Source organism: Prosopis cineraria, unplaced genomic scaffold (genome assembly GCF_029017545.1).
Source record: "Prosopis cineraria cultivar Desert tree isolate PC_DT_omini unplaced genomic scaffold, ASM2901754v1 PC1, whole genome shotgun sequence".
Lineage (NCBI taxonomy): Eukaryota > Viridiplantae > Streptophyta > Magnoliopsida > Fabales > Fabaceae > Prosopis > Prosopis cineraria.
The window spans coordinates 1,759,957-1,831,640 of record NW_026555332.1 but is presented as its reverse complement, the minus strand read 5'-3'; the positions used below and the strand labels follow the sequence as shown (position 1 = coordinate 1,831,640).

At 32.9% G+C, this 71,684-nt stretch overlaps 7 protein-coding genes across 14 annotated transcripts; 5 read left to right on the top strand and 2 right to left on the bottom strand.

Moving 5' to 3' along the window:
• Window positions 1–5,887: 5,887 nt before the first annotated feature.
• Window positions 5,888–7,175, bottom strand: LOC129319512 (uncharacterized). Its single transcript, XM_054964620.1, has one exon. The coding sequence runs from the start codon at window positions 7,173–7,175 to the stop codon at window positions 5,934–5,936; it is 1,242 nt and encodes a 413-aa protein (XP_054820595.1). The 3' UTR covers window positions 5,888–5,933.
• Window positions 7,176–16,098: 8,923 nt separating this feature from the next.
• On the bottom strand, window positions 16,099–32,336 carry LOC129295879 (uncharacterized). 7 transcript variants are annotated; one of them, XM_054934503.1, is made up of 17 exons: window positions 32,070–32,336; window positions 31,460–31,542; window positions 30,739–31,337; window positions 29,635–29,878; window positions 28,455–28,729; window positions 27,991–28,143; window positions 27,096–27,875; window positions 26,879–26,973; window positions 21,529–21,591; window positions 21,351–21,439; window positions 21,216–21,278; window positions 20,146–20,739; window positions 19,795–19,869; window positions 19,618–19,688; window positions 19,449–19,506; window positions 17,258–17,504; window positions 16,099–17,077 (listed from the first exon to the last, which is right to left on the bottom strand). In XM_054934503.1, exons 3-17 carry the CDS (start codon window positions 31,158–31,160, stop codon window positions 16,362–16,364), a joined length of 3,945 nt encoding a protein of 1,314 aa, XP_054790478.1. In that variant the 5' UTR covers window positions 31,161–31,337; window positions 31,460–31,542; window positions 32,070–32,336; the 3' UTR covers window positions 16,099–16,361. The 7 variants fall into 7 exon arrangements, with proteins under 7 accessions (XP_054790478.1, XP_054790454.1, XP_054790462.1 ...); XM_054934479.1 differs by having other exon boundaries at window positions 31,460–32,336; XM_054934487.1 differs by having other exon boundaries at window positions 30,739–31,542.
• Window positions 32,337–40,479: 8,143 nt separating this feature from the next.
• LOC129306586 (urease accessory protein D) lies at window positions 40,480–45,847 on the top strand. The gene is made up of 8 exons (XM_054947266.1): window positions 40,480–40,763; window positions 40,882–40,947; window positions 41,047–41,121; window positions 41,265–41,309; window positions 41,726–41,959; window positions 44,223–44,305; window positions 44,377–44,545; window positions 45,448–45,847. Exons 1-8 carry the CDS (start codon window positions 40,638–40,640, stop codon window positions 45,559–45,561), a joined length of 912 nt encoding a protein of 303 aa, XP_054803241.1. The 5' UTR covers window positions 40,480–40,637; the 3' UTR covers window positions 45,562–45,847.
• A 3,527-nt stretch (window positions 45,848–49,374) lies between these two features.
• LOC129320103 (ACT domain-containing protein ACR12) lies at window positions 49,375–55,240 on the top strand. Of its 2 annotated transcripts, none has more exons than XM_054965300.1 (10): window positions 49,375–49,761; window positions 51,176–51,230; window positions 51,761–51,880; window positions 52,465–52,559; window positions 52,776–52,860; window positions 52,982–53,041; window positions 53,288–53,343; window positions 53,902–54,007; window positions 54,089–54,157; window positions 54,926–55,240. In XM_054965300.1, the coding sequence occupies exons 1-10, from the start codon at window positions 49,622–49,624 to the stop codon at window positions 54,986–54,988; spliced, it is 849 nt and encodes a 282-aa protein (XP_054821275.1). In that variant the 5' UTR covers window positions 49,375–49,621; the 3' UTR covers window positions 54,989–55,240. The 2 variants fall into 2 exon arrangements, with proteins under 2 accessions (XP_054821275.1, XP_054821267.1); XM_054965292.1 differs by having other exon boundaries at window positions 49,379–49,761; window positions 51,758–51,880.
• Window positions 55,241–56,405: 1,165 nt separating this feature from the next.
• On the top strand, window positions 56,406–61,025 carry LOC129310959 (uncharacterized). Its single transcript, XM_054952863.1, has 2 exons — window positions 56,406–57,247; window positions 60,630–61,025. The coding sequence occupies exons 1-2, from the start codon at window positions 56,704–56,706 to the stop codon at window positions 60,875–60,877; spliced, it is 792 nt and encodes a 263-aa protein (XP_054808838.1). The 5' UTR covers window positions 56,406–56,703; the 3' UTR covers window positions 60,878–61,025.
• A 4,618-nt stretch (window positions 61,026–65,643) lies between these two features.
• On the top strand, window positions 65,644–67,050 carry LOC129310966 (ferredoxin, root R-B2-like). Its single transcript, XM_054952874.1, is given in 2 exon segments — window positions 65,644–66,670; window positions 66,673–67,050. Coding segments are annotated over 2 exon segments (462 nt in total). The 5' UTR covers window positions 65,644–66,381; the 3' UTR covers window positions 66,846–67,050.
• Window positions 67,051–69,075: 2,025 nt separating this feature from the next.
• On the top strand, window positions 69,076–71,269 carry LOC129291890 (replication protein A 14 kDa subunit B-like). Its single transcript, XM_054929446.1, has 3 exons — window positions 69,076–69,208; window positions 70,080–70,338; window positions 70,995–71,269. Exons 2-3 carry the CDS (start codon window positions 70,083–70,085, stop codon window positions 71,057–71,059), a joined length of 321 nt encoding a protein of 106 aa, XP_054785421.1. The 5' UTR covers window positions 69,076–69,208; window positions 70,080–70,082; the 3' UTR covers window positions 71,060–71,269.
• The last annotated feature ends 415 nt before the right edge of the window (window positions 71,270–71,684 follow it).

The following is a 71,684-nucleotide window of genomic DNA, read 5'->3' as shown; positions in this document are numbered from 1 at the left end:
TGATTTTTTTTTTTCATTTCAGGGTATTTATCCAAGTTCAAAAAATAAACAAGAAAAATAAAAATAAAACATTTTTTATTAATTTTATACTTTAGGTAGTTAATTGTATTTAAAATTATAAATTTTATAATATTTAATGTTATTTCAATTAAAAATTTTCACTAATCACATTCTTAATTAACAATATTTTTTAAAAAATTATATTAATTTATTTACAAATAAATCCTATAAAAAAAAATCACACTGATTAAGGAACTTGAGTGTAATTTGATATTGGGGTGTAAAAATAACAATGCCTCTGTTAAAAATATACTATATCAATCAAATAATTTATAACTATTAATTTATAAATATTTTATTAAGTAATTTACAACTATCACTTTAATTTTTAAAATATAATTTCACATATCTAATAATTAAATTGATCATGTGTTTTAAGTTTAATATTAATTGCATACAACTACCTTATCATTAGTATCTTATAACTATGACTTTAACATTTTATAACTATAACTTTACATATTTAATAATTAAATTGATCATGCTTTAAATTATTTACAACTATCCCATCATTAATTTATAATTTGTTACTTCAAGATTTTATAATTATAACTTTATATATTTAATAGTTAAATCAATCATGCATTACTAATAAAGTTTAATACTAATTACTTACAGCATTTTATTAGTAATTTACAACTATGACTTTAAATTTTTATAAGTATAACTTCATATATCTAATACATAAAGGTATTATTATCTTTGCACTTTAATTTTAAATTATATCCAAGTTTCAAGGAACTTGATTGTGGTTTCTAAATTTTTACGGGACTTAATTGTAAATAATTTTTTTTTATAGGACTTATGCATAAATTTTCCTAAAATAAAGTCATGTTTTAGTAGAAAATAAAATAAACTCATACTGTATTATATTTAGCTTATATGATTGGAATATGATATACATATTTTTTTAATATGTTGACATTTATTGTGCTTTTATAATCATTATTTAATATTTAATATTCAATCAAAATTATTTATACAAAAAGCATATCAATACAATATGCAAGAGCAACGCTCTATCAATTATCATGAATCAATTGGTTTAGTTTGCATGATTTTATTTCAAGCAATGTGTAGGGAAGGTTTGGACAAAAGTTGTTTAGCAAGTATGATTGAATGAGATTTCTTGTAGAATGAATTTGTTTACCGTTAAGATATTGTTATTGTTTTTCTTCTAGTTTTAATTGGCAAGCATGAGGAATTAATAGGTTTTGTCGACACTAGAGAATAACTCCCGAAATTCTGACAACAATGAGTTAACCTTTGTCTGCCAGTCCAATATCTTCTGCAAAGGAATATTAAGTTGAATGGTAAATTATATAATACTATATCACTAAAAAAAACTACACTTGGGTTGAATTTATATTTATCCTCATGCCAATTTTAAGCAGTATAATATCTTTTTTATAAGGTGTTTTTCTCCCACAATTCTAGAAAAAAAAAAAGAAGATATTTCCCAAATAAGTTACTAAATTATAATGAAAAAAATATTTGGAATTTATTAAGAACTATTCCACTAATTCTATTTTTAAGTTGCTTTTAACATATTTTATTATGATCAAGAAAAACCTTAAAAACTCATTAACTCTATATGAAAATTTAACAAGTTCTCAATTTTATCCCTATTAAATATATATATTTTTTAATAATATATTTTTCTAGCATTCAATGGAGGGCAAAAGTGAAATTTTGATATGAAAATTTAATTATGTAACTTATAAATAGAAAAAAATAACTTTCTCTCATGCCTGACAAATAAGATTAGGGAGAGTATTTTTTTTTTAAATATGAGATGCTAAATAAATTAACTCCCCTTTTCTTTTAGAATAAAATTCATCCCTTTGATTTTATATGGTTTGGGATTTTGTGTTTTAAATATGAAGGGGTCCCCAAAACCATTTCATATTCTGAATTTGAAATTATATACATTGAATCTCTCTTGAACAGCTGAATTCATTAATGACTGATGTCACAAAATACATTAGAATTTGTCAAGGGATTTCTAGTCAATGTTAGTCGTATATGTGTATTTATTAGGAGCATTTAATAAATTGGATTTTCCATTTTATGACAATTATGAACTAACTCTTTTTAAAAAAAATCATGAGATGCTAAATAAATTAATATCCCTTAAGTTTATGTGATCTGGGCATCGTATATTCAATTATGAACAAATCCCTAAAAACATACTCCTTTGATCTTATTAATAAGGTAAAAGGAAAATGTTTATTTTAGTTTTATTTATAAGATATTTCAATAATTGTATGTTTATCTTTACCATTTTGCCTTATTAAATATAGGGAAGTTTATTAAATACTAGAGTATTTTATTTTAAAGTAGGTATATTTAATAATGGTAAAGTTAAAACTTATGAATTTTTAAACAGAGTTAATGAGATTTAATATTTTTTTTAATTAAATAAAAATATTAAAAATGACTTATAAATAAGATGAATATCACATTTTGAATTCAAAATTGCAAAATACATACATTGAACAACTCTTGGATAGAAGAACTCATTATTGAATACAGTCACAAAATATATTAGAATTTTTTAAGGGAATCCTAATCAATGCTATTTATTTACATGTATTTATTAGAAAATTTTAAATAAATTTTATTTTCCATTTTATGAAAATCATGAACTAATTCTCTTGAAAAATAATTTGATGCTAAATAAATTAACATTCCTTTTAAGTTTAAGGGATTCCTAGTCAATGTTAGTCACTTATGTGCTTTTATTAGGAGCATTTAATAAATTTGATTTTCTATTTTATGACAATTATAAACTAATTATTTTAAAAAAAATCACGAGATGCTAATAAATTAATATCCCTTTAAGTTTATGTGATATGAGAATTGTGTATTCAATTTAATAATAAATTGCATTTCTATTTTTATTATTTTTTCATTAAATTAGATTAAATAATTAGAATGCATTAAAGAATTATATTTCTTTTTCAAATTATATTCTATTTTTAAAGTTACAAACTAAGTAACAAAAATTAATTAGTTTTAGACACACACGCATTAATTCTATTCTATAATATCTAAGATATGAAAGAAGTAGGCAGTGGGAATCAAACCCACATCGTTAGCTTAGAAGTTTAGGAGTTATAATCATCATTGAGTGATCATTGTAACTTGTATTCCACAAAGATATAGCAAATACCAATGTAACTTGTAGACTACATGCATAGCAAGCAACTAAATATGCATCGACACCAATTCAAATTTCTTTAAAGGGTGCATGTTAAATCTTAGGTTTTTTTCCCCTTTATTGAAAGGAAAAAAAAAAAAAGCTATGACAAAGCAATACAAGGAATGATTTCTCAGATTTTTTTTTTTTAAAAGAAAAAAGCTATGCCAAATATTTTGTCTTACTAACATCAACCTTGAAAATCTTTCTTACTCATACATAGTGATGTCTAGGATCCCACAAACCTGAAGAACATCAATGGGTCGTGATGGTTGATAATTATTTAATTCTTCAATTGGACGGTACATCACAGCCATGGCATCATTCACCAAAGCTCATCAATGCCTCATAACAAAACAGAGAAGCCAAAGAAGACACTTCTTACAGCAAACTTGAGCCTAAAAGCCCTTTAAGCCTATGTTCATCATCAAGCACTCTTTAACCATGAAAGGTTACAAGCGCTACTTTCTCTCTTCACCAGAAAACTAACATGACATTAAACGCAACCTTTTTGAAAACACAGTGCTTCTATTCCCAGACAGTCATTCAAAGGCTATTGTGGAATGTTCCTGGCCCCGAATCCAAAGCCTCCATTTACTCCGAACGAAAAATGCAATGCAGGCCTACTGTACCTACAAGCCTTCAAGCATTGAGTATACATTGGTGACAACTGACAACTTCAAATCCAGCTACGTCATCCTATCACAGATTTTCACGAGTATAAATTATTGAGATCTTCATATGAGGGGCATTAACACATTTTTCATAGAAAATGAGTCATTAAATAGGAGGAAAAATTTTAATAACTGAAATAAAGTAATCACCCTATAACAAACATACAACGAAAAGAACCAAGAAAAAAAGAGAGAACGTATTGACCTCAGACTAGCTTTTCAGTCCCAAGTAAATCCTCTAGACAGCCCTTCAATAGGCCAGCTGAGGAAAACCAGAGTGCAAACCAAGAAAATCAACTCAATCCCACTGAAAGAGCAAGGGAATGAAATTAACAATTAAACTATGTTAAACATTGCTTCATGTTTAAATGCAACTGTTAAAGTTACACTTGAAAATTCTAAAGTGCTTGTGACTATTAGACTGTCTTCAATTTTTCTCTAGGAGTATATTTTTCTATCGATACTTTTTTTCAGACATCACAAATAAAGGAAAGTACAAGGGATGGAGAAGATTCTTCCTCAAGCCTCAAAGTTCTGCATCATGTGATTAATTTACATGAACAGGTTAAAAAAAATAGGGAAATGGCAGTATCTAAGCACTTCATTGCTTGTAAAACCTATAAACACAATTGCAATAAAAATATCCAATCCATTTGAACAAAGCCAATGCTCATCAAAGATTCTAAAACATCTAATTCAAATCTCTATCAGAACTTAAAAGTGCAAAAGATGATTATCTCGAACATTGACAACAAATAACACAAACATCTAGAGCCATATTTTAGAGACAGAGTCTCAAGATCATTCATATTACTTCAGTTTAGCACAGCAATATTAAGAGCATAAGCATCAACATGGGAAATTATACATTTTATTGGCAGTTTATTATAGAAAGAATCTACACACATTTCAGAGCTAATTAATGAACTACTTCATAACAAAAATTCAATGAAATGACCACTTCTCATAACATAACCATATCCAATGATTATGAAGATTCCCTCAAACTAACATAAACAAGTGTATATAACAGGAAGAAACTATCTAAAGACTTGCAAGTGTAGTATTGATCAACCTCAATGACAATTTTCAACATGCAGCAAGATTGAGGATATCATTTTGCCTACAAACTTTTTGTTCATGGCAAATCCTTTGATTAAGATGATAAGTTTGTGATAATGAAAGGCAAGAAACCATCTGAATTAGTCACTAACTAATGCCATATGTAACGCATTATATTTCGTATGTTTATGGATTTCAAGCAAAGGAAGGAGCACAAAGTTTCTTCTAGCATTGTGCTGTTTTTGCACAATTGTGGTGGCTTTGATTGGAATGGAATGTCAGTTTTAGTATAAAGTTTCTTCCTTCAAATCTTCTTTAGATAATAGTTAGTCTTGAGTCTTTCTTTTAGGTCATGATTTCAGCCAATGGTTTATTTGCAGGGTTTCTTTTGAGGATCTCCAAAGACATTGTAAGGCAGTTTTGTGTTGTTCATGGCTTCCTTGTCTCTCGTTTTTTCTCCTTCCAGTCAAGGAGCATGGCTTAACTTTTGTTCCTGATTTGGTGACAAACCTGCCTGTACATGCGCCCCCCCCCCCCCCCGGGGGATATGATATGAGTACGAGGACACGCATCTTTCACTATTAATATGGATAGAGTGTCATATTCTTATCGGCAATGGTATAAAAAATGATCAGCTTCATCTTAGAGTTTTCAAACAATCAACTTATATAAACAGGAGCGTGACATTAAGTTTCACTAAGCTGATTTGAATGCTGATGACTGGTGATAAGTTTTTTTTTTTTTTTTTGACTGATGATGAGTTAAAGAGATGATTTTTACAAGAATTTCACAACGCCTCATAGGATACAACAGGATTTTTTTTTTTTTTTTTGCGCGAAGAAGTGAAATATATTCCTCTATGAGCTGTACGAAAACAGAGAGCCAAACACGAAAAAAACTAAAATAACAAAGCCCAAGATCCAAGGAGTTACAAGCTATGGAACATAGGGGTAATTGGCGTTGTTAGAATGTTGTGGCATCTCATATGCACCAATTCCCATATAATCTTCCACATGTCCTATGTCCATGCCATACTGCGGAAGTTGGTCGGTCAGCCTTTCATTCTGTACATTAAAGGCAAACCCTTCAGATGTTGGTAGAGTCGGAATATATGGGTTGGCACTGCTAGATGGCTGCAGCGTCTCATATGCACCAATATCCATATAGTCTTCCATGTTTCCTATGCCACTGCAGTACTGCACACGTTGATCATTCTTTTCATTGATGAAAAATCCTTCCGATGTTGGTAGAGTTGGAATATATGGGTTAACACTGCTGGATGGCTGCAGCGTCTCGTATGTACTAACACCCATATAATTTTCCATGTCTCCTATGCCACTGCAATACTGCACATGTTGATCATTCTCTTTATTGATGAAAAATCCTTCAGATGTTGGTAGAGTTGGAATATATGGGTTGGCACTGCTAGATGGCTGCAGAGTCTCACATGTACCAATGCCCATATAATCTCCCACATTCCCAATGCCCCTGCAATACTGCACATGTTGATCATTCTCTTTATTGATGAAAAGCCCTTCAGATGTTGTTGCAGCTGGAAAATAGGCTTCTGCCTCTCTGGTAGTGTCTATGCTGAACTGCTGAAATTGGTCTGTCAACATCCCCTCTCGGAAAACTTGCAATTTGTCTGACATTGCAGAAGGTGGAATGGACAAGTCCACGTTGCCAGACTCTCCTTCCTTCCAGTTAAGTTTCTTCAAGCTCTGCTCAACTGCCATCTTCGTATCAAGCCAATCTGTAAGACTGGGCATCGCTTTCCCTGCCAAAGAGAGGATCATGAGTTGGTAAATCTCTTCTCCACGATTTTCCTCTCGCCTTTTCATCAGAAGTTCTTTCCCTTTGTTAATTCTACTCTGTATTGGTTCCTCCCTGCTCAAGGTCCCCTCCAAGGCGGGCCTAGCTTGACAGTGACACCTCTCAATCACCTGCTCGACACCTTCATGGTCCGGCCAAACCTCTGGTTGAGGATCAGAGGGGCCACTGTAAACGACTGCCCCAGCATCTACACCACAAAGGATGCTGAGCTCACGTATTTTTTTTACGACACTTCCTTTTCTTTTCTTATACGATAGTTTTCTTTTGGACTCATCATCGATGTACTCATACATGGTTATGCTTAAGGAGACCTGTTTTTGTTGTGCATACTGGTTCTTGAACATCTCTCCTTTATATAGAGAGCTATCTCACAATCTGAATCTGACTTACACTGAACCTATTTCTGACTTATTAATGGGTGGTGTCAGAAAACATTAGAATTTATGAGGGTATCCTGGTCAACATTATTTCAGAAATTTGAAAACTTTAGTCAGTATTTAGGAAGAAATCTGTGGGCTGGATTAAAGGTGTTAAAGTGATTAAATATTTGACATTATTGAAAGGATATGTGAAATCTGAAACTTCGATACTCCCTCATTTTAAATTTTTAAGGGATTTGTTTGGGTCCGAAATGTAAAGCCTCAATCTCCTTTGTCCCCCTTATTTATTTAGTTCTTTCTCAAACTATCCTTCGTGTAGATTCTTGAATTGTAACGTTGAATGGCCACCATATAATTAAAAGTGCGCATTTTAGGGAAACTAGTGTATATTTTATACAAATAAGTAACCTAATTTTCTTAATCTATGTAAATTAGTTAACTCCCTCCTACATTTAGGACCAAAAAAGTATATAAAGTCAGTTAGATGAGGAAAAAAAAATTTAAGGACTTAAGGGTTGAGATGGTACGGCACAACTGTTTTTATGGGGTGCCTTATCCTCATTTGGGGTCAAAAGCAAGATATTAAAAACTAGACCATGGGTTGAAAAACTACTAATTCTAAACTCAATGGTTTGACAGTGATTAAATCAATTATGATCAAATAAATATATTTCTAACTATATATTAACTATTTCAAATAAGAAAATGAAAATAATGACAAAAGATATAAAAAAATTGATTTCAAATAAACTATAAAAAACTTCAAAATTTTGAAGTGACTATAGATAAGAAAAAATATATCTTTTAAAAAGTTAATAAATATTTTATAATTAAAAAATAAAAATGTGATCATTATTTGATATGAGATATTTATGATGCTTGAGCTTATTATATAATTTTGTAACATACACATTTCTTTCTCATTTGCCTATTAGTTCATAGCTTAAGATGTAATGATAGTTAATGACAATAATGGTTGAAAATTTTTTCTTTTAAATTACCATTCTAACTGGTTGAACCACAATTTTTGAAGTTTTAATTGGTCTTGACAAGTTATCTTATAGGATGGTTTACCATATTATGCAAACTAATCTAGTGACCAGTTCACCAACTTTCTAATCTGACTAACTAGTTTGGTTTGGCTTTATTACTTGAGTCAAAACCATATCCACTTTCTTTTTGGTGGAAAAAGTGTAAACATTTGGTCCGTAAGTAAACTTTGTTTGGATCTCACTCCCCTCTAAGGTCCAGTCAAAATTTATGCCATGATTACATGAAAGGATTTTTCATTAATTGCATTCATCGAATTTATCATGTATGAGCATTGAATAAATCTGATTCTGTATTCATGAATATTATGAAATATGAAATGATCCCAAAACAATATTAATGAGATGCTAAATAAATTAATGTTGCTTTGAGTTTATAAAACCAATGAAAATAACCCTCTACTTTCAGAAACTACACAAAAATCCTATATTTTAAATTTTTCATTAGAAATTTGAGGTTTTTTTAATAATATAAAATTGGATAGGATATTTGGATATGCTTGAAAAATTAGCAGACATTTTCCTTATATAATTTCCAACTCATCATAACATTACCAACTCAACAAAAAAAAAATTAAATAGAATGCGTGTGCGCAGAGAATATAAGGACACACTAAAGTATAGCGATAAAAAATTATACTTTCCCTAAATTTAAAGTTGGTCAAATATTTACATACAAATTTTCTTATAACTTAACATTCATTTATTATTTGAGGTAAGAAACTAGATAGTTCATCACAATTAAAATATTACAAATCACTCTATAAAAATTAAATGCAATGTTAATAATAATGCTATGACATAAACCATGCATGGTTTAGTTTTGGTAGAGGTTAAGCGGATAAAAGAAGTATCTCTAGAATGATGAAAAATACAAAAGAGTGTTAATCTATCCTCCTAACATATAAGATTAAATTATATAAAACTCCTAAACTTCAACCTGTGTTTAAATTAACCACCTTAACTTTTAAAACTTAATAAAGAATCCCCTTAAACTTTGAAAATTTGTGCACATAACCTATTGCCAGTAATTATTCCAATATTTCACTGGAGGAGCATAATATGTTCTTGACTAAATATCCCCTTAAACTTTTTCTTGTACATATAACTCCTATCAAACTTTGAGTTATGTGAAGATAACCTGCTAAACTTTTATCATATTCAATTCAAATAAACCCTATATTATATTATTTTAGTAAAATAATGGACAAATTAACGACATGAGAGTTATTTTGATAAATGCAAGAGTTTAGGGGGTTTGCAAAATTGTAAAAGGTTAGGAAAGTTACTTGCACATAACCCAAACTTCAAGGAGGTAATGTACAATTTGGTACACAATTTTTTTAAACCAAAAAAAAAAAAAAAAAAAACACACACACACACACACACACAAATAAGCAGGATAAAATCAACCCAATCCATCTACAAAGCTGAAAGACACATCCTTACAGAAACCTTGATACAAACACAAAAGGAGAAGCCTCAAGCATATTAAAAGTGATTTGCTTTGTAAGCTTGACAAACTGAATTAATAATACTTCGTTTTCGTTATGGAAGTCACTTTTTCATTTGAATTAAGGCCTGAAGAGTTAAGGGGTTCTTCTAAGTAAAATAAACACAAAAATCATGACTCTTTTTGGGGTAGAAAAGAACTCTAGGTGTGACTTTATACCAAGCAGATTCACAGATTCAATAACATGTTTAGAGGTGAACATGTGCCCTTGAAAATACGGGGACTCCCCACCATCCAAACAAACTAGAGTTCCATAAATTGCACATTCAAACAACATCGTTACCCTTCTTATAACCAAATCCTTTAAAGTGAATAAGAAGAAATTGATCGAGACAACTAGAACACCACATCCAATTATATCCAAAATACCAAAGGGCTTATATATCCTTAAGGCAACTTACTGTTGAACAGTGAAGAAATAATTGGAGGCATAGTTACTGGCTCGGATCTGCATATCACAGACATGTAGGACAACGGAGGAGCCATAAGGAGCCATTGCACCTTCAACATTTCGTTGCTGTCTATCCTATTGAAAATTGTTGTTTAAACAATCAATTTTACCTTTGAAAGATCTTTTGATTTCCAAGTTGGTTTATCAAGAATAAACATATCCTTGTAGAATGATTGAGGAACTGAAAATAAGATTTACACCAAAAATTATCAGACAAATAAAGATTCCAACCTCTCCTATCATAACTTGCAGAGAAAGCAACAGAGTTAAACGAAGACAAGACACACTGAAGCTCACTACTTTTTTGTATTATTCCATTCTCTAAAACATGAAAATTCAAAAAATGAGTGGAATTTTGAGTTAAGAGGCCATTGTACAGCCTGAAACCTAGTCAAAATAGCTCAAGACAAAAGAATTGAGCATTCTACATGGATTCCAGCCACACCACTCTTCGTTGAATTAATCTTCTGCCTGAAATAGGCCTCAAAAAATTGATCAATGTAATTAGCATTTATGAAGCTAAGTCTAACAGCCAATAAGAACATGATACTATCATCTGCAAAGAGCAAGGGGAAAAAATGACCTCCTCTAAACCAGCAGTAGCACGCTTAATTACACTCCTATCTGAAATCCTAAAAAACATCTAACTAGAAACACCCACCACTTAAGTGAAACGAATTTTTTATAACTGGCTCAGATTTCGCATAACAACTAAAATAGAAACAATAAATAAATACAACCATGTAATAAAACATTCTTTTGGCTAACTCATCCCACGATAGAAACAGTTTCCCATAAAAAATCATCCCAGTGCTCTTCATTCGTCTTTCTGCTTTGAGCTTTTTCATGGGTTGAATGCTAAAATGTCCGAGGCTTTGAGATTTTTTTCCAGGGATTGAATGCTTAACAACATCTTAAGCATCAACTGAAGAAGTTCATTGTGAATTATTTATACTTCATAAAGGACGTGCGTGACAAGCAGATGAACTGAACTCCATAGCAAAATCTTGTGCATTAAAGGAATGAAATGATGACCATTTGTTACATGGAAAGAACAAGTTGGCTATCCTGATTCTTGTGTCATGTATAAAAATCTGAACTTAATTGGTCCGTCTAACCTTCCCAACTAAAGAGTGGGTCTTCTTTCCCAAAAAACTAAGCAATGACCAATTATAGAAAAGAGTAAAGACTACTCAATCTTGTAAGGTTAACTAGCACTTTAGCACGAACAATTGTTGATAGAGGTATCAATAACATAGGAAGGTCAATAGGGAAGCAATACGAGAGATGATAAACAAATGAAAGTACCAGAAGATACTCTATAGGGAGCAGGAAAGATTAGATAAGGCATCATATTGCCAACCTGGCATGATCATTTTCCAATAGAATTAGGGTTCAGGTATGAGAATCTAAGGTTTATTGCAATTTTACAAGATCAAGTGTTGTCTCCATTCAAGCAGGACATAATTCAAGCCTCCTTTTACCCAAAAAGGATAGCCTAGGTGTAATTTTCTACGTCGCTATAGTGTGTCGTACCCCTCTCCATGCTCAGAAGAGACATTTGAATTCATCTGGCACTAAATGAACATCTACAATACCTTGGAGGTCGCCCATGAAAGCAATGCAAGCCATACTTGTGTCTCAGCAACTCTATGCATTAATGAGTCTCCCCGATCAATTATCAACATAAATACAACCTTATGACTCTTATTCTTTGTCAGAAAACCAAACCATGAAAAACCATTGAGCTGCTTTAATGAAGCCAGGAGTTGTCAGAAATTGTCAATCTTCGTTCACTACTCTGGCAGCTCGGTAATTAGTGGCAGCAAGCTCATAACATCCTGTGATCTGAAGCTTGAGTGTTTACTACAGATCAGAAGTTATCATGCTTACCTGTGATACATGGGAATTAGGAATAATAGGGGGATAAAAGGGTGGTTTGGAAATTTAGTTGCATTATCTATAAATAGGGTTTTAAGGATGTAATAGGGTATCGTGAATGATATTACTATTTCTTTGTCTCTATTTCTCTTTTACCTCTATCAAAATGTATGAATCTAATGAAAATGCCTCACCTTACCATTTCAAGAACTCCAAAAATGTTTATTCGTTGGCACTTATTCCCATCAAATACCCACAAATCCATTTAGTTTCATTTATTATTCAATCCCAAAACTAGTTACTAGCATACTAAAAGAAGTATGGATGCACCAACTCTAGTACCATTTTTTTTTTTTTGTTTGTATGCCCTATAAAGGTAGCTTCACATTCAATTTCCAAGATTTCAGCAATTCAACAAGATACAATGTTTGATAGATTAAACTCGCTTGGTCACTTCTTCATCTTGTGCATGTATATATACATAGACACACAGACATGTATAATCCAAAAAATGGTTTCTAAATAATCAATGGTTTTGAATAGGAGCACAAAATACAAAAAGGGAAAATATCAATCATTGTTATTAAATACCCCCAGTGATATTTCAGAATCTTGGTCATTCAAGGACTAAAAGATTCTGAAATATCACTGTAGGATCAAGAGACTGATTTGAAAATAATTTTAGATGAGAAAAGACAATAATTCCCTTGCCTTTCTTTTTTTAATTGACAAGTGGCCATTTGTGAATTAACAAGTATCCATTCACATTTAACAAGAAATCATTCACTAATTGACAAGTTCAAGAATCTGAAAAAACTTGGTTATAGGAAAAGATAACTGTAGATTATGTTTCAACGAGTAACCATTGGTTAATTAATAAGTATCCATTCACATTTAATAATAAGTCATTCGCTAATTGATAAATTCAATATAAATCTAAAAAAGCTTAGTTGTGGGAAGGGACAAATGTAAATCATGTTTCAACAAGTAGTCATTCATTAATTAACAAGTATCTATTCGCATTTAATAAGAAGTCATTCACTAATTTGATTAGAGATTTTTTAAGGGGAGGTTAGGGGAGTTGATTTTCTTCCCTTGTTTGGTTGGTATTTATTAAAGGAAGAGGAGGGAAGCCCCTTGTTTGGTTATTCCCCTCCAATTTGGGGTTTTTTTTCAGGGAAGAGGAGAGAGAAAATTATAATTAAATTATTTATTCATTATTTTAAAAATTCTAAAACATATTTGATATTAAAAAATCATGTATTATTTTTTTTCCCTCTCTCTTATAATTAAATAAATTTTATCACTATACAAAAAATAATATATAATTTTTATTGTAAAAAATTTTAATATTTTTTCATTAGATACACTATTAAAATATAATATTAATGCATTTATTCTTCAAAAAAATGTTATTAATATAAGTCCATATCCTTAAAACAATAAAGTTACTAAAATATAATTTAACTATTTTTAATAATAAATCAAAGTAAAAAATAAAAATGAACTTAAAATTTAGAAGAATAAAATTGTCAACTTATTATTTATTACACTTCCCTCCCTTTCAAAACCAAACAAAGGTTTATTAAAATCCCTCCCCCTTCCCCTCTTTTCCATTAAAATCTCTCCACACCCTAATTCATAAATTCAAAAATTTGAAAGAATTTAGTCATGGGAAGGTACAAGTATAAATCATATTTTAACAAGTATTCATTCTTATTTAACAAAAAATTATTTGACAAATGACAAGTTTTAAAAAAGAAAAAGAAAAGAGGGGGCATGCATTATATTTCTTTCCCTCCAAAATTATTTTCAAATCAGTCCACTTAATCCAGCAATGATATTTCAATATCTTTTGGTCCTTGTTTGATGTTAAATTGCTTCCATGGTTATACAGAAATAACGAGGTGAAAAAGACAATCACAAACTACCACTGATTACCCTAAATTGCACAAGGAACACTCAGACTCAAGTGTAATAGAAGAGAATAAGAATAGAAACTTGCATGCAATAGCCAACTTATTTTTCTTTATCCCCCCCCCCCCCCCCGAATAATAAGAGTAACTATTCAAAAAAGTGTTAATGGGCTAAAATGAACGATCAAAACAGATAATCACGGAATACGATAAAAATCATAGAGGCTTAGAACACACACCTTTCACGTAAAAGTAGAATGTGAATGTGACCGAATTATTAGCGTCTCTTGCGTCATGGAATTCGTGGGAATCACCTATATAAGCCCCAAAAAAAAAAAAATGCAAGTATCAGTATCGGACATGTCACGGACACAAATTCCAGGTGCGTGAAGATCAATTTTTTTGTAAGAAAAACAAAAATGGAAGTAGAGAAATAGTCGCTCAGCCTCCGATTTCCAGGCAGTCTGTGAAAATCGAATCCATAGTTTATAGTTTCGGAGTTGGAAGCTTTTCCATCACTGGAGGTCCTAAGTAGTGAAGCTCGGGTTTGTCCGTTCACAATGCCCGTACTGTATTATAATTGGATTGGACGTTCCCTGCAGTGGCACATAAGCTCGTGTTCGATCCCCCGTGAGCACGAGCGCACACAAAAACTTGTACTCCTTTTAACTTAAATGACAAGACTCTTTTTTTTTTTTTTAACTAAACTCCGTCCAAAATATAAATATTTAATAATTTTTTAAATTATTTTAAAAAAAAATTATCCCTGTATTAATTAATGTGAGCATGAAAAATGTAATTTGATTAAAACACTTCTTCTCAATCTTCTTAATAAAAGGAGCTAGGGATAAAAAGAGCAAGACATGTCACTTTTTCATGAAAATAAGAAAATAATTACTATGTTTATTGGTATGTGAAATATGATTGGAGATGTCTTATAATTTGGACTAGAATAATATATACTTCTTCTGCTCAAAATTATAAGGTATTTTTAACCACATATCACTCTTCAATAAATTAATTAATTATCTTCAAATTAATATCATCTTTCATATATTTATCATTATTTAATAATGTGTTTAACTTGACAATAAATATAAAATTATTTTTTATTAAGTGAATTTAAAAAATACATTAATTACATCTTAAAACATTAAAAATATTTTATATTTTTTAACATTCAACCCCTCAAAAAATAATTTATGTTTTTTTATGAAGTGATTAGATTATATGCAATAAATGATATGTGGAGAAGCCAAAAATTGCAGAACATAACTACCTCAAAAATCCAACCTGCATGAGCACCAGCAATGCGGTATGAAAAATTCAAACAAGAACTGCATAAGACAGAAAGTTAAGACAAAGATTGATCAATTTGGCCAATGTCAGGTCCGTCCAATAATTCTAATCCATAAACTTTGCAATACAGGGCAGAAATGTAAAGACAATTTACCAGTAAAAGAAATGATAAGGTGTAAGATCATGGAAAAAAATAGACAAAGCAGCTCATGTTTCCCTGCCAAGCCGCATGACCCATGTTTGGACACTGATATCAAATATAGACCCGAAAATTGCAATCAACAACTCGGTATTTTCCCTGTTACTATAGTGAGTAAGAAATTGAAATTTTGAACCATGGTAGCTAGATTCACAGGGGGACAAAAATGACTGGTCAGTATGAAATGCAATCTCCACAAACTCAGTAAAGAAACCATAACAGTCTCTGAAAATCATAGTAAATTCTACTCTGCTTCAATTCAGAATATATCCTTAATACAAAATCTCATTGAAGAAATTATTGAAAAGATACAAAATGAACAAAACAAAGGGAGGGGCCACAAGAACTCTCAAATCCATGAAAAAAGTGAAGAAATTTCATTCCTCAGCTCCAACATAAACCCTAGAAATAATTCATTAGCTTGCATAAGTTAACATCTTTAGCAGCCATATCACAATTACAGTGGTTTGCAATTAAATGAAAACCTTTCAAGATGCCGAGAACTAGATGAACATCTTGAGATGCAAGTGTAGACAGATCGTGACATAAGGGATGAGAAAATTTACAAGTCAACAGCAATGACAAAATGATCAAAATTTTTTTGATTAAACTGTTAACAGTTACAACCTGAGGGAATCCCTGAATGGTATAAACAATTGAGGACTACACTTCTTTTTTTTTCCCCCTCTTTGGTTTTGTAGATAAGTATACAAAAAGAATGGGCATAATTACAAGTGCAAATAATCAGAGGTATAAATTCTATTAGCAGCTTCCTCCGACACAGCACCGTTTATAAAAGTCAAACTGTCCATGGGAATGTATGTATCCTGGATTCGCCTTCATTAGAACATATTCAACTCAGACAGGTCATCCATTGGTATGTCTAGGCCCACTGCATCGTGATCTTGTAGATTTTCCTCCTCGATGTTCAACCAAGAGCCCAGGTCCTGATGCTCATTAAGTTCATTATCTACACCCAGTTCTATTGAGTCAAATTCATGCAAGCTTGTAAAGTCAATGTTTGCCCCAGGCTCCATGGACAAATTATTGGATGTGTGACCATGAGATACAGACTCAATTTTACATTTTCTGGCGTTCCCGTTGTCATTCACTTCACCAGAACCACTAGCGAACTGGTTCTCAGAATCAGTATTTTCTGGCAACTTGCCAAGAGATCCATTTACAGATGCAGACAGTTGGGCCGTCTTCTGTTTGGGCTTTGCTTTCGTTTTACGCTCACCCCTAGAACAACCTGCAGAGAGTCGACCAGTTTTAGCGACAGGATTTCTTCCTGAAGGGTCTTTGTCCCTCTCTCTCTCACTCCTCTTTCCCTTTGCTCCGCCCATGAAAGAACTACCAAGAATTGGTGCAGATCTCAAAGAAGCAGTAGCACCAACATCATCAAGCAGCAGCTCCTTTTTCTTCCCTCGGTTTAGTATTGGTCCTGTTCTGGCAAAATCATGGTCGGAGAGCTGGTTTAGATTCTCAAACACACCCACTGGACTAGTGCCAATTTGATCATTATCAAGACCATATTGCTCCCTAAAAGGAATGAAACCTGCAAATGCCAAGCACCAAGTTATTGTGATATTTAGATTAGTATTGATCCCCTATTAAAATATAGCAGAGTTCATGAACAGAATCGCATAAGTGAAGTTAAAGTACTTCTGGAATGTCACTACCAAAGTAAATCAACTTTCCAAATGAAAAGACTTAAATCATGTTTAAATTAGACAACCTGAGAGCACAGCCTCTCCCTCACAATTTTGACTTTGTGGTAGATTTATAGCGGCAACTGAGCCAGCATAGTTGTCATGAGCAGGCACAGCAAAAAGAATATCTTTAAGAGCAGGATCCATAAAGCAACTTCTCCCAGCATCCTCAAATTTCCTGCATCTAGCAAGAGTCCTCTTCATAAAAGCCAACGCAACTTGCTTTGATACCTTAGGGAGTCCATTTCTTGCTGCACTACTTCCACGAGTAGCCTATCAAAATTAGAGAGGGTTATTTCATACTGCAATTGTTTTCTTGAAAGTGCCAAAAAGGGAACTGGAGACCAAATAGTCAAATACAATATCACTGCTGCATGATCAGGAACAAAAATTTGAAAGTGTAAAGCAAACAACACACGTTCTGTAACTCACTTCTTTCCTGAGCCCTGACAACCCAAAGGAACAAATAAATCAACAAAGACACACTCAACAGACAAAACTGGTTTAAATTCAATTCAACAACTCAAAAAATATATCCATTACTTTCCCTTTAATACCCAAAATGAAATCTATCAAGCACCTGTTATTTGACCCCAAACAAATACTTTTATTCACTAACAACACAACAACAACTTCATTAGCACTGCGTTGTCTCATTTAACTAAATCAAAGAGCTAAAATCTAGTAAGAATGTGCCTATGAAGAAAGCTTGTTATTCAGCCCCAGAACAAGCAAGTAAATGCTCAAATATTCCAAATATCTCACACACAGTAAAAGGAAGAAGAAAGAAAGAAAAGGAAAATAAAAATACTATTTATAATTCTATCTAAGAAAACACTCCCTCCAGTCCTTATTGTAAGATACTTTCAAACATTTCATGCATTTTAAGAAAAGTTAGTTTTTTTCCTTGATATAAAAAAAATGCGATGTATTTTCATTTTTGCCCTTGGTTTTAAATAACAATGCAACTACATTAAATACTTCACGCTAATCAAGAAGGGTAAAATTGAAAAAAATAGCCTAATTATTACAAAGTATCCTATATTTTGGACCCAAAACTACTTCTAGAAGGTGTCCTACAAATAGGACCGGGAGTATACTCCTAACCAAGGTTATGATACCTAGACCAAACTAGCTGGTTCGACCGGTTGCACCAGGAATTGGTTGGGAAACCATTCTTTCCGATGGCAAACCAGCTTAACCAGTACTGAACTGGTTAGTGCACCGGTCACCAGTTTTTACTTTTGAAAAAATTAATGTTTTTAAGTTATAATTTATGCCTTTTGTACCAATGAGCATCAGGAAACAAAGAATAATGGACAAATAAGTAAAACATATGCAATATATTCTAAAATTATAAATTATAAAATAAATATCTACAATTTCAATAAATACTAATTACTATGAAGTACTAATGAATATTCCTATTGTTTAATTAAATATTACTATTAGTTGAATTTAATAATCATTTTTATGATTATGGATAATTTTTTTAATTATTTTAAGAATATATTATTCAAAATATATTAATTTATTAATGATAATAATCAGTCCGATCATGGTCCAAAAATTGAACCATGAATTGGCAGCTCATTCGGTTCAATGACCAGTCCAATTTTCATAACTTTGCTCCTAACTCAACTAAAATAAGGAATTAAAAAGAAAATAAAATTAAGCACAATTCCACATCAAAATACATTGAGAGAAGGAGAGTTAAATCCCAAAAGAGAAAATTAATGACAGTTAGGTCCCTGATTTTTTTTTTTAAATCAGTTGTAAATACCAATTCAAACAGCTGCAAATTTAAAATCTCCAATTGCAAATGTAATATTAAAATTCTAAATATGACAATTAGTTTGCTTTCAAACTCTTATTTATAACTGTTTGAATTAATATTTACAATTTATTTAAAAAAAATTATCGAGAACTTGACTGTCATTTTATCTTTTTGGGACTTTATTAGCATTCTCCCAAATATATTTACACCATTGTGCATTTCTAGCAGTACTAAACAAGCATTCAAGTCCTCGCTTATTCCAAAAATATCTGCACAATATCTTTCAAGCAAAAATTTTGCACAAACAAAAAAATATCAAGTGGCGTCATGCATGCTGAGACTGCCTATAATACAATATGATGCGGCAGACAATGATTAAATACAAATACGTAAAAGAACCAAACACCCAACTAATGAAAAAAACAAGGGAAGCAAATTACCAGCTTCTTTTTATAGGCCAATTCAACAAGTTTCTCCATAGCAACTGGCTCAAGGGCACTGCAATACAACAAGTTAATTATTCATGAGCATCTTTTCACTCCAATTTATATATCTCAAAAGTTTGAAGACCTAGTAAACTGTATACATCTAAACTATAACTTATCCTACCGTTGTTCCATTTCCCTGACTTTCTCCATTTCTTGAATAAGCTTCATTAAGTCCTCTCTCTTCTTACAAACCTGCAAAAGTGGTCATATATAGACAATACACTTCAGGAAATATGATTAAATGAATGCCTTCCTTATACTTTAGAGAACATCAAACATTAAATAATAAAACCAAAACCTGTTGGTCAAGACATTTCTGCAAATGAATAATATCTTGGTCAATAGGTTCACTGTCTCCATCAGTAAGATCAGGCTGTTAAAAGACAACCATAAAAAGATGAGTCAGTGATGAAATAAAAAAATACAAAATCCTCAAAACCAAACTTGATCATTAAACTCATATAAATACAAAGCCCGCACAAAAATGTCTGCTTCTAGAACATCTTATTTACTTTGCATTTTTAATGTTTACATAAGAAAAATGACATGAAAGGGAGGGAGGGGCAGCAGGGTGCTACAACAAACAAAAAACACCAGTACGCTAGAAAGGATGCCTTTCATATCATGTAAAATCATATTGAAGGCTTACCACTGCCTCAGGATAAAGGCCAATGCTCTGCAACTCCAGCAAGATTTTATCATCCAAACTCATTTTCTCAAATTGGCAGTTGAAAGACAATGAATGTGAAGAATCCAAATTTGCAGCTAGTAACCCACCACAACCATTTTTAGATAACTTTGGGAACAATGCAGTGTCTGAATGTAACAGTCCCTGATGTACTTGTAAAACATCATCAAGTTCTTGCTCATGGATGTTCAAGCCATTAGTAAATGTAATATTCCCATTACAATATGACACATCAGAAGCACATTGAGTCCTAACTTGAGGACTAGATACACTATGAGATTCAAATTCAGCCCCTATCAGAGATTTGTGTTCAATATCCAGAGAATCATCAGTCTCATCAACTTGATCTTCTAGGACAATAGCTGCCAAAACTCGCTGGTACAATGGTGCATCTTTGTTTTCTCCTGAATCTGCTTGTTTGTGCAAAAAGGCACTATCCAGATGCTGACCATCCATGTCAATCATTGAAGATATTTCTTTTGAATTCATTTGAATTGAAATGCTTTTCTCCTTCTGACACTGCAACAGAGAGTTGTTCTTAAGCAAGAGTCCATCCTGAGAAGAAAAAACGACACTTTAAATAATTCCCAGAATTATCTTCTAGGTTCATGTATCCTTTAACTATGTAAATTTCATCTATGCTCCAGAGCTTTTCAAGAGATTAAGTAAGTCTAATTACAGCACTTGACATTAGGCATCAAAAGTGTGCCAGTGAGCTGTAAGCTCATGACAATGAAAAATCATAGAAAAAGACAAAGAAAATAGGAAACATCAAGATAAAAAATATGCCGACAGAAAGTGTGCAAATCAATTAACCACAAATCTCAGATGTGGGAATTATATTCACTAACATTGCAGGTCAAGTTAAATGCAGATAAATGGTAAAGAAATAAGAACTGCAGATTAGCATGCTAATTAAAGACTACAAATCCATAAGGTATAGTTGAGAGTAAACTATTGATCACCAGTTACAAGGGTTAATTTCAGCAACCACAGTGAAAAGCTGAAAAGCATAGCTTCTAAAATATTACCGAGACATCATTTGTGAGACTAAATGTCTGAGACAAACCATGATCCTCCTCCATTGATTTAACCTGAAGCAAAGAAAACAAAGTTTAAGCTCTGCTTAAATTTCGTAAGAGTAAAAACATGATTGACACACCCACCAGCTGCTTCAAGTAATCTACACTTGCCAAGTTGACAGGAGCAAAAATTGGTTCCAATTTCTTCCAGAACGAACTAGAACAGCCAGCATCTAACAAAGAAACATTTAAGCCATTATACAGATACATATATGAACAGCAAGCGCAAAAACACAATCCAACTTCAAGTTGAGTTACCCACAGCTAGAATTGCTCGCAAAATTGGCAGCTTCTAACAGTTCTTCCCGGTCATCATCTGACTCCCCTGAAAACATTGAATAATACAGCAAGTGCTAAAACTATTTATATGAAGCAAGGAATTTTTTACACCTAAAAAAAATTGAAAAAACAGAACTACTATTTACACTCATTTGGGGAATGTTTTTTTCAATAGTCAATAACCATAGTTGTACAATCAATTCCCAGATGTAACGCAATGAACCTTAGGTGTGAGACCACTAATTTGCATTTGCCACTTACAGCACCCAAAAAGTCAGTATTAGCCTATACAGCATATTACAACCTAGCAAACCCCTTTACCCTCACACACCTCACCTCTCATAAACTAAAGGATAGATTACCAGTCTTCCACCTAAATCCATAATCCATATACAAATTCCCTAATCTTACAATATTAACAATCATTCTATTGTTCTGTATTAATGTTGCATCATCACACTATCAGCAAGCGTGCAACAATACATTCTCTTCTAAGAAACGACAACACTAGATTCTAGAATAAGCTATCAGGATATTCTCTGGAAAGATGCCACATCAGAAGCCATTTTCAAGACATACTTACGACATCCATCCCAAATTTTAGCAAAACCATTCAGGTTATGATTATATATATTTGGTGGGAGCCAGTCCTGAAGCTAAGCACAGTACTGACTACTGAATCCCCAGAGATTTATTGGGCTGCATGCTGCTTTTTTTTCAATTTTGAATTCCCAGGATATGTGTATATTTCTAGTTATGCCATCAATTTCAAATGTCTAAATTTAAGAATCAGGTGTTTGAGCAGATAAAAGGAACTAGTTAAATAAGTGACTTGAATGAAGCTAGGAAGCACGGATGTGCCACTTAACCTAGCGTTTCCATATCCAATACGCATCGTACACGGATACATGTCCCGATACACGTTGTCGCTCTCCTTTCATTGCTCTTGCTTCTGCTTTGCTTTCACCGTCTCCAGTGACTTGCTTGTTTGCTTTCACCATTTTTGGCGACCTTCTGTCAACAACTGCCTGTCAAGTTCTCTCCCTCCCTCTCTCTCTCTATTCCAACCCTACTCTACTTCTCCCTCACGCCTGCTTGCCCCTCCCTCTATTATTTCTGCTATGGTTAGTGGTTAGGTTATTGCTTTTTTTGGGCCAAAAGTTAGGTTATTGATTAGGCGATGAATTGATGCAGAAGGCCATATGGATTTAGGTATTTTTCATAGGCTATTGGTTTTTTTTCAATTGTATTGGCTACTGGATTTTTAATTACTTCAGGTTAGTTTAATTTTATTTATTTATTTATTTCTTTTTAATTAGATATACATAATGAGCGCGTACACGAAAAAGTGAAAGTAGCACCTATTGAGGAAAAAATGATAGAAAATCGTTTGAGATAGTTTGGGCATGTACAAAGAAGACCACGGGAGGCACTAGTGAGAAGAGTGGAACATATAACTTTGAGTCCTGTTAAGAGAAGTAGAGGAAGGCCTAAGAGAATACTCTTAAAAGTTGTTAAACACGATCTTTTAATTAATAATATCACTAAAAGCTTGGTAAATGATAGAGCACAATGACGTCTTGCACTCCATGTAACCGACCCCACCTAGTGGGATAAAGGCTTGTTGTTGTTGTAGATATACATAAATAATATTAAATTTTTTAATACATATATCCCCATACCCATATCCTAAAATTTTTAACATTTATCGCGTCACCATCTCATGTCGTATCGTATCCAATACATGTACCCATATCTGTGCAACCTAGGAATGAAGTGATCAATGTCGGCTTCTCATTATACGGGTTTTTATCACTTCGGAGACAATGTTAAGCAAGCTGTGGCATGCAATCAAAGAGCTCACATACTCAGTCATAAGCCCTAAAAATAATGAAGTTGTTACTATGATGTGTAGTAGTGGAAAGAATATGAAAGAGAGGAGGAGAAAGAGAGAGGAGAGGAGAGGAGAGGAGAGGAGAATCTAAATAGCACATCTGAATTACTTCATAAGAATATTGATAGAGGTGAAAAGGGAATAGAGAGAGAAAATAGAAATATCATTCACAAGATCCCATTACAACCTTGAGACACTATTTATAGATAATAAAACTTCCTTCCCTAACTACCCTTGTACCCCCTAATTTTCCTAATTACCCTTACTATTCCGAATTCCCATGTGTCAATATACTCCCCCCTAACAAAAGATTGCTATCCTCAAGGATCAGTACAAAAGCTGAAAGTAAAATATACATCAAAAATAAGATTTTTTTTTTTTTTGAACGAAACATAAAAGGCTGGACTACTAAAGTTAGTAAGCTGAAGAAGTTGAAAGCAGCAATAGAATCAATGTGCTCTTAGCCAGAGTCAAGGATGAGCCAACCTAATTGAACCACCCACAACATCCCATTTCCAAAAGGCTTTTAGACCCAAGAATGCTTGAGAAGCCCAACACTTAAACAAAAGAAAAACGTAGAAGCTCCCACACTTTTGTCAAGCGCACAATTATCCAAAACATATGAGAAGGGGCTTGCTGGCTACTACATGGAGAATACTTGGAGGACGCCCAGGACAAATCTGGGAATCATGGAAAACTTTGACTCTTGGAGTATAATTATTATCGCGCGCGCACCCAACAAAATATTCAAGAAGCTCAAATGAAAACCCAAAACCCATGATCTCTTGTATAGCTTCACCTAAACTAACACCAACAACCATAGCCGACTCACATGCAAAGGCGACAACGCCCCCATCCTTAATGAGCCATTCACTGCCTTGATCGATTGGCATTCCCCTTTCAACCATGAGGTCGAACCCCCTTTGGTTGATGAACAATGCAAACAACTTCAGCAAGTACAATGAAGTTTGCATAGTCAAGGTGAAGGATCCTTGCAACAACAAAGGAGCCACACATCACAATAGATAGCAACCTTTCCACCTCTACTTCTACAAAATCAGAAATCTAGGAGGAGGAGAGTTCCCATAGAAGATGCTAGAGTGGCGAAACCCTAAACTCACAAGTGACCTTTCCTCTTTGCCATTCTCGATAAACCCTCCTTATTCTATCAAGTCACTGAAACTCTATTGTTGTGCAAATGGTGTGAACAACTTGGAAGGGTTGAAACACTAAAGAAGCTGCCATTGGAGTAAGCCTTCGTCAACATACCAACCCCATTGTGTTACTAAGTCAAGAGTGATGTTGTGTGCGGCGATAACATGCCTTAGCAAGTTTTCATCAATCATACAATCACCATTGCCACCACTCTGCAATGTCAAAAAATTTGAAATCTCACTCTCATCTTGAAAATCTTGATACCAAAGTTCATTTTGAACCTTGTATTCTCCCGCAATCCTCCTCCCTTGGTCCTTGATTACATCGATTCCATCATAGCCATTTGTTGGCATTGTGCTAAACACCAAATAAGGAGAGAAAGATGTAAAAGAATTCAAAGAACCATTCAGTGTCTTTGCTACTCTGTCTTTTTCCACCTCTTCACTATCTTGCTTCTTCTAATCTTTCATGATATCCATAAAAACATCGTCCTCTTTCAGGGCATTGACATCCCCTATTTCTGCGCATTGGTCTTTTGCGTCTACATCAACAGCAAGGATGAGTGTCATATCGATATCAAACTCTTCGACAACTCTCTCATCCTTGACTTTGTCATTCACGTTTGATTCTCATTGTTGAATCTTGGAGTCCTCAGTTCCCACAGGTTCAACTTCAGGAACGTCTTGCCACTTCTTCGGTCCATATCTATCGTAAAAATTAGCAAAATGAATTGCATCGATTCCATCATAGCCATTTGTTGGCATTGTGCTAAACACCAAATAAGGAGAGAAAGATGTAAAAGAATTCAAAGAACCATTCAGTGTCTTTGCTACTCTGTCTTTTTCCACCTCTTTACTATCTTGCTTCTCTTGGTCTTTCATGATATCCATAAAAACATCATCCTCTTTCAAGGCATTGACATCCCTTATTTCTGCGCATTGGTCTTTTGTGTCTACATCAACAGCAAGGATGAGTGTCATATCGATATCAAACTCTTCGACAACTCTCTCATCCTTGACTTTGTCATTCACGTTTGATTCTCATTGTTGAATCTTGGAGTCCTCAATTCCCACAGGTTCAACTTTAGGAACGTCTTGCCACTTCTTCGGTCCATATCTATCGTGAAAATTAGCTAAACGAATTGCATTAACAAGGTTGTTCGGATTGAAGAGCTCAACGAATTGTAGAATTTCTAACCAGAATCCATTAATAAAGAAATTGATGGTTGTTGATTTTGGTGACTTTGTGTGCAACCGGAGTCTTTTAAACTTCCGCTAGTACTCCTCCACTGTAGTTTCCTGCTTCAACTATGAAAACTTTGTGACTACTGTGAGGATCAATTTTCTGGCAACCAAAAGATGAACAAGAACAACTACACACCAACAACTTGCATAGACCTCTCAAGATGGGAAGCTACTTGTTTGAGTTCCCCTATAGCCTCAAAGTGTTAGGCTAGACAAGTGTTAGTAGATTCAAGCATGGCTTGCTGAATCTCAAGGCAATGCTCCAATTCACCAATACAATCAAAGGATTGAATCTCTAGCCACTCCACAACCAAAGAAGAGGCTCTAATACCTTTGATAAAGATAAAAGGGAAATAGAGAGAGAAAATAGAAATATCATTCACAAGATCCCATTACAACCTAGAGACCCTATTTATAGATAATATAACTACCTTCCCAAACTACCCTTTTACCCCCTAATTATCCTTACTATTCCCAATTCCCATGTATCACATAGCCTCTGATTGATACATTGATTTGTATGCATGGTACTAACTCACACCTAACACTGTTTACCTACTAAAGGTTATTAACTTCCAACTAACTATATTTATTTGATTACAAATTACACATCATGCTAATTGGAGATTTCTATCGGTTGAAGCATTCTACTATTAAAAGATAAAGTTTGATACACTTAGTGTGACTCAATGAATACTCTCAACATAATATTTTTAATACATGACTTAAATCTAATCAGAATTACTATGGACATTCTGTAAGAATTCCTTAATTTAAAGTGGTAATAAATGGATTGCATTAACCATTCTATTTATGGCAAAAGGTCAACAATATTAAAATTCACGTTCCTCTTCCTTTATATAGCATTTCATGCAGAAAACAGCAAAACAATTAAATATGAATTTAGATTCACTTGATTGCATACCAATAGGTCAATAAAGGTAGATTTTAAGCATGATTATTTATCAGGATACTATTAAAACAAGTTCACTACAGTAGTAAATTAGTTGAAATTGAAATATATAGAATAATAGAAATACCTGAAAAATCAGGCGAATCACCAGTTGATGGATGCCCAAGGCGAGTAATACATTTCCTATCAGAAGATTTCTTCAGAGGAGGACGCCCAGACTTACTGAAACAATAAATCAATTGTAAGTTTCCCGATACATAAATTGAAAGATCACCATAACGTTTATCATTTAGGAACCATTTGTTTTCCATCAGAAAATAAAAAGAAAACTAATAATACAATACCTTCCATTCTTTTCAGAAATAGGCTTCGTACTTTTATGTGGCTTTGCCAAGGTTGTAGTCTCCAACTTCTCTTTTGAGGGTGAGAAGCTAGTCCTCAATATTGACGATCCCCTATTATTCCTTCCTTGTCTTCGCAGACCATCTCCAATCTCTTCTTTGCTGGGTGTCTTGTTTTTTCTTGTGGCTAAGACTAAGACAGAAGAACTTGTATTCTGAGAATTATTAGCAGCCTTTTCATCGATCTCGCTGCTTTCCAGTCCTTTCTCCTTTAATTTACTTTCAGCAGCATCAAGTTCTTCACTTTCAGATAACATGGGTGGCAAGGAACCATTTTCATGTTTCACTCTAACTTGTTGGCTGCTGTTGGCAGCACCCTTGGAAAAAAGTGATCCATTGGTAGCAGCAGAAGTCATTCTGGTACTAACATCAGAAGGAGAACAACATTCTAAAGGCATCTGTACGTCATCAGTATTCAAGACAGGAGATACCACATTTACTCTTCGAGTGCGAGAAATTTTTTGAGGTCTCTGTCCAACCCATTGGGCCATAGAGGGTGGGGAAGATCCTGTAGGCAAAGATCGCTTGCGAGTCATATTCCCACAAACTGACTGATGCTTGTTCACCTTTGAAGGTCGTTCCCAGGAATCAAGTGCTTCAGATGAACGAGATGCAATAGATGAGTTAGCAGCCACCAAGGGACCAGTTCTTGAGGCCCTTGAGGCCTTTCCTTTTGTCAATGGATAACCACCACCTATATAATTATTATCACGAACATTAAACCTAAAAGGAAAAGAAAATATCATTAAGAAAATGTTAGATGTGATAATCATATTAAATAAATGATAAATGCCTCAAGGCAACACATATCATGAATACAAAGGGGTTTATTGAATACTTGTTTCCTCTCAGTATAACCCGTTCCTTATTTGATCCATCAATTGAATCCCTTTGGACCTTTTCCTGCTCATTCTTGGCAGTAGCATATCCATTTGAACCAGCAGGCAGAGAGGAAAGATCAAGTTTGCTATTATTGCCAGATGATCCTGATCTGTAGGAGACAGACAGTTCCAAGCAGGTTACTCTTTGCTGTTAGACACAGGGTCTATCAAAAGGCACAAAACAACCACATTCAGCATCATTTAAAACAAGTAGATTGTAACTAAATGACATTAGTGTAACTAAAAGAGTCACAACAGACAATCATCATGAATGCAGTTAGACGGTTGCAAGTTAAGAAGGAACAAAATAAGTGTGATAAAATCATATCAGTTTATGCTCGACTAAATCACTTTCCAGAACTAATGAATCTTCATTTTATATCATCATTGGAATTCAAAGCATCTTAAAAACTGGTGTTACCTCAAACCTTGAGTATCAGATGACTGCAGACCAGATTCATTGGTTATCTTGAGATGCATAACCCTTTTCAGTTCCCCTTCCCCGTCACTAGATCTGGCAAAACTAGTGCCCATGGAACGTTTTCTTTTCATTTTTCTGTCCCAAGTCTCTCCTCCTGCAGGCAATTTACGAATCTTCTCCTCAACAAAATCACAATCTTCTCCACCGTCCCTAAGGGTATCTCTATCTTTTCCAGCAACCAAAGGCTGCCTCAAGATATTATTTTGTCCTTCAGCCTGGAGTTTTTCCGCACAAAAAAGTGCAAATTCAGTAAAGCCATAATTAGATAGAAGAATACTCGTCTCTTTGAGAATTAGGAAAAAATTAGAAGAAATTGATTAAGCAAGGAAAATGTAGTATTTATTAGTATGTAGTAACTACAAACTATAACAAGATTTCTGTGCCTTTATATATATATATATATATGCTGGATTTAAATAAGTCACAAGAGCAATTCAAAGCATCTCATCTTGAATTACCCAATATGTAAGGCAAATATAGAAGCAAGTTGAAGGGGCATCAACAAAACAACATATCTGCCCATCTTTCTGAAAGTAGAAATTACTTCGCTTCTTGAGTGTTAAATTATATCTCTTTATATATCCTTTGATGGTCATGTCATGAACACCACTTTCGGCAACATTAGGGTTGCCTCATGCTCCAACATAATACCCTTTATTCCAACTTCCTTTAATGCCCAACTCAGTCGTCCTTAAAATTCCACCATATGTATTTTTACCTATAAGACTAAATGGAATTCATGCATTCTTCCCATTGCCACTGAGGATTGTTGGCTTAGGATTTAGTGTCTGACGCTAAGAGAAACACACCCAAGAAAACTAAATTTTTAAAAAGAAAAAAAAAACCTGTTAATGAGAAGGAAAAATTATAACAACAGAAATAAAATATTGTACATATCAAAATCAAGACATGATATCTTTCTTATCATGCTAGCCATCAGATACACATATCCTTGCCAAAGTTCACATTACAATGCACTTAAAGAATACACTTAAAATGTCCAGCACAATTGCCGATTCAATCCTCTACACCTTTGTGGCAAGAAATGCAATGTATTTAATCAAATCAAAATGTTATGAACAAATCAACAGTCAACTAAGTAAGAAACCTGGCTACAGACCCGTATCTCAGCAATTGGTGTACGAAAGCGCTTATTCAGAGTGACATTCTTGGATCTGTCTTCCAGCCTTTGATTCACAAGTTCTGAAGTGTTGCGGTGAATCTGACCTCCCATCTTTAACAAGTTCAACCCACCCAACCTCTCATTTGGTAGCATCTCATTCCTAAGTTGCTTTTTTGAGTTTAAAGCCTCGCAATACTTGTTTAGCTTGTGTAGTGATTCATCCAACCTCTTTGATCTCCCCCTGAGAAAAATCTTCAAATTTCAGAACCGTTACACAGAATAACTACAGAAGCGAGAACAAAGCAAAAGGGAAAATATACCAGATTTTAAGAAATTTAAGGACCTCATAACCCAAATTCAATGATTTAGACAAGGCATTGAAAATGATACGCATTTGAGCATAATTGTCAAAGGCATTTGACCACCATTGCACAAAGCACTCTTGTAGCATGCACGCATGCATGCATACAAACATATATACTTTATTTATTTCCATCAAAAAATTTGTTCAACTAAAAGAATTAACTTACAGTTAAAATATATAAGGAAAAATATGTAAGAAATAAAAAGGACAACAAAAGAACTAACAAATATAGAAGCAGAGAAGGAATAAAAAGTTTAAAAAACAGAAAACATATAGAGAGAGAGGAAAAAAACAAAAAGTAAGAAAGAGAACACAACATATGAAGAAAGAGAGGCAGATTCAGAAACAGAGCAGAACAGAGAGGCAGTGAAACTAAACATAAAAAGGCTTGGGGAGACAGAAAGGAAGACTGAAACAAAGCAAAGAGGTTGAAAACTTGGTGACAGAGGAAAGACTAAGAAGTGAGGTCAGAAATGTGGCTCTTCCAAATGGCACCCCAATAGCACTTGCCATAGGCACTAGTGCAAGGTGTGCCATTTGAAATTTGCAACAACACAGCTGTAGCTTTGCCCAGCAAGCCGTGGTGCTGCAGCCTACCTTTGCATTCAAGTGCATGCCACATAGCGCATACGCAAACTCTCAATTCCACCTGGAAATTTTATTGAATAAAGAAGAGTTGTTGGCACAATTTGAACTTTGAATAAACAATCAGTATTACAAAGTTATCCCTAAGTTACCTAGCCTTGACAGAGGCCTCTACAACACTTGCTTTGAATCGTTTCAGGTCCTCGGTAGCCACTGGAGAGGAAGGCTTCAGATTAGATGCTCCAAAAGAACAATCTTCAAGGGTGCTTCCACAAGATATCCCCAATGCCTTCTTTAATTCACCTGACCGAATGTGTTTCTGATCTCCCATGTTAATAGGGTCTAACATCAAACACTGAGATAGTGGAGGCAAATCCCATGCAGAAGTGCAATTTCCTCGGAACATACTAGCACCGGAAATAAACATCCGTCCCTCATTGCCCTCCCGAAAGCTTCCAGACCTTTCCAAACTGCCGCTCGTCAAATTTCCCCTCTGCCCATACGGAACGGTCCCCTTGAAAACTAATTCCTCTGGACTAGCGGCACTTATATCAAATCTAGAGTTTCCCGACATATGTTAAAGATATTTGAACCAAGTCAAAAGTAGAGTATTTTCCACCATATTACACCTTAGTGACTCATGCAATGAGCGGTCGCTTGGACAAGTAACTAAACCATAAACAAGTGAGAGTATTTTCCACCATATTCCACTTTAGTGACTCATGCAATGAGTAGCCGCTTGGACAAGTCACTAAACCAGAAACAAGTGAGAGTATTAAGATGCATGGAACATCTGCTCCTATTAATATAATTTATTTTAGAAGTTATACAAATTCTACTGTTTGAACTTTAAATAACTCAGCATAATCTAACCGATAAAGTGAAAGGCATCCGCAATATAAAAATGTACACAACTCCGTGAAAGAACTCTCAAGACAGTTTTGACTGCAACAAACCTACGAAGGTGGAGATACTAAAATACATAAATGTTGTTTTAGAAAATAAATAACAAGTAGAAAGCAGGCCTTACATTATAAATTATAAACATGATTAAAGAATATTGGATGAGTCCTGTTCAATGTCCAATTATAGTCGCATTAAAAAATATAAAAAGAAAGAAAGAAAAATGGTCCGAGCTACAATACCCAGTAGTGCAGGAAAATATGCGTCACTAAGCAAGCCTCGCATTATTGCCAAAAGAAAAGGCTTTACAAACACTGAGTCTAGAAAAGTTCGAACCCAACCGTTAAAAACAAAAACAGAACGAAAATGAGGTTAAGCACAGAAGAGAATGCAAAGGGTCGAAAATTCAAATTGACCACCAAAAAATCCAGTAAACAAACCTCACGAAGTTCGGAACCCTAATCCCAGCAAAAATTATCAATTAGGGTTCCATGAAACTTTACCCGCGAAATTCGCAACGCGACAACAAAATCGCGAATTCGAAATTCCCGAAAAAGTTGAAAACGCGACCATTAGGTACCTGCATTGACGAAGCGATGGAGCAGGAGATCGAATTGTAGGGAAAAAGAGAGCACGTGTACGCACGAAGAGTGGGCGATTGCGCTTGAGCCCTGAAACGAGACTTGAGATTCCGCTGGGGGGTGGGGTGGAGAGAGAGAAGGGGCCCCACAGAAATTTAGGGAGCCGAGAGAAGAGATGAAGAAGATTGGAACATGAGAAGAAATCAGGGCCCTTAATCTAGTCTCGGAAATGTGTCAGCGTCAACTCGAGGGTTGACACTCGACATGTTTGGAGTTTCATGCTCAAATTCGGATGCTCGTGTTCAACCTCTTTTCTTCTCACTTTATTCTTTTGGATTTTTGGGTCATGATGATGATGATGTAATATTTTGTTGGATAATTTATTTGACTTAAAAATCTTCAGCATTGGTACGCCAAAATTGTTAAGACTCGTGATCATGAATATTAAAAAACTTACGAGAAAAGTTGGTTTTACTTTGCTTACTATATTTTTATATAATTAAATTAAAATAATTCTATTTTAAAATATTAGAAATAATAATAATAATTTTTATAGGATAAATAATATATAAAAAATCCATATGTATTGGTTTAATTAAAAACAAATATCTTAAATATGTAATTTTTTTCAAAATGTATCCTCGAACAACATATTTTATTATTTTTACACAATATGAGTGTCTTATATTTAGCACTCCAATATGAATTATTTGATAATGTTGAAATATCACACGTGTAAGAAAAAAAAAACATTTAAAGTCACGTTGTCTATATGCTACTCTTTGTAGTTTGTCCGTTGATTGAAAGGGTGGTAGAGCAATTGATGTTAGTACATGCTTTGAATTAAATTTGACTTCTTGGTCAAATATTAAGTCCCAAAGTTTTTTATTATAATTTTTTTTATGCAAGTACTTAAAAATAAAGAATGGAGAGAAAAAGAAGTGAAAATAAATTAAGTATCTATGGGTTAGGAATGAACATGATATGGTTAATACTAGGAAAAATATAAGTTTTTTGTAACTATAATTTTATTTTATTTTGATGTAATAAGTCCCTCTACTTTTGTTTATCATTTCAAGTTTCTTTAATTTTTTTCACTTTTGTAACTATAATTTTATTTTATTTTTTTTTGCAGATGATGCATTATTCTTTATGCAAGCAAAGAAAGATAATTGTAGAGTGTTCAAGCTAATTCTTGATTTATATAGTGTTGCGTTGGGGTAGAAGATGAATCTTGACAACTCTTGTATTTTTTTTCTCTACTAACACCAATTCTGATGTCAAAAAGAAGGTTGAAGATGTGTTAGGCATTAAAGCTGTTATTGAACTTGGTAAGTGCCTTGGCTTGCCATTAATTTGGAGTAGATCCAAGGTTTCTACTCTTGGATTTGTTAAAGGCAAAATTATTAAGAAGTTGCAGGGATGGAGACAAAAGCCATAAACCTTTGTTGGTAAGGAAGTATTAATTAAGGTTGTGACTGTTTTAGTGACTTTTTTTTTACTGTTTTTTTGGATAATTTTTGTGTGTTAGGTTGCATCTAGATTTTTTAAGTGTTTTTTTTTTTTTTGCTTTAGTTATTAGTGTGCGTAATTGTTTTCTGGTGAATAATAAAATGGACTCTTTTTTGGTGAGAAAAAGAAAAGGAAACACTGCATTGAACAATTCAATTCCCACACGTTGACCTGTGCACTTCTTTCCTTAGTTCCTTATAAGGGTTGCCGACTGGCATTGTAAAAACATTTAATAATTAATTAATTAATAGTTAATAATTAATGTTTGAGGAAGTTTTTGTAGGATGGAAATATGAAATCATTTTGAATTTCGCGCATTTGTCCTGCCCTTGCATTTGGAGCCCTGCATGATGCTTAAGAAGGATATTTTTTAAATTTGTTGACAATCATCAATACTTTCTTATTTTTAGATTTCCAATGAAACAATATATTAACAATTTAATTCCTCTGGGTTGATTTGTGTGCTTCCTTCCTTAGTTCCTTCTACAAATTAATTAATACTTAGATAATTGATAATTAATATTGAGGGGCCTTCTTGTTGTGAGATCATTTTGAGTCTGTTGCATTTGGTGCCCTTACATAAAACTATTTTCTTATATATAAGATCTTTGAAACTAAATCACGTAAATTAATATAAAGTTAATTATTTACTTAAAAGCACAACAATTATCTAATTCCATTCGTAATAATTATGGAAAAAATAAATTTTGTCAACCAATAAAATAGCAGTCTTGCACCAAAAAGATTGACCAATAAGAGAACATGTTTGTATCTATTCTCAAAGGCAGATTGAACCCTGAAGAATAAAATAACAATTTCCCACAAACAAGTTGGACCAAGAATGATGGGATGCTTTAGAAAAGGCGTTGCCTTCAAGATACACGCTCTGTTGTCCTTTACAACATGCAACTAGAAACAAAGGTGTGGGGAGGAGGGTGATTTGATTATATATAGCCATCCTTGAACATAAAACCATCATTGCCTTCAAGATAGAACACAGAAAAAGCTGTGAACATAGAGCCATCTTCCTTATGATTGCCTTGAACGTAGAGCCAAGTCACGTACATGAACAATGCTCGCCTTCAAGTAAAGCTCCAAACTCTCTATTTGACTTGAATGTTGTACCATCCTTCGCCAAAGATATTCACGAATCTGCAATGGAAGTATCCCATGGTGAAGAAGAAGACTCAATACCTGATGACCCCTTGCTCACTGATGGCACTCATGAACCATTGTTCTTTAAGGAAGAGTATGAATAAGATGATGGATTCGAAAATGATGGGACAAAGGTGCAAAAGCAATGTATACTTCCGAAGTAAATTCCTTCTGCCCTTCCCCAAATAATAAGGGTATCATCGTCAACTTATTAAATATCCTAACAATCCCTTATATTTGTAAACAAAAATGATTTTAAAAAATATCTTATGTCTAAAAACGGAGGGAGTAATTAATAAAGGTATTTTTTAGATTTCTTGATAATCATCATGTATATTCATGGATTCATTGAGAATTAATTTTGAAGATTTTTTTTTTTATGAAAAATGGTGCAAAGCCCGAGACTATATTATTTAGATAACAATAACACAAGGGTATGAAAACCCTTAACATCTTTACACAACCACTGCAAGAGCTTTTGGGGAGGCTTCAAAAGAACATTGCAAGCGTAGTTCTGCTTAATTCCAAACTAGCTAGCACATGTATTGCTTCCCCTGCAATTCTGCAAATGTGTCTTGCATCCTCTAATCTTCTTCACTAATAAGTCCAAGTGATTGATTCATTCTGCTTGATTGCTTCTCTCAATTGGCTCACTACCTTTCAAACGATTGCTCTCCACAATGAGTTTGGTAAAGTTTAAACTCTTCACCACTTAGATTCCATGGAAGACACTCCAAAACTTAACTTCATGAAGGCTATGCTTTCTTAAATTACAAATGACTTAAAATTTATCCCCATGCGATGCACTAGAAAGATTTCATCATACATAATGTAAAATATTGTAATTTTGAAAACATTAGTCAATTGCATATTTTTTTTTAATTTGTTAGGCAGAATTTTCAACTTATACTATTTTCTTATTTATTTAATATTAGTTACTTCTATATTATTTTACGATGATTATATCCTTTATGTAAAGCACGCAAATACAATTATATAACAACTTTGTAGATTCTAACATACAAGAGAATATACAAAATAAATATATCTCTCTTTCAATAAATGAAAAAAGCCATAGCTAAAAAATTTCAATGATGAGAAAATAAAATGGAACAATTTAAATTTTAACAAGTTGTTTATTTTGTTTATAAAAAAGATGTTAGATGTTCAAGAGAATAAAATTTATATCTTATTGATGTGAATTTCATTCGCGTGACACCATCTTTTTGAATTGATTACTTCTTATTTCAAATGTCCAAACCATTATTGTATAAAAGTTTATATAATGGAAAAACATGAAAAACAAAATAGAGAAAGGGAGAGTGGAGAGTTATCCAAATGATGATAACTATACAATAAAAAGTGTGTGACTTTATATAATGAATGAATAACATTAATTTTCTACTTAGTTCAAGAAAAGTAGAGGGAGGAAGGAGAGATTTTAGTTTGATTTAAAAATATAGGAAAATAGAATTATAACTTTTAATTTATAAAAAAAAGAATTATAACATTTTAACAAAGAGAAAATGAAAGAGAAAAAGAAAAAAGAAAAATCAATTAAAAACTTTCAACCATGTTTCTCTATTTTTTAACACCAAACTCACTAAAGCATAAACAATATATTAAAATGATATTGAAAAATTTAGATAACACTTGTCATTCTTTTTAATTTGTCAACTAGATGCATATTAAAAAATATTAGCAGCAACTTGCAATTCAAAATTTATTTTCCCTTGCAAATTTAAAATATAATAAACAACTTGTTTTATTTTTTATTTTTTTATTTTGATACATGTTAAAATTATAAATAATATCTTATTTTATTCTATAATATTTCTTCTTGTTCAATTTAAAAGTTAGTTTAAATAATAATGCAAAGAAATATTTAGTAATTTATTATTCATGAGAATTAAAAATTTTAACAACATAATATAGCTCATAATTTATTACCCCATGTATAATGCATTGTTGTCAGTCATTTAAGAAATTTTAAAATAAAAATTTAAAATGAAATGAAATTAAAAATCTAAGAATTTCATGAAATTAAAAAAATAAAAAACTATAATAAAAATTTTAAAACATTTTTTGTTATTATTTTTTTAATAAACATATTTTAATAATTTACGATTAAAAATATTTTTAAAAATATATGTTTTTGAAAAAAATAAAAATATTAAGTGTAATAGATGTGAAAATATTTTAACAACATACTATAGCTCAGAATTTATTTCCCCATATATAATGTGTTGTTATAAGTCATTTAAAAAAATGTAAATAAAAATATAAATTTAAAAATATAAAAATTTGAAATAAAAATATTAAAAAAATTTTAGTTGTTAATATTTATTTAATAAATATAATTTAATAATTTATTATTAAAAATATTTTTAAAAACGATTTGTTTTTTAAAACAATAAAATTATTAAATGTAATGGATTTTACTGTGGATATAAAGTAAAATGAACATTTACTGTAGATGTACAGTAACGATTGTAATTTCCTATAATGGAAGATAGATTCTCAACATTTCAAAACAGCGAGTGAGTTGTCTAAAGTACAAAGGCAAAAAAGACGGGAACAATATCGATAATTCACTGTGAAGGTCATGTTCAAGGGAAGGTGCCAAGAAAAAATTGGGGACAGTGTCGACAACTTACTATTCATCTATTATTGATTGACATTCCAAATTTATATATAAATTTGGTGTGTGTTTGATTTTTAATTTGATGAAAATTTATTTAGTAAAAGTCAGTGTGAAAGTCAGTTATTATAATAAAATTTGTATTTAAATATATTTTTTTAAAAGTCAATTTAATAAATTAAAAGTTGTTTGAATTAAAGAAAATTTATGCTTTTGAAATGTATTTATGAATATGCAATGATTGAAAAGGACATTAGTTTATAATAATTTATAATTTTTTATTATACATATATAATATATTATAAATGTTTAAAAAATTTCAAAAAATTTAAAATAATATGAAATTTAAGATGTTAAATAATAAGAATAAGAAATATATAATTTAATATTAGAAAAAATATACTTGATTAATCGTTTGATCTATAATATATAATTTGATCTCTAATAAACTCTCAAACCCTATTTATCTCTCTATTAAAAATCATGCTTAAATTTGTACTTGAAATTGATAATGAAAATGTATGCTTGTCATTATCATCATTAATATTAATTATATTTTCTTCATTAGTGTATGAAGTTATATGGATCAAAGGATATCATGGTCATTTAGAAAGTTAGGTACCCAATTATTCCCCTCATTATTGCTCCCAACTCATTTAACATTTAAAATGGACTTTTGAAATCCACCCAAAATAGAGTTTCAAAATTCACATTTCAAATTTATTTTAACTCGCTTTCAAAAAGTCATTTTGCTCCTTAAAAAATTATCCAAACAACTTTTAATGTTTAAAAAGTTCAAAAGTCTATTTTAAATTTTAAATGGATGAAAACCACATGCACCCTTACTAGACATTCCAAATTTATATGAGATATAGATTCTCCAATTCATTTTCCTTTATCATTTCAAAAACCCCACCACACCCCCATCAACCTTGGACTCCCTTTCATTGCACTATCAATATTGAGCCTTGCCTAGCTAGATGGTGGTCGCTCTCAAGCGATTTGAATTTTAGACTTTAGTCCAATAATATCTCTCTTATTGTCAATGTTATCTTGGATCACTTTAGTGTAACTAAAAGTTTTGGCCATGAACTCAAACACCAAGACATTAATCTAGTTGAAAATTATGTTATCTCTATTCCTCCAAAGACTCAAAGAAATGACCCCACACATAGTGTCCTCAGGTTCGTGTGAAGAAGTTTTGGGACTTAAGACAATATTAATGACTAATATATTCACTTATCTATCTTCATATTAGTTTTCTAGTTTTTTGAGTTGCAAAATTAAATATTAAAATTTTATGATTAAGTATTTCAAACATTTCACCTTTAATAAATAAATATAGCTAATCCATTTAATTCATTTGGCAACATGGTTAATCTTAAATAATATTTAAACAAATTTAACTTTGAAAAACTCATTTAACAATAGCAATTGTTATTGATATTGTTGGGAAAACATAACTTTAAATTATTGTACTTTGCTCGCGTTTTATTATAGATCTTTACACTTTTTTGTGTGTTATAGGTCCTTATACTCATGATTTGCATGACTATAATAGGAGTAGGTCAGTGTGGGAAAAATTGCTGAAAATTGATCAGAAGGGTGATTTTATCAGGTTAGGGAAGGAGGAATGGTTCATATGGAATTTGAGTGGTAGAAGTGATTGGAAAATGGTGTTTGGAGTTGTGGCATGGTTTATATGGTACTGGCATAATAAGATGTTGTTTGATCCTTCATTTGATACAGGTTTGATTTCTGAAATTTCTATTTTGAAATATTTGGATAGTATTAATTCTGCTTTTTTCGGGGATGAACTTGTTGGAGGAAAGAGGATATGGTGCAATATTTGTTGGGTTGCTCCTGAGATTGGTTGGGTAAAACTGAATGTTGATGATATAGCAAAAGGACAATCCGGTGTTGCTGGTTGTGGGGGATTAATTTGGGATGAAAGGGGAAATTGGTTAGGTGGTTTCTATAATAATGTTGGTGTGTGTATTGCTATAGATGCTGAAGTTTGGGGCGCATGGTTAGGTTTCAAGCTGGCTTGTTTACTGAATGTTCATAAGCTAATAGTGGAATTGGATTCTTCAGTTGTGGTAAATATGTTGTTTAAATTGTTTGATTGTAATGAATCTGATAATAGAATATTATCAAATGTTTTGAAATTGCATGATCCTTCTTGGGAGGTGAGAGTGTCTCATACGTATAGAGAAGGGAATTGCTGTGCAGATGATTTAGCGAATTTGAGCATCAGGAAGAAGGGAGGTATGAGTTTTTAATTAGAACTTTCTATAGAAGTGAAGAAATTTTTGTATGCAGATAAGAAGGGCATTGCTGAGCCTAGAATGATTTACAGAAAATAAACCATCTTATACCCAAACATAAAAAAGAAAAACTTAAAAATAAAAGTAGTGACCAATTATATAAGTAAAGATAGCCTTGAACATCTCAAACCACAAACTTCGGTCACGTTCTTGGCATCAAACTCTAAACCAGTCCCTCTCAATCATCTAGAAGAATCTCCCCTCTATTGTATTTTACATTGAATGGTTACTGTAGTTCTACAATAACCATGTGACCTCTTTTTTCAATATATTTTTTATAATAATTTTTTAAGTTATTACATAATAAATAAAAATAAAAGATTATGAGGACATTTCTAATAAAATGGGTGTGAGAACAATAAAAAATGAGTAGTGAATATGAAATTAATACTAATTTTTTTTAATCATAATATAGAACATCTTTTAAACATCCTATTTGATGAAAAATTATATAAATAAGCGTCGTTTAAAATTATAAGAAATTTTATTCACTTATTTTCTTTGCATTTTATCTATATTAAAAATTTTATTTTTCTATTATTTTTAGAAATTAAACTCATTAATTTTTTTCCCTCTCTATTCCTTACATTAAAACTAAAAATTAATATAAAATCTATTTTTAATCATAACCCAGGCCAGGATCATACTTCTCTTTTGAATTATAAAAAAAATTATGGTTTTTAAATTACCAGCCTCGTGCGATTGGGTTTAAATGAGGGAACAGGTTAAAAAAAAAGACGAGGGAACAGAAAACTAATTTTCCATCTAATTTAATTAACAAACGGCAGCGTTTCAGCTCGATGGACCGGAGACGCAGCGGCGGGATATCACAGGGGAGAGAAACTGAACGCGGCAGGCACATGCTTCTCTGTCTCCGGCCCTGAACACGAGCGCGGCTCGAGTATTCTTCTCATCTCGCAGCAAAGTAGAAAATGCGTAAGGGTGAGGACGATGAAGACATCGAAACGGGTGCTTTGGTGGTTGAAAAAGTGGGAGGCCGGTCAACGGCGACTAGATGCTTCTCAAAATATCCTCTCAAGTTTATCTTACCCAGAAAGGTTTCAATTCCTTGTCTTCTTCTCAGCAATACTTTTCAACTACATTAGCTTGACGTTTGAGTCATGGGAATTAGAGATCGAGTTCAATATCTCTGACTTCACTGGTCGTCATTTTTAGGTAGGTTCTTCGGAAACTGATGCTGTATGGATTTACTCACTTACCTATGGAGGCGGAATTGTATCTGTATGATCCTTCTCTTTTTTGGGATTGTTCTTTTTTCTCGATGAGTTTTGTTTTACATATCTATATTTGCTTATTACTGGATTTTTTCTTATGATGCAGGGTGATCGCATTTCATGCAAGCTTTCTGTGGGAAATGCTTGCACCGCAGTGTTAACCACCCAAGCTTCCACTAAGGTAAACTAATTTCTGCCTTTTTATTTATCATTATTATTTCCTTTGAAATGAGTGGTTTTTAGCTGTGATTACTTCTGTGTAAGATGCACACAATACATTAGCTGACTGGTTGGAGAAATGGCGGATGCTTTGTCCTTGTATAGGTTTATAAATCTGTGGGATCAAAGTGCTCTGAACAAGTATTGGAGGTAAGAATAATAATAAAGCAAAACTTTACTTGGACATTATGGTGTGTTCTGTCCCGTATGTTCATTTTTAACTTTTTATTGACCAAGACCTGTGTTTGTCATTATTGGCTTGATTCATCAAGTCATCGTTTTAAATGACAGTGAAAAGTTTTCCTTAACATTACTCAATTTATTTCAAGGTTTATGGTTTTGAGCTTGTAACATGGTATACTTTTTGGCGGTTGTATAATGAATTAAAGATTTTTTTTTTGGGCAGTAGTATAATGAATTAAAGTTTTGAGTTTTTCTGGCATAGTTCTAATAAGATGAGACACTTTTATTTTGGAAGAGAATAGTATTATTTTACTGATGTGGCTATTGGTGTGTCTGATGGATTCAATGGATAACAGCAATGATAAATTTACTCCATGTAGTAGGCAAGAGTTGGGAGCGATGCATTCTTAGCCATTATTCCAGATCCAGTGACATGTTTTTCCACTGCAAGATACTCTCAGAAACAAGTCTTCAGAGTATCTACAGACTCAAGTTTGGTCATTGTTGATTGGTTCACAAGTGGGCGCCATGAAAGTGGAGAAAAATGGGACTTCAATTTTTACCGAAGCATGAATAACATATTCTTAGAAGATGATCAACCTTTGCTTCTAGATACGGTAATGGTATCGATTCTTAGAATATAGCTTGTTTCCACTTATTATGATAGTTTTTCTGAAAATTCTTGGATATGGCAGATTTGCAAAGTGCATAAGTTTAATTTCTCCAAGAGTTTACTGTCTTTTCATTATTTCTACTTCAGGTCTTCATAAAGGAGAATCTTATCATCCTCTTCTGTTGTATTACCTCTATCCCAAGTTATAAGACAACTTTAAATGTATTTTATTGTCCCAAAATATAAGAATATTTGACAAAAATAATATTTTATTAATGATACTTTTTCAATATTATCCTTCAAGAGGAGAGAATTGAAATGATTGTGGTATAATAATTAAGCATACAGATTTAAATTAAGGATATTTTTGAAAGTTTATATTTTTGTTTTGAAAAAGTAAGTTTATAAAGTGTCATTATTGAGCTTTATTGATATGTGTAATTGATAGAATTCTAGATAGAATTCCATTAAAGACTTATTCGAGAAGGAAGCATCAGAAGATAAATTGAGTTTGATTTTATTATTTGATTTAAATTGGAAATATTTTAGGATATATTTCATGAGATTTTATTTTTATTTGATTCAATATTTTATCCAGATATTGATTTTAGGAGATTTTATTTAGTTTCTATTTACTTATCTAGTTATCTAAATTTTATTTAGTATTTTGGATTGTATTTGGCTTTATGAATGTGACTAGCAACTCAAAAGCTAGCATATCATCAATAAAAAAATAGTCTTTTAAACCTTTGGAGATCCTCCTAAATGTAGTTATTGAAAGAAGTATAGAACGAGATTCTTGTTCTATATCATCTTAATAGATATGTTCCTTTTATTTCCTTTGTTATTTTTGAGCACCTGATAGTAATCTTGTCTCAAATTGTCTTATAATTTGGGATGCATGGGGTATCTTTTAACTTCTCCTCGGATAAACTGAGAAGAATTTTAATGAGGGGAGGGTAATATATCCTTTGAAACGATATAGAGAATGTATGAAATGGGAGAATGCTGACAAAGCTGCAAAATGCAGCAAAACTGACCAATACAAGAATATAAGAAGAAAATATTAGGATTGTTGATTTAAGGGTGAAGTTATTTTCTTCTTTTTTTATTCACAGAAACTTTCTGGAAATTTCTTGAGAAGTTATTTATTGTACTCCAATTCTAAAGGCTATGTTGTGATTCAAATGGTTAATCTACTCATAACAAATTTGGCAAGTTCTGTTTTATGCAAATTTAAGCTTATGACATTTTTGGTGGATACTAAAACATTAGGATTAACAAGATTGTGGAAAAATTGAGATATCTCGTTGTTGTATAAGTTTGGTACAATTTATGGAAAATAGAATGGAATCTGTCAAGAAAGAGATGAGTTTTTTCCCTTTCCAGGTGAATGTATGGATAACCCAATGGCAAAAATTTCTGTAACAGAACTAGGGCAAGCTGCCATGAGTCAGAAGATAGAGAGAATCAAACTGAAACTCTGCCACCTCAAAGGTTCAATGTTAAAATAATTTTCAGAGGTTTTCATTGAATTTGTCTGTCAGATCAAACAATTTTAAATGCCACTTTCGCTTTTTGACAATTGGTCATTTCTAGCCTGCATAGTCTACACAAATGGGAATGTGATTGATGCCTGGGAGCAAAATCACATCCTTTAACCCTTCATGTGAGAAACACCTCTTGGTAAGGAATCATTGTCTAACATTGTGTTTGGTTGGAGGGGAGGGGAATGAATTTTCCCTCCTCCCAAATTGGGGGGATTGCTACTGCCCCTCTGCTCATCTCCCCTCCATTAAAATCCTTTCCCTCCCCTTTAACCAAACATAGCATAAGGCATTTAATATCATCACCTCCCTCCTCTGAAGTCTAAAATGAAGAAGTGGTCCTCTTTTAGACATTTTTGCAAGATGCTAATAAAGTGTGGTAAAAGAAAATGGTAGATATGGAAGTAGTAGATGGTTTCAAACAGCTTATGTAACTTGTGCAATTCTTTTAATTACATCTGCCATGCCCCCTCTACAATAAGAAGTTAAGGCAAATAGTAGAGAGCTGTTGGTCCATGAGAAACGCATTAAACAAGAAACAAAAACGAAGAGCTCACAGAGACTTCAGATGATACTTGCAGCAAATGCCGTTAGTGATGATTGCAATGGGATTGTTTTGCATCTCTGTGTATGTGCGCACGCATGTCATGCATGTTATGCTTATCCGCCTTTTCTTCTTTTATTCTGCTGAGTGCTGAGTTGTCTCAGTCATGCAAACAGATTTTATTGGATACAGAAAAAGTTGGCCGTGTGGAAGGTTACATGCAGAACTACCAAGTAATTGCAATGATTGTACTCCTAGGGTGAGTGATTTATTTTATGCTTTGATCTTCTTTTATTACAAATTTCTGTACCCAATACTTTACTTTTTTAGGCCAAAGCTGCAGCATGTTCAGAATCTAGTGCAAGATCATGTGAAAAGAATAATGTCCGAGCAATTACTACACCCTTCCGCAACTTTGAGCCATCAAACTAGAAGAAATTCTGAGTACTGCATGTCAAAACCAAGCTTCATTGCATCTAGCAGCTTCTTTGGTCCAAAGGTAGTTATTATTTTATTAACACATGAGCTTTGATAAAATGTCCAGATAACGGATTGTTGTGTCATTATTTGAAGGCATGTTGAGTTTATTTATGTCTGACTTGAGCGGTCCCAGTTTTAAGTCCTTCCCCAAAATAATTTCTATTACATTTTATTGGGTGAAACTTGGAAGTGGAGAGTGTCGAAGCAATACTATTGCTTCGTAGATTTTAATGTTGGAATATGAAATGAAAAAGTATAAAATATCAGTGGTGTTACTTTATGTCCTTTTTTACCTTACCTTAACGACTAATGGAATTCAGTTATGATTCCACATTGATTTTATAATTTGTTGAGGCTGCTGGGTTCGGGATTCAATAATTTATCGGAGAAAATTTAGATAAACTTCCTTATACATGTATGCTGTTGAGTTCTCTAAAAAAACAAAAAAAAAAAAGATATGAGGATTTTTTTAAAAGTTTTGCACCACAAGATTAACTATTTCAAAAAAGTTCTTTCATATGTTATAATTTATATTTTGAATAGAGAACTTCATGCCTGATAGCAAACACGTAAATAATTAATTTTTTGCCCTTTGGAAAATACTTAGTTACAAAAATTAGCATGGTGACTTGCCTTTTGACAGAGTAAACAGTTGAATAAAACCATATTGGAAGATTGTCACCGATTTGGGGCATTGTTGACACCGTAACGTGACAAAATATGCCATGTTCGAGTATTAGGAAAGTGTTGTGTCATATCCGGTAAAATTTTCAGATATGTACTAGACCAATGATTCTGGTTTTGAAGCTTTGGTGCCTCATTGATTGCTGCTACCTCAAAACCTTCGTTTTAGTCATGAAGGCTTCATGGCTGTCTTACGATTCATACAAGGTTTTAACTGCTAGCTCTTATTTTGTGCAGAGAACCGGTCTTATTGTTCGGGTGGCTGCTGTGACCACTGAATCAGTTTATCAGTTCCTGCAACACCAATTGGCTCCCTTGGAGCCAATGCTAGGAGTTCCACCATACAGATAAGTAATGCCTTCTCCACCAACGGCTCATAATGGGTTTAAGTAGCCTTGACTTTTATGTACCATAACTCCACAAGTTGTATTCCCTGTATTTACTGTTGGCGTCAATTTGGGTCATCACATTAGAAGACCATGTTTGGTTTAGGCAATGGAATGTGCTTTCAATTGATTCGGTACTTTGTAATATCTATTATGTTGTTTCATATTTTAATAGTTTTTATTTTCACTATTTTTTTTTTATGTAAGTGCACCACGATTTTCTCTTTTGTTTGAAATGATTTTCTTCGTTATGTTCTATTTCTATTTATATATTAAAAAAGCCACTAGTACATGTTTCTTGTACAATTTGAATTCATTCCGGTGCCATCCACTGATCCTATTTGGCCAGGATGAGGAAGTTCTCTTCTCTTTTTAAAATAAAAAAACAAGCTAGTTTACCCCTATATGTTTGACAAAGACATGAAGTGATGAAGCTGTTTTTTAAATGATTACGGATTTTCCCCCTTTTGTAAGACGAACAAGAATTTTAAACGTCTCTTTTGTAGCAAAGCCAAAAGCTAAAGTTGATCTTCTTCTTGATGAACTCTGCTACTCCAAATAAAACAGATCACCAGTCCTAATCTGAGTCATTTTTCTTTTGTTATTTTTCTGTTTTGTACTTTGTTTTCTGTTTTTTAGTTTATACTTTAGCGTTCTTTGTTTTGCTTTAGGATTGTATACGGGTTATTACTTTCTTATTCTTGTTTGATTCTAGTGTGTGTAATTCTCCTTTTCAATATTAATGAAATCGTATCTTTTCAGTTAAAAAAATAAAATAAAACAGATTACAATTTTTTTCGTACCTTGTCTAGTAATTCGATTGTAAAATAACATTATCATTTTATGGGCCTGACTAAAATATCAATTTATGATTAATTTGTCCGGGATGAGTAACTATAGTCTTTTGATTTGTCTTTATTGTATAACGTAATCATTATAATTTGATATTGAAGTGTGGAGTGTAGACTCATCTTTAGCACAACAGGTTAAATCATTAAATGTAACAAAAATAAATGTAACAAAAAAGATTTAAGCAAAATAATTCTCTCGTCTCTTTTTAAAAATAATTAAAATAAATGATTGGATAACGATAATCAAACCATCATAAAATGTGCGCATATGCAAAAATAATTTTATTGGTAAGGCAAATCCTCTGGAGCGAAGCCAGCGAGCAGAAGTTGCCAATTTAAAAAAGAACAAAAGCCAACAAGTAAAGACCTAACCTGCTTGTTTGGATTATCAAATTTGCATCCCATCCCATGAAAGGGTCATTTCAATTCATCTCTAAATATTGAGTTAAAATAATAATTTTATTTTTTATATGACATTTGGACTTGGAGACAATGCTACCAAAAGCTGAAAAGACGTTCCATATAGTCCAATTATGGTGAGCGTCGAACTCCATCAAAATTATTGTACCTTTTCATTTCAAGGGAATAATTTAAAAAGGGCAAAATAACACTTTATGACCAAATAACAAAGATGATTATGCCATATAACTCTAGAATTTTAAACTGTTAATTAAGAACTATGATACCTTGGTGACGATAAAAGTGCCAATAATCAAATAGCTCTTATTCAAGTAAGAGAAAAAAAGTTGTAGAAATTTCAATTTATATTTTGTTGTTAAGTTGTAAGCACTTAGTAAGTTGAAAAATTTTGCGTATAAGATGAAAATATTTAAAGCTTTGTTGGAATAATTTTTTTCGGTGTACTTGTTGGAATCATTTTTAATTAAGTAATTTTTCATATAAGTTGAAAATCTTGGAAGCTCGACTAAAATCATTTTCAATTAGGTATTTCTTTCATTCATTCTTCAATTCTAAAAGTAATGGAAGTTGAGTTAAAAAAAATAAAATATACAAGTTAAAAATCCTGAAAGTTTATTTGGAAGGAAAAAATGCTTATATAACAATCCCAACTAAATCTCCAGAATTTCGAACTTATACACGTGGTTTTATCAATTTAGCTTTTGGGATTTACTAATAAACGAGTTGAAATTTTATCACTATATATTTCTCTTACATGAATTGACTGTTTTAATTCGCCCCAAAAAAAAAATGAATTGACTTTTTTAGGTGTCACATATGGACCGATATTTTTTATTGACATTTTAGAATTTAAATTTGAAAATAACATTTTTTTTTTGTTTCGTTCTAAATGGTCATTTTTCCTAAGAAAAGAAGACAAGAGTTGAATCTGACGTGGCTTTCAAGGGTAGCCCAACTCTGTCAATAAAGCGTCACTCGCGTTCACCACCAGATTCCGGCTCTTCCCCTTTTCCAAGGAAAAAGACCCCTCAGGCCAAAAATAAAAAAATAAAAAATCCAACAACCAAAAAAAGAAGAAGAAGAGAGACCCCGCCTCGTTCGGTTTGGGCAAAACTACATCTAAAAACCCATCAAGTAATATGTTTATATTGAAAAGTCTTTATGATATTTTCAAAAGTCAAACCTATTAATTATCATAAAGTTTTTTTGTTAAATGTAGTAGGATTAGGAACTTATGATTGTTTTTAGTGATCGCTTTTTAATCTTATTTATACAAATATATAGGGAGAACTGCATTTAAAATTCTTAGAAGTAAAGTAATATTAATTAAGGCCCAACTAATTTGATTTTTTGTATAGGCCGGAAGGCCTTGAGTGACACTACCTTTAGTCTAAAATATAAATATTTTCACTCACCTAATTTTAGTTTAAAAGATAAACAATCTAGTATATATATATGTATATATATATTTTTTCAATTTATTCCTCTAGTTATTAATATAAATCTTTGTATGAATATATTTCTTATTTATTATAGAGTGTTTTGGTAATTGAGACTTGAGTGAAAAAAGTAAATAATATATATTTTTATAAAAATAATAACTTAATTAGCATGTGAATTTTTCTCAAAAGCTATTTATCTTTTAGACCAAAGAGAGTATTAATTTTTCTGAGTGATGGAGAGTTAAGTGTATAGTGTTTTTTTTCCACTCAAGCGGTGACTTTGTCATTTGCTTTGAAAAATTATCACTTACGGCCTTTGGACTTGTAAAAGAAAATCAAAATTATTTGGGCCTTAACTAATATTATATTACTTCTTAGGGCCTTGGATGCAATTGTCCCAAATATACAACTACAAGTCAAATGTCATGCTTGCCCGGAATTGTTATAGTTAATTTCAATATAAAATATAAAACCAATGACAAATCATATTTATTCTAAACCATTATGAGTCATGTCATTCAAGAAAGACAGTGTAATTTAGTCCACAGAAATTAAAGTCAAAATCCATTTAATTTGGAAATGATTATTTTGTAAGAAAAATAGCCATATAAGGTTAGGTAGTAGATTTAACATATTTTATGCACGGCTTATGGTAATGTAGTTTTTTTATTGGAATATAATTTCTTTTCTCTTTCTAAAAAATCAATTTAACATTTTTCGTTGAAATCTAACGGTGACTTTGTAAAAAAAATTGTTATAAAAAATTAATAAATTACGTTAAATTTGATAATAACTTTAATTTTTTCTGGAGCAAAAAGCAAATTTTTATTAAAACGCAGTAAAAAGATTGCAATACTGAAATCCAATAAAATAGTCACACTATTTTTTTAGGGCCACTGCATTGAAAAAACAAACAAAACTAAAACAAAATACAGATAGGTCCAAATAGCATAAACAAACCAAACCTAGAAAAAACAAACCATAAACTAAAAAACAAAAACAGATAAGCAACAAAAACAACCACCATATCAACAACAAAGATAAATTCATCCCGCCAACTGATTTGAGAAAACCAGTAAGGAGGTAGTATGTTGAGTTGGAAACGTTTCTAAAAATAATTTTAGTCTTGAGAATTTTAACGCAAATTCTTTAAAATAGTAGGCAGAAGACATAATTTTCACACTGTTTGGCTTCTGAGATTCTGATGCCATCGGCTCCGTCACACTCCCTCTCATAACTCAGTTTCCCAGAGATCACGACGCTCCAATCGCCACCTTTCTCTCTCTCTTCTCCGATCCTTCCATCCTCATCCATGGCTTCTACCAACGCTCTTCTTTCTCCTTCCTTCACACCCCATCACTCAACCAGGCATCACAATCCCCTCTTTCTTACTTCTCACTCATCATCTCTTGCCTCCATTCGCCAATCCCGGAAAGCTCTCTCCCGGAGAATGTAAGAAATGCCTGTGTCTTTTTTTCTTATGCATTCATTCTTGAGCTGTTTGGTTTTATCGAATCTGAATGTGGGGTAAACAAAGTTCTGTCTTCGTTTGTGCAGGGTTTGATCCTCTCAAGTTCTTTTGTTTGGAATTAGTGCGATTGTATGAATTATTATGGCCGTTTTTGTTCTTTTTTTGCTCCCGAAATTTTGATGCAAGCGAATGGAATGAAATGTGATTTTCACTAGGAAATGGAATTGGATGAAAGTGCCCGTGATCGTCTTTTTGTTGAGGTGGTTTTGATGGAAAATGATCAGAAGTGTGGTTTATGTATATAAAGCGGAAGCACGTGCTTGTTTGGGAACGTAAATGATTAGATTGAGTGATTTTACTGTTGGGTGAAATTAGAACTTCGTAGAATTTCTTTTAGAACTTTGAGTTTCCCTCTTCTTTCTCTCAGGGGAATAAATCATTCCTTTTGTTTACTTCTCTTCCTTTACGGACAGATATAAAATGGATTCCGCCTTAATTTCCATCCCATTGATCTACCTCAACCACCTCTGTAATTAAACTGTACCTTCTTTGCTTTGACTCTGTTTTCCATTTGAATGTAATGATCTTTCATCGTGGGAAATAAAGGGAAAAAGGAAAAAGAGTTAACTAGCGATCTCATCATCCTCATCATCATCATATTTGGTTTTTGGTCATTGAAACGCAGTATGCAGGAGTCAGCACATTTAGGAGTGTTTATATGCTTTTTTTACTGTTAAACTCTATCACTCTTCTATCTTCTGTTTTCTAAGAATTTGCACGACAACTTTCTCTTCTGAAGTTTGCTGTTCTCAAAATCATACGGCCTTCCATCTATACTTAGCCTCAAATTCTCTCAAATAATTCGACAGGGCAAACGCATAGCATGAAGGAAAGGCTTTATAGCTCTAAAATAGCTATTTTACGGGAGTCATTATTGTCTCTTGTATTATGAACATGTGTATTCAATGCAGATGTTCCATCTGAGTGGCCTATTTTTTATGTTTATGTTAAGGCTCTTCTGCACATAATTTCTTTCCTCTGTCAGCAATTTAGCCTGATTAGTCCAAATTGATGCTTTTTCATGGATGATATAGCATGTTACCCTTTTAATTTGTTATGAACTGAAAAGTGAATGAAGTCGTCTTCATAAGTTAAGGCATAAACTGCTTGTAAACCAAGATGTTCAAAAACTCAACTAAAAAGTATGGTTGATTTGTGTTATGACTTTCTGAATTTCTCTTAGAACACTTTCTTTTGATGTTGTTTTCATCAGAGTGATGATTTCTGAAAGTGAGGTTGGCTAAAGCTGAAGCTTTAATTTTTTTTTTTAAATAGCTTTATTGTGATCAGTCTATATATTATTTCACCCCTACCATTGGTTTAAACGTTATGCAGGATTGTTATTAATGCATCCGCATATGATTTGAACTCTGTTGGATCTGCTTCAGTGGTAGGTGATGCGTTTCTTGCCATCATTTCAATTATGGCTAATATTTGTGATTATCAAGATGCCAAGAGTAACAAGCTTATTTCTCCATACTGGTGTTAGAATGTTTGTTAGCTGAAAGAATTGAAATCTGAAACATTCAATCCCCTATTATTAGCTGTGATTTGCAAAAAATTTCTTAGATGGTTGATGGAACAGGGCTGATTAATTCATGCATGTGGATGATATGTCATATTGCAATTAGATAAAGCTAAGGCTATCGTATCTTAACTTTTGTATTTTACTTGTCAGTCTTTTATGATTTTTTCCTCTTTTATGCTTGCAACAGCCCACGTGGCAGTTGAACCTATATTGACAACTAAATAGATTATTGTTTCTGTTGAACATATGATATTCTGATCTTCCAATTTTTAATTCTTACTGTCATGTGTACCCTCGGTGTTTTATGGGTTTGGTCCCTCGAAGCAAGGATACGATATGCTTTTATGCATGTATACAGCTGAACATGCGATTGGAAATTCTTGTTGCAGAAGTCTGATGAAAATCTCGATAATGTTCCTATGCCAATAGTTCTGATTGATCAAGATTCAGATTCCGATGCCACTATTGTTCAGATTAGCTTTGGTGATCGCCTTGGAGCCCTTGTTGACACAGTAATGTGGCTATTAATAACTCAATGTCTTTTGAATTCCTGCAATATAGTAGGATCACTCAATGCATTCTTGATCTGACATCTTTGAGGCATGATTCTGTTACTTAAGAGATGTTCACACTATTTGATTGTGATGGTTAAAGAAGATTTGCACTTGCTACTATCCTGAAGTATTAGTAAGCTTTTCAAGCAAGCACGCACATGTGGGTATAGAAAGAATTAGTTCGCTTGATCCCATCCTATATTATGTCTATTAGTAAGGTTTTTGCTCATGCTGGCACGCACACACAGTCCTCTCCTACTTGTCATCCATCTTCTTTTACTTTGTTTTCTCCTTTCCTTAATATCATTGAAAAAAGAAAAAAACTGAATGATCGTGGAGGTGGGAAGGTTGACATTAAACTATTTAATTGTGATTTTAATGGAAAATCACTTGTTCTTTTACTAAAACATTGTTCTTATTAAGTTGCCTAAGGGTTCCATTATACATGCATCTAGATGTGAACTTATTTCTCTCCCTACACCATTAGTAATTATTATTAATAGATTATAATTAATAATTGACTCATGCTCATGTCAAGGCAGATAAAAGCATTAAAAGAGTTGGGATTGGATGTCTCAAAGGGAACTGTTTCCACTGAAGGATCTGTTAAGCAAACAAAATTCTTCATCACTCAATTGTGAGTGTTCGTCTTCTCCTTCATTGAGTACTGTCTGATATTTTTGGAGAAACTGAATACATAAAACATGAAAAGAAAAAAAGTTTCTGATTTAATGCAGTTGTGAAGTGATATTAATCACTACCAATGTATCATTATAATCAACATTACTTTTAACATAGCAAAGTTGAATGCATCTGGTTTTTAAATATTGGTTTTGATTATTTTATTATGCAGAGACACTGGACGCAAAGTTGAAGATCCTGATATGCTTGAGAGTATTCGACTTACTGTTATTGGCAATTTGTTGAAGTATCATCCTGTAAGTATGCTTGATAGATGTTTATTTCTAGGGTTTTTATCTGGTGTACGTATTTGAGTTTTTCTCATTATTTACACTTTTCAAATGCTTTTCCCTTACAAGTACTGTATACATTTTATAGGAGTGCAGCGCACAGTTAGCTATGGGTGAGGTGTTTGGAATTAAACCTCCAGAAAAGAAGGTGATTGGTACCTTTCTAGTTTAGCCTTCCTTCATGGCTGCTTTTAGAGAGATTGCTGCTTTAGAACTGGATACTTAAGATCCTTTTTTTCAATAACCATTGGAGGGAAAATGTTTGATATTTTTTTCGGCTTTAGATATACTCCAGAGCTTTATGGAACGACTTTCTTATGTCATATCTGGTTCATTTGTGCATTCTTGTCAGCAATTCTCACTAACAATAACTTCCCTTTGTTGCTCTATGTAGCTTGACGTTGATATTGCAACACGTATACATGTCAAGGAAGATGGACCTAAGAGGAGGTCCGTGGCTTGTGATTTTACAGTTACAGTTCATTTTGGCACTTTCTGTTTTGAAGTGTTTGAAAGGAAGTGGAGGATAAAGGAGGTGGATTTGTGGAGAATGAACCAACAAATGTTCTGTCCTTTCATTTACTTAGCTATAATTAGGCTACTCTGCTGCTTTACTGCCGTTTTCTTGTGTTGTTGACGTTGGGTGTTTCTACTTGCACTGAGGATTCTATCTCTCATGGCTTCTCTGATTTATAGAACAGAGGGGAATGTAATGAAAAAGGAATTGCAAAAAGCAATTTTGAGATCATAAATGACTCTCGTATCCCTATTTTTTTTTTTTTTTGTTGTTAAATAAAAAGGATAAAAGTTGTCACATAATAATTACCAGGGTAGGATAGATATTGCGAAGATATGAAGAGAATTCTTTCCCTCCCTCTCTACTAAATAGGGCATCACTGTGAGTGTGTCATAGAATTTCTCTGATCTCTCTTTTAATCAATATTTGGGAGTGCTTTCATAGTAGGTGCTTGATATAATTTAATGCATTTTCTATTCAATATTTACCAGCTTGCTATGCATAGAGACGGCAGACAGAGCTGGGTTGCTAGGTGAAATCATCAGTGTCATTGCAGATATAAACATTGATGTTGAATCGGCAGAGATTGATACAGAAGTATTACTTCATTCTGTTTTCCTTGTCTCTCTCCTTTTGTTCTGAGATAATCAATGATCAACTTCGCCTTTCATCTTTCAGGGTTTGGTTGCTAAGGATAAGTTTCATGTCAGCTATGGAGGTGCGGCATTAAACAATTCAATGTCTCAGGTACTTTTAGATTTCATACGAAATGAAGACTCAGTCAATTTCTTTGCAATTCTGGGGCTGCAAATTTTTCACTTTGGTGCTGCCGGAAAACTAATGCAGTAATTAATTGTCTATTTCTGTAAAATTCAGATAAAAGCTGAAATATGATGACTGGGAAGGCTAGCACGCACCTCCCTTGCGTAGCGGCCCCTCTTCTCTTTTTTATAATACTTCTGAAAATAGAGATTATTAAGTACTAGATAATTTTTTTCAGGGAACTGAAAGACACCGAGACACTAATAAACTTTACCAATCCCCCTATTAGTGATGGCTCGTTTTGATGTACATAACAGGAAAGTTTGAAATAACAAGAAGTGATTTGGATGGGGTAAAATGATCTTCGTGTCTTTATTTGAAAAAATAGTAAAAAAAGTAGGAACTGTTAAGTAATAAGTGTATTAGGCATTGGTAAAAGGAACCAAAAAAAGGGTGGGGGTGGGGAAACTAAAATTATGACCCCTTTCATTTCTCTGCACCAAATGGAGCATAAAGTGGTACGGTACGTGTGAATAGGAACTTGAAAAACCTATTTACCTGTTGTATGTGACCTGAATAAAATGTAAATACTGATTCTTTTCATAAATCTAATACTCAAGTTTTCTTTGAATAGAAACTCAATTTCAAGTAATTAAAAATCAAGATGTTCACTTATCAAACATGACCGCTTTGATTATGGAACCAATTTGGCTCGTATTTGGAATCCAAAATCTTGCATGCTTGAATTTGCAGGTTTTAGTGAACTGTCTGCGTTACTACCTGCGGAGGCCGGAGACGGATATTGATAGCTACTGAGGATAGATGGGTGAGCCACTTTTAGAACATAGTTGTAAAATAATAATTCAATGTAAAACTGTTCTTGTACTCAATCATAATGAGCTCAAGATCCATACATGTCTTTCTGCTGCCTGGATTTTATGGAACTAAAACTTCCATTGATCTTCCTTAAAGCTAGACTTGTAAGTGGAAATCCAGATCCTGGGCTGTGCCTCATGTCATTCCCCAGATTTATATTATTAGTTTATTCTACTTAAAGACCATTTGATATGTTGTTGTCCTTTTTTTTTTTTTGGCACAAATGATATATTATCTTGATCCTTGTATTTTGAATGCCCGATAATGCCCAAAATGTGAGTATTTGGTGACAAGACCAAGACGACCGGTGTGACTCAATAATATATATTTTGTTCATATAAGATGATACCATTTTGAATGGCATCTTTTATGAATTATTACTTGAATTCAAAAGTCATACCAAAGTACTCTGTACCGTGGGTATTCTAAAGAAGTAAAATCAATTGATTTATGTCGCTATAATAATCAACCTTGTATCTATATTTCTGGCAAAATGAGTCTAGTTAAATATTAAATATTAAATATTATAATAAAATATTCAAAAATTTCTTTCTGTTAGAATTATTCAATTTTTTTATTAAAATTTAAATTAGTATTTTCTGGAATAATTAAGCTTTTGGTCCTTCATAATTATTTTGATTATCTATTTGGTTCTTATAGTTTAGCTTTTATCAATCAAATCTTTAAAATTTTATAATCATATATAATAAGTCATTATGTTTTGAAGTAGAGAAAACAAAATAAGGACTAAGCATTAAACAATTCATTTTTCCAGATATCCCTTATAATTTACCTTCCCTCATTATCCCCTTATACATTTTCGTGATAGTTGTTAATTACTGTAATTTAGTTGTTAACTGAATAGCTTCACTATAAATTATATAATAGCAATTGATAATTTTAGTGTAAAAATTAATAATTTCAGTAAAGGACATGCGAGTTTAAAGTATTTTTTATTTTGTTGGATTTTTCTGTGTTCAAATAATTAAATAACCATACAAATTACAATTTCAAAATAATGAAATTCTTATAATATTATTTTTCAATTCAATCAAATAATTAAATCTTAATTAATATATTATTATTAAATTAAATTATTAAACGTTATTGACATGGTTAGATCATTTCACAACTGGTAAATTAACTGCAAATCTGCGATTTTAAATTATTGACATGGTCAGTCCACATCTTCAGAAAAGCTAATAAATATATAGATGAGTCTCCTCAAGTTTTTTTTGACAATTTAAATATTCCAATTTTTAATAGCCCATTTATTAATTGTATATAACTTAATTGTCCGTCTGCACCAATTTTACCATGGCCTTCTATTTTAAAAAAAAAAAAAAAGGGAACGTCCATCACGGAAGTTAATTAGCCACAAGCCAACGGCGTTCCTCCCCATCCCACACCCAAACGCGCGCGCAGGGCTTTGGTTCTCTTATCTTGAGAGTATCAGTTCCTGCGATTACTGATCCGACTTGGTCAACTATCAGAGAACTGTCTTTCCAAAGCGCGTCTATCTTCGCGTTGTTTTTCTTTTTTTTTTTTTTTTTTTTAAATTTTGGAGCCGTTTTCGTCCCTAGGAGCTTGCGAATCTAATAAATTCCTGACCCTTCTGTTTTTCTCATTGTCGTTGTTCTGAAATTCTAAAGAAAATGGGTGTGGGTATCTCTGTACTGATAGGATTGAAAGCTACGATGCTATTTCTGAGTTTTGTGTACCTTAGAAGCCTTGGTTTCATGCTTTTAACTGTTCCTTTCCTCTATGCCTCTCTGGTATCATTTTTGCTGTCGATTGCTTCACACCCATCAATCAATCTTCCAATGCTTTTGGGGAAGAACACAGATGGGAGCTTCCCCATTTGGGCATTAATCATGTTCAGCCCATATTTGTACTTTGTTCGACTTTTCTCAACATTGAGGAGAATGAGAAGCCGGGAAGCTCCTTACAGTGAAATTTCTGAGGGACTATATGTTGGTGGGTGGCCATCTTCACGTGAGAAATTGCCACCAGGCGATCCAGCCATTATTGATTGCACCTGTGAACTGCCTAGAAAGTCAGAATTCTCAGGTTTGGCATATCTATGTATTCCAACTTGGGACACCAGGGCTCCTCAACCTGCTGAAATAGAAGCCGCTGTTAAGTGGGCTATTCGTAAGAGAGAACTCAAAAGGCCCATTTTCATCCACTGCGCATATGGTAAGCTATTGAAGTTTAATAGAGAAGTATCTTGGACTGCTCGCATTGGCCTTTCGTGAAGTCTTGTTTAGGTTTCTAGTTTCTTCACTTCACTGTTATATGTTCTATAACTCATTTCTACTTGTGTTTTACTTGCACAAGGGCATGGGAACTGGTGATATATTATCAGCTGCAGAAGTGTGCCAGTCATTAATCATCATCTGCATTTCATAATTTAATTATATGGACGACTTTCAACGGATCTGGTCGTTTTTCCTTCTCGCTTTAGTTTGTCATTTATGGTACTACACATTTATGGCTCTACATTTGGACGCACTCTAATCTGCTCAATTTTCCTTTATTAGAACATTTGAAATTTTACGTGGTCAATCAAATGTTGGCTGGGTTCTTTTCCTAACATATGATGTTAGCAGAGAATCATTATATGGACTTTATTCTTGATGTCTCCCATGAAAAATTGCTGGTTCTGAACTTACAGTTGTTGCCAAATCATAACACTTATCTCAAACCTGCAAGCTCCTCTTTTTTCACACCAATCCTTTGGATTTGTCAGTCACAGGATAAGATGATATCTAAATAGATGATATCTAATCTATTTAGTTTTATAACTATTTTACATTGTGACTTTCAAACTTTGAAACGATAGTTTTCTGTTATCATGCTTGTTATTTCAGGAGATCATGTGTCTTTCTGGTGCCTTGCATTCGTATTCTACTTATAACTTAATCTGTCCTAAGTCCATCTATTTTATGTCGATGACCAAAAATTTAAAAGTAATTATCAAAAGTAAAATTGGCTGTGATGAGTTTATGCTGCACCAGACAGGCAAACTTCCTATTGCCAAAAAAAAAGGGAAAAGAAAAAAGAAAAAATAAGTAAAAGACAGGCAAACTGCATTTCTTTATCTACAAACCACAATAACACATCATTGAATTCATTTCTATTCTATTTTTTCATTTTCTCTCAAAGTCTAGCATATTCATAATTCTTCATAGTTATGCTTGTCTGTTTGTTAAATAGTTCAGCTAGTTTCTTATTTCCTCCTTTATCCCATCTTGAGATGGTTCTTTATTCTAGCTTGAATTTGGAGATGGTGCTTAGCCATTGGTATGCTCTTCACTCTATTGTGTTTCCCATGCTTTACTGTACACCATTATGTTCTATCAAACGATTGGGATAAAATTACTTGTGGCCTCTCTGTAGACTCCTTTTGGTAGGTTTGTTTGGTGATTGTCTTTGTAAGATTAGCTAAGCTCTTATGAATTGATATCTTGTAGTCTTTGTTCTCTCTTTCTTCCCTCTTCCCCTTGTTTTTGGCTTTAAATTTCTCTTTCTTGGGCCTTTTATAGGAACATTCAGTTCAGAGGCCAAGGCTTACACACAGTTTACCAGTTTCTCTTAGCCCCCCTCTCTCTCTGCGCATATGTATGCATTCTTTTTCTCTCCCAGCATTATTTTATGTTGTTTCACTTTTCACAGATTTTATCATGATGGTAGAACATGTTCATCTATGGCAAGGTTACAAGATTATCTGAACTCTTCCTTTACAACTTTCATTTCTCTCCTTATCTTCTGTTTTTCACATGGTTCCCATTTCTAAGATCCATAATGCCCGACCACCCCCCAAAAAAGAAAAAAAGAAAAAAGAAAGAAAATATCTTGTGACCACCACCACATACTAGCCTGCTCTTGTTCCTCTTTCTCTTCTTGGTACTCCAATTCTGGATAGAATTATAAGTGAGAATCATGAGTGTATTTGCAAGGAGTTGTCTGTGGAATAGCAAATAGATTTTGTGACGTCTCACGGGGGATTGGAAGGTGGGTGTTGCTTTGGGGGGTGGGAATGAAGAAGATAACTGTGGTGCAACGCTGCTGCTGGCTAGTAGTGCATGCAAGGGAGTTATGAAGTGTTTTGAAGTTTGTCTCAGGGTCATCGAACTTGTCCTACCCTAAATATTGTTCCAATATTTATAATGCATGTTAGTCAAGTTACAGGTTCTGATTGTCTGTTTGAGAGTCTCTTGATTTGCAGACAGGCTGGAATTTGGTACTGGTCATGGGTCTTCTACATCACTGGAATTTAGTGCTGAGTGCTAACTTGTTACACATTTCAGGGGTTGTGTGTATCTAGCGTGCTCAGAGCTTCAGTTCTGTTTCTCTGAAGAATTGTTAATTAAGTGGTTAAACAACACAGATGACAAAAAATGAGGTAGTATTGGATGCCTAGTTCCACGATGAGGTGTATGAATTACTCTGTAGTTATTTGAGTGAGTTGATTCTCTCACCTCAACAGCTTGCTTGCTTTTGGGTTTTTTGCCTCATGTTATTTTCCAGAGAATCTGCCCAGAATAATTGTTCTGGGTGTATCTCTCTTATTTAATCAATCTAGGGTGCATAGGTATTTAAGGATTGCTGGAAAATAAACCTTATCCAGTCAAATCCCATGGTATCTATATCAGAAAATGTAAACTACCCGGATCCTGGTAACAGAATAATCTCAAAACTCTTTGGATAAAGGATGTTTGATTAAATAAGGAAATAAACAATATTTATTGAAGTTGCAATCGTAAAAATGCTGCAACTCTGGATGTAGGCCATTGTTGGGCTTTTCAGCAATTAATCCAGTTACTTCCAGCAAGCCACTTCAGTGTTTATTAATTGATATCATAGCTAGTGGTCAGTGGTTCTAAATAGAGCTACCTATGGCGGGTTCTAACCAATGCAAAAATCAATTGGGTATTGTAGAACAAAGCCATGGTGGTGTGGACTCTTCAAGGACAGTCGATTGATAGAGACCAAAGTAGTGTGAGATGCCAGGTCTCAATTTTTTACCAAGGAATACTCTATAGGGTACTTAAGTAAGTTGATTATTCCACCTCAATAGTTAGTTTTAGTTTTTGGAGGAGCATTCCCATCCCATATAACTTGGGTGCCTCTCAATTAAGGATTTGATTTAAGCCTTTTGAGCCCCCTACTTTTTCTTTAAATGTGCATATGGTCAGTAGTTGTTATTCTTGATTATTAATACATTTGAGTGATCTTGAATTTTGAGAATTTTCCGTTTCCTCTTTCGGCATCACTGTGCATGTAGTTAGCTCTCATATCTCTCCTCGCCTGTGTGGTCCTATGCAGTCACAAAAATTTTCTTGATTTTGCATGGAAATATTGGTTTACTCTTATGAATATAATGTGAATTAGTTTTCTTTGCAATTCTTTCCTTTGCGTGAAAGTCAAGAACATTTTTCAGATTGATTAATTAAATTCTTTGGTCAAGAAGACAATGCAGTTATAAAATCTTGCATAGACTCTATTCAGGTCAGATGATGTACTACTTGCATGATGAGATGATATAGCTTGTTAATATGTTTCTCCTGTTTAACAGGTCATGGAAGAAGTGTTGCCGTTATGTGTGCACTGTTAGTGGCACTAGGTATTGCAGAAGATTGGAAAAATGCTGAGAAGATGATCAAACAAAAACGGCCTTACATCCGGATGAATGCTCTCCATCGGAAGGTGCTAGAAGAATGGTCGAAGCACCGGTTATCAGCGCCTAAGAAGAGAGGAGAGATGGGTGTGAGTTCCTTGAGTCGATCACAATTTGATGGTTTTTCAAATGCTAGTAGTTCATGAAGACAACTGAAAACCATACCTTCTCATTGTTTCTTTTTGAGCTGTCGTTTCCGAGCTCTAGTTAACAGTACTTCATAGTTGTATTCTGGGGGCTTTCATGTACTTTACAGTGACTTTAAATTTTAAATTAACTAAATTTCTTTCTCAATTGATATTAAATTTAATTGTCAAAATTTTATAACTAGTGGAGAGTGATAGTTTAGTGAAATTTATGTTAGTAATTTTCGTAAAGGTCCAGAGTTAAATTTTTCTGATCATAAGATTAGTTTTAAATTGTCGAAAAAAAAAATTGTGCCTTTTTTCATAATTTTCCTTGAGCCCTTTTTGGTAAATTTCCTAATTTTTCTTTTGTGCTGATATTTTTCTTCCCTGCCGTTCGAATCACGGAGCATCCCATTTTATTTTTCTTCTTTCTCCCTTCTTTCCTCTTCACCGACATCTTGCTCCTCTCCTCTCCTCACCGTTGAATTCCTCCCTCACCGTCAGACTGCTCTCCTTGTCATTGATGTCCTTCTCTGCTCTAAACCTCGCCGTTCCTGCTCATCTCTTTACCGCCGTGAGTCTGCTATAATTTCCACTGTTGTTTCACTTTTCTATGTTTATTTTTTTTCTTTCTTTCCTCGATGCTGGCGTGGTGTGCGTGGGATCTGAATGGGAGTTCTCTTCTTTCTCTATACTTGTCGTGGTTTGGGTTGCGTCGGACATCCTTCTTCCTCCTTTATGTTTGATCTGCGATGTCTTCTTCTCCCTATTTCTGTCATGGGCTTGTTGCTGAGTAGAGCTGCTGTGCGCGAAGTATTGGTGTTGGGGGATCCGAAAAAGCATAAATTGAAGATTTGGAAGCTTAATAAGGTTAGTAATTTTGCCTTAAGCATTCGGTTATTATAAAACAGAAGTGAGTTTCAAGTGATGTTCTGTTGAGAGTTTAATTTTTGATTGTACAAGGCGTGAGATTTGAGAAGCTTGGAAAAAAAAAGTATTGATAATGGATATTAGTAAGAGATTTGAAGAGGAAGGGGTTTTTTATGTAGTGTGAATGGAGTTGCTCATAGGGTGTTTGCTCAAAATGTGTAGAAGAGGATTTGGATGAAATAGAATAATCAAACATATTAATTTTATTAATAACTGCAACTTGTATTTAGGTTGTGCATCTCTCTGTTGAAAAATTGGAAAGGTGTCATATATCTATATATATATATTGCGCTGGAAAGCTTGGGTTACTAACTTGAACTTGCCATGCTTAAAAAGAAGAATATGTATTCTAGATTAATGTGAGGCTTATGGTTATCTATGATGATATACATTATGATTAAGTTCAATGCTGCCTTGTACATGAGAAAGTGGATATTAAACTATTCTCTTTTAAAGTTTGTCATTCATTGAGTGGACATGTATCTAGTGAGTTGTTGGAGTTTGATTACAAATAATTTAAAGAGCTTGTGCTGATGAATGTATTGTTGGAGAAGATACTTGAATTGGTATTTTTCTATAACTTCGTTAGGTCTCTCAAGAAGCATGAATTGGCTTGGGTATTATTCATTTGTGAATTTAAATTGAATATTATAAAAGAATTTATCTATGTTATTGAGGGATTGATTGGATTCTTGAGAATTTACTTTTGATAATTTATAAATTATTGTGTTGTCTTGTGATTTAATTTGGGATGCACACTAGGTGTTCAATACAATGTGCGATTAAGAAGCTTAAAAGGAGCCAGATATAGAGTTATTTGAAAATATGAAAGATGAGTACGTAGTGGTTTTTCATAATTTCTTGCAAATATTTATAAAATTTCTTTATTTAAATTTTATATCATTCCTTTATAAAATTATATAAAATATTCTTGTTAATTATATTTTTTATGATTTATACAATTCTTCTGACTTCATTTTTGTATTAATTAGTTCATTACAGAATTTGCTTTATTTTCATTAAGAATTATGTTATTATTAAGAATATTTGGATTTGGATATTGATTAACCGATTATCTATTCTAACAGTTCTAGTGTTTAAATTTCATAATTTATATGACAATGGTTAATGTGGTGATTCGTGCATGGAGAAAAAATTGAAAAAAAAAATTTAATAGCTGAATATTATACCTTAAAAGAAATAGTTTTAAATGAATATTTCAACTCTATGTACGCTTGATTTAATTAAGGGGATTGAGTTCAAAATGTTAGATACTAATGATAGTTTTATTAACTCTTGGCACGTGATAATACACCTTGCCAGTAGGGTGTATTGGAATTGCCAGCCTCATGTGCCGGCCAAACACGTGAAATGGAGATGTAGTTTCGTGGATATAATTCACGCTTGTTACTCATTAGTTTTATGCTTGCATCTATTTTTCGTGGCTTCTTGCCATGCTGAATATGTTACTTACTCTTGTGGATTGTGTATTTATTTTATTAATCGTTCTAATTAAGTTTCGTCAGAGAAAGGATTTTCGAAATTATTTTCATTAGAGTTGATTTCAAAAGCAAACTGATATTTTTTTTTTATTTGTGGATTTTATAATGAGTAATATATATATACATATATATATCCCAAGAGGTTTAGGTATGCGTAGAAATTTAATAATTTGGAGTTGTAATTTTAATAATTTCATTTGTATTTATGTATTCTTGGTTATATTAATTTTAATTGATTATTTTAATAAATTTATAATTGCCTCATTGATTGCTTTTTTATTATTTCTTTCAACATTAAATTAGAACACTATTCACCGAAAAATTGTCTTTGGTTTCAGATATTAAAGTTAACTTTGCATTTTTTACTGATCATTGAAGGGCACAATTTTTTTTTGAAGGCGGAAGTATGTATATTGGCCATCTAATTTGATGTAATTATGTATTATATTTATACAATTGTAATTTAGTGTTTCATGTATACCGTGGTTAGGTCTTAGTCTTATTTTATCATTGTGAAATCTGTTGGGTATGGAGTTAAATTCTTTTTCTGATTTGGCTGACAAGTTTTTGTTATTGTAGAAATTTTGGGAGAGTCTTATTATGGAAAAATTTTGTCAAAATTTTATAAATAGTTAAAACTTATAAATTTTAAATTTAGATGTAAATTATATTATTAATTTTTAATATTTTTTTTAGTTACTTAAGGCTCATGAATGTGAGTCTATCTCATATTTTATATCGGTCATACTCTAAATATTAGGGTGTGACATACTGATCTTGTTTCTAGCTTGTAGTTGTATGCTAACTTGAAAAAGGAAGAATCTACTCTGTTAGCAGCGCCAAACAACTTAAAATTCTAAGAAGATATTAGTCATGAATCGCTGAGAAATTGGGAAAATTTATTTTAGTTTACTTATATTTTAGAAAAAAAGCACAACTATTGGTCCTATATTTTGCTATATTTTGGTAAAGGCCTTGTAAATTTTTTTCTCTATAGTATTCTTTTTAATTGGTTTTTGTTATATCCTTTGTTGTAAAAGTACTAGGGATTTAAAAATCTAACGGGAATAATAAGATAACCTTATTGATATTAAAATATATGACTTTGAATTGTGAAAGTATTGTTAATTTTTGTGTTGGGGTAGGATTATACTTTAACAAATTGAACTTGAAACTTAAATGGAAAAAGGTGAACAATGCTATTAAGCTATTTAGTCATAATTTCACTCAATACAAATTGACGACACAAAGTCATAAGTCAACATATTTAATATTTTAATATTAGTTCATTTCATTTGGGGCTTTTGGTTAGAAAAAAATAAAGAAACTCATGTTGTAAACAAGATAAACTAGATGGACCTTCATCAATGAAAAAAAAAAATTGTAAATCCTATATTAAAATAAATAAGTTAATTAAACTAAGGACAATCCAGTATACATTTTTTCTATTTATTTTTTTCTCTAATATTTTTATTCTTTCATTTAGTTTTGATTCTTAAACTTTTGAAAATTAATCAAAGGGTCATTTCAATTTTTATCACTAGAAAATATCTGAGTTGCAAGCTATATTATATAAATAATATATGCATTTTTAATAGTTTTTTAAACTTATGCAATTGATAATCATGTAGCGATCATTGAATGGCAAATTGTCGTATGAGATTTACGTCAAGGGAAAATCTTTAAATTGAATAGATATTAATAACAAATTTATTCCATTATGTAGGATTGGAGTAAACATTTGAGAAGCTTAATAAATAAAAGTACATCAACAAAAAGTATACAAAAATATATTGACAAATGGAGCAATTGACCATTTACTCTACATATGGATTATTGAAACATCAATATCAATAATACCGCTATGCCTTAAAATGATTATTTTTTAATAAAAAAATACATGTGGATAATGAAAAAAATTAATATCAATAATGTATAAATATTTGACAAAAAAAAATATGTATGAATGTTTAGAAAAAATATTGATGTGGCAGTGTAGTCCCTTGGTCAAATATACGGCCAATTCATCAGAAGTCACTTGACAACACGTAAGCCGAAGCCGCCCCCCTGAAGATCCAAAGGTCACTTTCTCGCATAAGCCCACCATCCTTCACACTCCTGTAGTAGTGCGCGTCCGTGCGCATCCAGCACCTTCCTCTCTCATTCTTTGCTTTTTCAAACGGTTAGCTTCCCTCTTCCTTCTCTTCTCCTGTTTCCGTCACTGATCTCTTGTGTTCTATCTTCTCTTGCTGGATTCGTTCCGCGATTTTATTCATTTCTTTTGTTGAAGCTAACATGCTTGTGTTTATTTGTTGTGATGCTTGATTTTTTTTTTTTTTTTTTTTGTGGCAACGATTTTTGGCTTTTGTATTTGTGCACCGCGCGCCTGGGGTTATCACTGTTGCGTACCCAAGGGGATTGCAAGAATCGCGGAATGTTTAGTGGTGATCTAGATTGTCTGCTCGTAAATTGAATTGATTTGATGAGTGACAAAACGAGAAGTAGTTTCTCTGAATGCATAAATTTGATTTAAGTTACAGATATTTATGATGTGTTTTCACTCTTTCAAACTTCTGGAAAACTAGCTTCTTGAACAGTGGCTAAGTCATGATCAAGATTTAGGGGATGGCTTGATGGAAATAATGGCTTGACAAATACCGGTAGACGGTGTTGGAGAAATGATTATATTATTTAATGATTGATTCAAGCTTTTCTTGTCATATTCTGAAAGTGACGACCATGTGAAATATTGAAAATTTTGAGTTTTAATACGTTTAGCTATCAAAGATACTGTAGCATTTGAAATGGTGCGTGGATTGGAAGAAGAAAATGATGGAATAGTATAGGGACCTATAGCTGTAATTGCTTGGTTGTTAGTTGATACTTGATAGCAGTTGCTTGTATTCATATTGCATTAGGATTGCATTTCATAAGTTCAAGGACGTTGGTATTGTTTATTAGGAAGTCCAACTTGATGACATGATAGACAAGACGACAATTCTGAATCACAGATTGGCCTCTTCGATTCTATCAATTGTTACTGAATGATTTCATTTATGTTCTCTAAATTGGTATGGACTCAGGTAAAAGATGTCGGTTGTGAACGTGGCCAATGTGAGACTTCCCGCAGCTTCCTTGTCTAGAACCACACCCACAAGGAGACCTTGTGCTCTATTTAAGAGTGGGTCATCCTTAGGCTCTGTGAAGTGTGTTTCGAAGCTATTTGGGTTGAAATCTGAATCCTTCAGAGTTTCTGCCATGGCTGTGTACAAAGTGAAACTGATTGGACCTGATGGCACTGAGAATGAGTTTGAAGCTCCTGATGACTCTTACATTCTAGACTCAGCTGAAAATGCAGGCGTGGAGCTACCTTACTCGTGCAGAGCGGGGCCTGCTCTACTTGTGCCGGCCAAGTGGTTACAGGATCTGTGGACCAATCAGATCAATCCTTTCTGGATGAGAAGCAGATGGAGCAGGGCTATATTCTGACCTGTGTTTCATATCCAACATCAGATTGTGTGGTTCACACCCACAAGGAGAATGAGCTCTGCTAATCAAATTTACGGTTTTGATTAGTTTCACATGAGCTTGAATATGTGTCAGTCTAGTAAGGAAATGTGAGACTGTTCTGGTTCTTGTGCTTGTTTCAGAGTGATTTCATAATGATCATGAGATTGAACCCCAGATTATGTTGGGACGACAACTTCGTCGATATAATAAAAGCTGTGATAAATTATAGAGCAGCGTTATTTCTTATTAGTCTTGGTGTGGCCTATTCATAGAATGAATAAGTAGTTCAACTATCTCATTCTAATCCTTCCATTATGATCATTCTTGGAGCGTAGAGGTGGATAATATGGTTTTCATTTGAACATTCCAAGTATTATACCATCAAATGTGCTCACAGTATCATTAATCATTAATATGATTATATGCCGTACGTGTTGTCGAGACATGCTTGTGTGCTGATTAAATACTTGACAATTGCATTAGCTTGAATTTAAGGTGAGAACTGAAAACGGTGTTCAAAGAAACATATTTTTTAACCGAGATAATGAAATTTTTAATTTCTTGCCAAGTTCATCATAGTTATCCACTTAGTCTTTCAAAATTAATTTTATCAAAATCAGTCTCTTAAATTTATTGTTATTTGATAAACTGAAACTACCTTTATAAGTATGATATTATTATGTCTATTTTGACTTTGAGACTTATAATTAGTGGATTATAAAGTCTTTAGTAATAACATATGATAGAAAGTGGGCATCACATCTATTGAAAAAAAAAATGATGGAAAAATTATTTAAGATAATTTGGACATGATCAAAAATGACTACGGAGACACCTGTAAGAAGAGTAGAATAAATAATTTTAAGCCTTATCAAGAGTAGAGTTGGAAGTAGTGGTTCCCATTTTGAACCTCATGTATCAAGCCCGACCCTTATGTAAAGAGTTTAGGGCCCGGCTCGCAAGTCCTTTTAAAAAAAATTTAAAATAAAATTAAACATTATAAATTAATTAAAATATTTTGAAATTAAAAAAATTAAATTCCTCATAATTTTTTAGAAATTAAGCAACACACATTTAGAAGTCTAGTAATAAAATTTAAATCTTGATTAAAAAATAGTTCATTTTTTATAAATACACAAACATAATAATTATAGAAAAAAATATCAGGAATTTTATATTATACAATGATATTTATTAAATTATATTAAATCAATGTTAGAATAAATTAATAATAATATAATGCGTGTAGAATTAGGTGAGCAGGTCATTAGCTTCAAACATGTATTCCACCAAAGAAGAAGAAAATGATGATGATGATAATGATATAACAGGGCTTGAAGGCTACCCGAGCCCGAGTCCTTTTTTACAGGGCTTATTAGGGCCAAGCCTTCAAGCTCGATTATTTTAAAAAAATTCATTTTTAAAGGCCAAACCTTTATTTAAATAGGGCCTCCAAGCCCGACCCTTATTCCCAACTCTAGTCAAGAGAGGTAGAAGAATGTTAAAGAGAATAATTTTAAAAGTTGTTGATTGAGACCTCTTAATTAATAATATTTTTAAAAGTTTGATAAATGATAGAGTACATTGTCATCGTCATGTAATTTATATAGTCGATCTTACCTAATGGGATAAGATTTGTTGTTATTATTATAGTATAACTATACGGCATAATCAGTCAATATAGATTATAAGAATTCCAACACATTATATTATACATAAATTGTGAATAATGTAATTTATTTCAACACGTCTAATTTTTCATATAATAATAAGTATTGCAGTTAACTAAATTATATTTTATCATTATTTACTTTAAATTAGAACAGTTTTTTCATACAAGTTGAAAAAGATTTAAAAAAAAAAACAGCAAATCATTAAAAATGGGTATATGTCTAGATGAACAGTGAATTAAAAATTTGCAACGACAAGTAATTTTATTTTCATATTGGATAGAGATTATACATATGTAGGTATGTATGAAAATCTTAAAATACCCCATCATCCAATACCCAAAATATTTTACTCAACTCTTGTAGTCTGGAATTAAAAAAAAAAAACTGCTGAAAGGATGATAATAACCCTTTTTTGGCCGAAGGTTCCATTATAAATTATGATACTATCATTTTCATTGGCTGTAAATTTTATGAAGTTTCGATTTTATGTTATTCGGAAAAGAAAAACGTTCTGTTTTTTATTTTTCACTGAAAAATGCATAAACAGGCTTTTAGCTAATCTTTTTAATCAAAAAAAAATAAAAATGCATAAACAATACCCACAATTATTTCCCTCCAGAAAAGAGTCCATTTACTACGTTCCCGCCTTTTCTTTCTCCATTCTTCGCAGAACACCGTCAAGGCGGCCACGATAAAGAACACTATAGTGTTCCAGGTTTTTTCATCAGTCACAGGTGAGAGGCTTTATCTTCTCATCTCCTTCAAAAATCTCTTCTCTTTCTCTGATTTTTTTTCTTTTTTTGCATTTCCGATTTGCTTTCTAACATTTCTTTTGGGTTGGGTTTAACAAATTTTTCTGTGATTGCAGTTCCCATAGTTAATCTTCGCAGCAATTCATCTTCCCCACATTTTCTTCCTTCTGAAAGACATGTGGTTTTCAATATTTGAATTGTTGATTGTTTGTAAAGTTCTGTTTTGGTTCAGGTCCTCTGAAATGTGACTGGCTGTAATATCAATTTTTGGTTTTGGCTTGTCATAAGCTTTTTGATTCAAAGATGTTATCTTTGTGCTGTGTTTTGATTTTTCCTATTTTCACGTGCGTGAGGTTGGCCACTCGGCCTGATCGATTGTGAATTCTGGCTTTTCTCTTGTGCACTTGTTCTGTTTGTGGAAATACCTGTAAGACTGTATGACTCGAGATTCATCTTCATAGCTTTCTTTATTTCTCGTTTGTAATTTTTTTTCCGAGTGTTTGATATAATTGGATATGGGTTGGGGCAGATTCTTGAATCATTTCAACATATTGCTACATATTTTACTTCCAACAGAAGGAAAAATAGCATGACAACATCAAAGCAATCATCTCAAAAAACAACAAAATCATTTAACCGTACTGCTATTTTGGCATGTTTTCATCTCAACCTGTCAATATTTTAACCATTGGACGCATTTTGAGATTTTTTTTTATCTTAGTAACTAAAGCATTAGAATAAGAATCCCAAGATGCACTTATTGGTGGAAAAGATTGCCCTGTCTCCATAGAAGAAATGCATCAAGTACACATGAGACCTAGTTCTTGTCAATTTGATTGCTTCCTGCTTTCAGGCCATGGACATTTCAAATCCTGCAGCATTTGTAAACGCCGAGTTGCTACCCAATTTCATAGGGAAGAAAGTTCGAGCTGTGTTTCAAGTTCATCAATCTGATGGTGCTGTTGCCATTGGAAAATCCACGGATGACAGTCAGCTAACTGTGAAAGGGTTGCCACAAGTTCCTGCTATGAATTATATTGAAGTCATTGGCATTGCAGAGAGCAACCAATTGATTAATGCTGAGATATGGACTGACTTTGGCAACACATTCGGTATGAAGCACTACAAAGCATATTAGCTTTTCATTTCCCTTGTTATAATAAATGTTCATTTTCCATAATGAGTAACTAATTGTTAATAACTCAGAGAAATCATGAGAACTAAATCTGATTGCATGAAACTCATCCAAGCACGTAAAAGTCATCGATTTTATCTACACAAGTCAGTCCAGTGTTCTTTGTGCCTAGTTCTATCATATGGGATGAGCCTAGGCGCCATTCACTGGCAATTACCATTATACCATCCCTAATTATCTAAAACAAAGAAATCTCTTAAAACTAGTCACGATTCTATGGGCCTTTTTTCTATTAGATGCATTTTGAGATTGTAACAATGTCAATTTGAAAAGAAAAACTAGAGCGAGAATCTCAAGATGCATGTATAATTGTAAAGCTCAAAATCTTCTGAGATAAAATGGGAAATTCCTAAATAAATTCAGTCTTCAAAATATATATCAGATCTTATCTATCTATCTATCTATATATACATGGATCAGATTATCTGTGAATAGACACAAGCATATGAGCATAGTAGAAATTACTCAATGTTTTGGTTGTCAATTTTCACTCTTGTTGAAAATTAGGCATGACTGATAGATCGAACTCATCATTACACATCTAAATAGGTTATGATGTTCCCTTCTTTGCAGACACTCAATCGTATAATAAATTATGCCAGCTTGCAAATGGGGAATTCAAAAGTCTCTTTCTGTAGAGATATCGACAGATGCTGGAGAAGAGGCCAAAATGGTAAGGAGTTGCAGCTTTCAAGCTAAAGAACCTTTTAGCATCCGAGTATTTATGAGGATTTAAGAAATGCGCTTGTTCTAAGAAGAGCAGTAGTTTCATTGCTATGTAGAAAATGTGTTCCATGTTTGAAATCCTTCTAACTTGTCTCTTTGCTATATGTAGTGCTTAAATTTTATTGGATTGTGGTTGCTCTTTTTTAATGCGAAATCAATTTAATGTAACACCAAACACAATGGTCAAGCTTGAAAACTACTCCCCGTGTGTGTGCGCGCATGTAATTTTTTATGCTGACACGTACAAAATTGACAATCGACAACAATGCTATATTTAACATCAAATGATGTGATTTTTTTATATTCGACTTTAAATTATTTTAAGGACCCGAAATTTCCCTTGGAGATTTGTGTTCTCATATCATCAAAAGATTGCTGATAAGAAGAGGAATCATTGAGGTGATAAAACTGGCTTGTGCTTGATTCATCTACCATTTTGGCAGCTGGTAGATGCCTTGTCAAAATTCTATGGTACTCCCAAGAATCACAATCGTGTACAAAAGATTGCTTCTTAGAGTCTCTTTGAGATCCCTTTTT

Coding starts and splice junctions, on each gene's coding strand:
- LOC129319512 (XM_054964620.1), bottom strand. CDS start 7,175: ATGTTCAAGAACCAGTATGCACAACAAAAACAGGTCTCCTTAAGCATA.
- LOC129295879 (XM_054934474.1), bottom strand. CDS start 31,160: ATGTCGGGAAACTCTAGATTTGATATAAGTGCCGCTAGTCCAGAGGAA. Junction 19,870..20,145: donor GCCTTTATCCTGAGGCAGTG/GTAAGCCTTCAA, acceptor GTCTTTTAACAG/CCTGATCTTACTGATGGAGA. Junction 19,689..19,794: donor AGAAATGTCTTGACCAACAG/GTTTTGGTTTTA, acceptor CCACTTTTGCAG/GTTTGTAAGAAGAGAGAGGA.
- LOC129306586 (XM_054947266.1), top strand. CDS start 40,638: ATGCGTAAGGGTGAGGACGATGAAGACATCGAAACGGGTGCTTTGGTG. Junction 40,948..41,046: donor ATGGAGGCGGAATTGTATCT/GTATGATCCTTC, acceptor CTTATGATGCAG/GGTGATCGCATTTCATGCAA. Junction 41,310..41,725: donor GCTCTGAACAAGTATTGGAG/GTAAGAATAATA, acceptor TCCATGTAGTAG/GCAAGAGTTGGGAGCGATGC.
- LOC129320103 (XM_054965292.1), top strand. CDS start 49,622: ATGGCTTCTACCAACGCTCTTCTTTCTCCTTCCTTCACACCCCATCAC. Junction 51,881..52,464: donor TTGGAGCCCTTGTTGACACA/GTAATGTGGCTA, acceptor ATGTCAAGGCAG/ATAAAAGCATTAAAAGAGTT. Junction 52,560..52,775: donor AAATTCTTCATCACTCAATT/GTGAGTGTTCGT, acceptor TTTATTATGCAG/AGACACTGGACGCAAAGTTG.
- LOC129310959 (XM_054952863.1), top strand. CDS start 56,704: ATGGGTGTGGGTATCTCTGTACTGATAGGATTGAAAGCTACGATGCTA. Junction 57,248..60,629: donor TTTCATCCACTGCGCATATG/GTAAGCTATTGA, acceptor CCTGTTTAACAG/GTCATGGAAGAAGTGTTGCC.
- LOC129291890 (XM_054929446.1), top strand. CDS start 70,083: ATGGACATTTCAAATCCTGCAGCATTTGTAAACGCCGAGTTGCTACCC. Junction 70,339..70,994: donor TGACTTTGGCAACACATTCG/GTATGAAGCACT, acceptor CCTTCTTTGCAG/ACACTCAATCGTATAATAAA.